The sequence below is a fragment of the Schistocerca nitens genome, chromosome 6 (genome assembly GCF_023898315.1).
Source record: "Schistocerca nitens isolate TAMUIC-IGC-003100 chromosome 6, iqSchNite1.1, whole genome shotgun sequence".
Classification (NCBI taxonomy): domain Eukaryota; kingdom Metazoa; phylum Arthropoda; class Insecta; order Orthoptera; family Acrididae; genus Schistocerca; species Schistocerca nitens.
This window is the reverse complement of record NC_064619.1, coordinates 549,501,370-549,573,458: the sequence shown is the minus strand read 5'-3', so window position 1 is coordinate 549,573,458 and position 72,089 is coordinate 549,501,370.

Genomic DNA, 72,089 nt, shown 5'->3' with positions numbered 1-72,089 from the left:
TTCTCTCAAATATTTCTTCCTTATCGTGTGCACGTTGTAAATTTAACTCTGAAAATTTCTGCACTATCACGCGATCTCTTTCCTCCTGTTCTCTATCCTGTTCCCTTTGTCTAATCTCTCCTGCAATTAATCTATTATTGTGAGCATTCAAAATCGGTTGTACTTCTTCTCTAATTTCTTTCTTTAATTCATCTTTCATGTTTTTGAAACATGTCCCTAGTCGTGAATCTAACCGTGTTTCCATTGTTCCCATCTCAGTTGTAATTGTTCCTATCTCTGTTTTAATTGTTCCTATCTCTGTTTTAAATTCAGATCGAAACTGCTCCATTGTTCCCATACCAGTTGTAATTGTTCCTATTTGTGATCCCTGTGAGTCTAACCGTGTTGCCAAAGTTCCTATCTCTGTTTTAATTGTTCCCATATCAGTTGTAATTGTTCCTATTTGTGATCCCAAATTTAATATTGCACCCATCAACTGCTCCATATTAAATGGTTCAAAATTCTTTTCGCCCCTAACATTTCCCGCAAAACCAGTTTCCTTCGTCATGGCTGTAAAGCTATTTGTGTTCGATACTATTTCAGAATCTTCTGTCGTTAATCTCGAATTCTGAAAACTTTCTGATTGAGAAAAATTTTGAAATGGTTCTGGACTATTTTCCCTGCTTATTAAATTGTTTTCCACTTCATTATTCATCATACTGTTCCCCTGTGTTGGCGAGTTCGCCATGTCAACAATTTCGTCATTCTGACTATCCATCATTTTTGCCTTTTTCATCGATCGCGTAATCATTTACAAAACATACAAAACTCGTCACTGTACGAAAATTACAGAGAATATAACACGTTATCACCAACAATACCATTCACACAGAATGCTTCCCTCAAACGCGATTAACGAACAATTGAAATAATTGCACTAAATCTTCAAACGCGTATACAAGGCAACAAAAAAAATAAATTTTGAAAAATACCATTAGAAGAATGCCAATTACCAAATCTACACATGCAATATAGACTACAATTACTAGACTACAAATTACTACAGCAATACTACCGTCTACTATTTTTACAATCAGAAGAATTCCAAGGGACGATCCGAAGCAGCGGTCGCCACGTGCATGGGGGCTTAATTAAATTCAATGTAAATAATTTTAATTTTTCGTAGCTGTTTGTCCGATTACGAAGTCTCGTACCGGTTGGCCATGACTAGTATTATTACGCAATCTGACTGCTTAGAACAATAACAAAGAATGAAATGGAAATTTTCATTAACACAATTAATTAATTAAGTCCCCAGCAACTATAAAACCTACGAAACCAAAGCACAAGTGTAACTGTTCTGTGTGTGGAAGTATGACTCAACGTACGCATCTGGCACGGTTCTTCTTCAATAACACAAGAATTTATAAATATCATTTATACTGAATTAATTAAAGAAAATAAGAATACCATAATTACTCAAGAAAACCAGAATTACACTCTAATACAAGAACACAAGCCAGATGCTTTGTTGACTGAACCTGTAATGACGCATTATTTAAAACATGGAAATAATGAAAAATAAATCAAGTTTCGTTACCTTCATATATTGACCAAAATCACTCTCATAATTACAATATATCTCCACACCGACTCGCTATTACCACATCTCAACAAGAACCTTTCAGTATCACATCTCAGCAAGCACTCTCTACTAGCACATCTGAACACGAACTGACTACTACGAGTCCTCGACAAGCACTGCCTTCTAGCACATCTCAATAATGACTGTGCCAGTGGAGGCGGCGGAACAATGCTCTCTAGCGATCTCTGGCGCTGTGGCTCAGTGTAGCCACCTTTCAGTATTTAAGGACACTTTAATTGTTATTGTGTTGTTATTTAAAATTTTTACCGTCTCAAATACAGGGTGGTCCATTGATCGAGACCGGGCCAAATATCTCATGAAATAAGCGCCAAACAAAAAAACTACAAAGAACGAAACTTGACTAGGTTGAAGGGGGAAACCAGATGGCGCTATGGTTGTCCCGCTAGGTGGCGCTGCCATAGGTCAAACGGATATCCACTGCGTTTTTTAAAATAGGAACCCCCATTTTTTATTACATATTCGTGTAGTACGTAAAGAAATATGAATGATTTAGTTGGACCACTTTTTTCGCTTTGTGATAGATGGCGCTGTAATAGTCACAAACATATGGCTCACAATTTTAGACGAACAGTTGGTAGCTGGTAGGTTTTTTAAATTAAAACACAGGACGTAGGTATGTTTGAACATTTTATTTCGGTTGTTACAATGTGATACATATGCCTTTGTGAACTTATCATTTCTGAGAACGCATGCTGTTACAGCGTGATTACCTGTAGATACAACATTAACGCAGCAAATGCTCGAAATGATATCCGTCAACCTCAATGCACTTAACAACATGTGTAACGACATTCCTCTCAACAGCGAGTAGTTCGCCTTCCGTAATGTTCGCACATGCATTGACAATGCGCTGACGCATGTTGCCAGGCGTTGTCGGTGGATCACGATAACAAACATCCTTAAACTTTCCCCACAGAAAGAAATACGGGGACGTCAGATCCGGTGAAGGTACGGGCCATGGTATGGTACTTTGACGACCAATCCACCTGTTATGAAATATGCTATTCAATACCGCTTCAACCGCACGCGAGCTATGTGCCGGACATCTATCATGATGGAAGTACATCGCCATTCTGTCATACAGTGAAACATCTTGTAGTAACATCGGTAGAACATTACGTAGGAAATCAGCATACATTGCACCATTTAGATTGCCATCGATAAAATGGGGGCCAATTATCCTTCCTCCCATAATGGCGCACCATACATTAACCCCCCAAGGTCACTGATGTTCCACTTGTCGCAATCGTCGAGGATTTTTTGCCCAGCAGTGCATATTGTACCGGTTTACGTTACCGCTGTTGGTGAATGACGCTTCGTTGCTAAACACAACGCGTGCAAAAAATCTGTCATCGTCCCGTAATTTCCCTTGTGCCCAGTGGCAGAACTGTACACGACGTTCAAAGTCGTCGCCATGCAATTCCTGGTGCATAGAAATATCGTACGGGTGCAATCGATGTTGATGTAGCATTCTCAACACCGACGTTTATGAGGTTCCCGATTCTCGCACAGTTTGTCTGCTACTGACGTGCCGATTAGCCGCGACAGCAGCTAAAACAACTACTTGAGCATCATCATTTGTTGCAGGTCGTGGTTGACGTTTCACATGTGGCTGAACACTTTCTGTTTCCTTAAATAACGTAATTATCTGGCGAACGGTCCGGACAATTGGATGATGTCGTCCAGGATACCGAGCAGCATACATAGCACACGCCCGTTGGGCATTTTGACCACAATAGCCATACATCAACACGATATCGACCTTTTCTGCAATTGGTAAATGGTCCATTTTAACATGGGTAATGTATCAAGAAGCAAATACCGTCCGCGGAATGTTACGTGATACCACGTACTTATACGTTTGTGACTATTACAGCGCCATCTATCACAAAGCGAAAAAAATGGTCCTACTAAAACATTCCTATTTCTTGACGTACTAGACGAATATGTAAAAAAATGGGGGTGGCTATTTAAAAAACTCAGTTTATATCCGATTTAACTATGGCAGCGCCATCTAGCGGGCCAACCATAGCGCCATCTGGTTTCCCCCTTCAAGCTAGACGAGTTTCGTTCTTTGTAGTTTTTCCGTTTGATGCTTATTTCGTGAGATATTTGTCCCGGTCACTATCAATGGACCACCCTGTATATTTAGAGACTTTCTAACATCCAATAGTGCACTTCGTTCATTTTCTTTCACTAGTGGGAAAGATCGGATGTTAAATTTGTAATTCAATTTGACAGCATTATGCCAGGATGTTCTGGAATAATGCAATTTATTATACATACTATGGCATGAAGCCAAATGTATCTCAGTCGCACTTCACATGCATCAGAGTAACCGTGTCCAGTATATTGTGATGTGGCTTTATGCCCTTCTTTAGGTAACAGTTTTTTTACAGCGAAATTTTGGAAGTGGTTTGTGAAAAGCAGGTGTCAAATGGCGGAAGTAAGAAATTTTGTTGTGAATATGTTTGAACGTACGTATCTCAATAAATTTCGTTTCTAGTTTTCTCATTCGCTATAAAAACTACCTGAGGATCATAGTTTCCAGACTCTGACTAAGGCGAATGCCCATAAACTAAAGCGCACACAATGAACCATAAAACGACAGAAGGTAGGAGTCAGCCTGAGGTATAGGATTTGGACAGTGGACATCAGAAAGGGAAATAAGAAAACAGACACTTCAGAGGGAACTGCATGTCTGAAGTGGCAATAGTTTGGACACGTAGCCTGAGAAGATCGTGGTATGTGGATCGCCAGAATTGTTTACTTGAGACAGTGGGTCCACAAGAAAGGCAAAGGAAGACCCCGAAGTAGATGGCTTGAGGATGTGAAGTTGGAGCCTCGACATGGTAGTTTTAGGTGCCTCAAAATCGAAGAGAATGGAAATACACTGAAGCCCTAGGGAAACTGGTATAGGCATGCGTATTCAAATACAGAGATATGTAAACAGGCAGAATACGGCGCTGCCGTCGGCAACGCTTGAGTAAGATAAGTGTCTGGCGTAGTTGTTAGGTCTGTTACCGCTACTACAATTGCAGGTAATCAAGATTTAAGTTAATCTGAACGTGTTGTTATAGTCGGCGCAAGAGGAACAGGACACAGCATCTCCGAGGTAGCGATGAAATGGGGATTTTCCCGTATGTTCATTTCACGTGTGTACCGTGAATATCAGGAAACCGGTAAAAGATCATACATCCGACATTGCTGCGGCCGGAAAAAGGTCCAGCAAGAACGGGACAACGACGACTGAAGAGAATCGTTCAACGTGACAGAAGTGCAACCCTTCCAGAAATTGCTGCAGATTTCAATGGTGGGCCGTCAATAAATGTGAGCGTCCGAACCATCCAACGAAACGTCATAGATATGAGATTTCGGAGCCGAAAGCCCACTGCACGACATAAAGCTTTACGCCTCGCCTCGGCCCGTCAGCATCGACATTGGACTGTTGATGACTGGAAACATGTTGCCTGGTCGGAGGAGTCTCGATTCAAATTGAATCGAGCGGATGGACGTGTACCGGTTTGCAGACAACGTCATGAATCCATGGACCCTGCGTGTCAGCAGGGGACTGTTCAAGCTGGTGGAGGCTATATAATGGTGTGGGTCATGTGCATTTGGAGTGATGTGGGATTCCTGATACTTCTAGATATGACTCTGATAAGTGACACGAACGTAAGCATCCTGTCTGATCACCTGCATCCATTCATGTCCATTCTGCGTTCCAACGGAGTTGGGCAGTTCCATCAGCACAGTGCGACACCCTAAACATCCAGAATTGTTGCGCTTCTGAGTTTAAACACTTCCACTGGCCAAAAAACTCCCCAGATACGAACAATATTTAGCATATCTGGGATGCCTTGGAACGTGCTCCCTGGTAGTCTTACGGATTTATGGACAGCCCTGCAGGATTCATGGTGTCATTTCCCTCCAACACTACTTCAGACATTAGTCGAGTCCACGACAAGTCATGTTTCGGCAGTTCTGCGTGCTCGTGGGGGCTCTACAGGATATTAAGCAGGTGTACAAGTTACTTTCTGGGGCTGTAGGTGTTGAACGTGGGGGCAGCGACTGTTTGAAACAATTACTTGCATTAAGTTCTACCAATTAGGCTTATACTTTTAATATGTTTAACATAAGATGATCCTATGTGTTTGGAGCGCGTTCTGTCCGTCTCTATGCGAGTATACATATTGACATATGGAATGTTGAATTAATAAGTGAATAGCTGGAAAGAATTTCAATACATAGTAGAGACATGGGCTTCCAGGTCATACTCTACGCATTTATCAGGCGCTGAGAAGAGATCTGTAGAGCAAACAACGAAGATGTGACACTTATAAAGGCTAAGCCACTTCTCCCTTTGGCCCACATGTGTTTTTATTTTAATTTAGTAAGACTTATGCATTAAAAATCAAAGTGTAAAGAAGTGTACAGGATTGTTATACAACTACAAAAGTTAAAAATTTAAAAGAAAGTCATAAGAAGATATTATTGGCATAGCATCAAGAAACCAAATGAAAACGCCATCTGAGACACACATGCTGAGACACAGATGTAGAGAATGTTGTCTAGGGGTCTGATGACCACTTGTGACGTGGTTAGTTATGAGGTTCACTAAATGTCTCTGTTGTGTTGCTCTTGAAGAGAATGGACGTCACAATCTCCATTGCGATAGACATCGACAGAAGAGAAATGAACATGTCTGGAACGAACTCTGCAGCATCGTAGTGGCCGACTGTAGTTGTTGATAAGCACCGAGAACAATAAATTAATTAGTCTGATGTACAAAGTAGCCAAATTTACAACTTTTTGGTGTTTTTCTAGATCTAACCAGTTACACATCCACACAGCTGACAGTGTGGAGCGTAACCAAAATACTTATACCAGTTGTGTTGAATCTGATCATATTTTTCTGCAAACTTTATGTTTATTTTACAATCAGGACATAGCATTTGCACCAGTTCCCGATACGATATGTCTAAAGTTATTCAGATTATGAGAAATGTGGCCCTTCATGTCCCACTATGCTGGCCAATATTCTAAACAAGGTATGGTGAAAGAATTTGTTTTGAATCCAGAATTCAATTCCACCAGTGGATTATATGTTATTGGAAGGATTACGTCAATAAAAACTTGTAGGTTATTGGCAGTCACTTATTTATCATCTCAAAGTAATAAATTTAGAATTCTCAACCATTTGTAAAATTCTAAGGCTGAGGATTCGCAACACGTTGTAACAAACGTGTCGTGGAAATGACAGTATGAGGCTATAAGTAGATCACACTTGGCGGACTCTTAAACAGTTTTACTGTTTGAAGAAAGCATGCATGTGAAGACAGACGGAAACTAACGTATGTGGTAAATAATTACTGTCAGAAAGGCCTTTAACGATGAAGAGCAAGATTAAGCAGCGCTGTTTTATGAGAGACATAGCTGCCTCCGCGTAAGCTTTCTCGAATAACCGAAGCGAAGGCGCATTCGCAGAGAGACAGTTCAGAAACCAGCACGAGAGTAATAATGAATCCACACAATGCGAGACGCGGGCTGCTGTGCTGCTCCCGAGAGATTTCTGCCCCAGACTGTGACGGGAGAGATCTTCACATTTCACCCCTGTGCCAACATTCGCGAAGGCCTCAGTACCATATGAACACGAATAATAACGGGAACAACCTCCGGTAGACTGGTTGCAGCAACTCGGCAAACAGGAATCTCTTCCGCAATAAAAAAAAACTCGCGGTGTGTAGAGGGGTTAGACAATATCTGAGTTACGGTTTGCTCCAGTCAGCCTGAGAAACAAAGCCCAAGTTCCATTTGCGGGAGCTGAGCTGTTGGTAGTGCTTTTAATAGGACACGTGGAATACGAAATATGCGTGACAGATTATTTGATATATGACGCTGTCCTGGTTGTTTGAAAGCTAAGTGGAGCTCGATATGCTAGATATTTGAAGTATTGAAACTTTTAGTTGCTTTTCTTCTTTATCGTTGTCAAAATTGAACTCCGAGCAAGGAGGATGTTGTTTAAAGCCATTTTCTCGTGCACATTTTAGTCTTTCTATGAGGAATTATTTGATTGTTCACTAGCGTGCTGTCTTTCCTTAAAACTCCATGCCTGGAGCGTGTTATTAAGATATGAACTATGTATTTTAATAATGTGAACAGAAGGAATTATACTGTCATACGTGTGAGGGTCTTGTGTGCGTAAGGATTATATAACTTTCGACTTGGTCTTTTCTTAATTTGATTCATTTTGTACATCATCTGTGTATTCGTTGTATGTAGCATTTTGTCAGTAATTACCAACGACCCTAAGTATTGGCTAACTATAACCGGTGAAGGTACGTACTTTAAACGAGTGAAACAAGCCATTCGCTTTATTTACTCAGTTTACTAACTGCCGACAATTGCTATATTATTAACACCTATGATTTTGGACAATGTTGTTCACTGTACTAGTTGGAAGCTCAATAAAAAACAAAAAAAAGGCGCTTGGACATCTCGCACCTTTTCGCGAATTCACATTGCTCATTGCATGCATGAACATGAGCAGATTTTCATCCTCCTCAATTTCTTCCGCTTCCTCGTATACTCACTTCATTTTACTATCATCTATATGTACTGTACTAGCTTGATTATGGATTCTTCCACAACGGAACCCAGAAAGAGTGCGCAAAAAAAAAGTACCCCACAGACCAGAGAATCACTTCATCCTCCAATTCTAGAGAGGTTAAGTAGTAAAAGACAATGTAATCGATAAAAGAATAATTAAAAAATCATAATGTACGCTCCCCAATCTCCGGATTCTGGATAGCGACGGATGGAAAACTGGGAATGTGGCCTCTGTGTTGTCATGGGTTGGAAACAGCTGAAAGGAGGGGTTCAAAAGAGTGTGCAAGTTTATAGCAATGGCTGAACGCATGCGCATTATAATAAGAAAATGGCATGTGTCCACACACTTAATGCAGAGGGACACAACCAGAAGAAAGAGAATAGTCTGCTAACTGGAGAACACATTGAGCGCGCTCAAACAGTGAAAACTGAAGCTTGTTACGTGTTTTCTGTTAATAATCACCCAGAATAACGTCAGCCGTGTACCGTTGTCTTATGTACTAATCCCAAAAACCTGCAGTTTGTAATGCCTATCCGCACCGTCACTTGAGCCTGCGGAAAACTGGAACTGCTCAGAGTTATTCTGCAGCATGATGGTTCCCCTCGAAAACATATTATGTCATGAAGTGTCGTTTCGATAATCGCTTCCGTATTGTAGCTATTTCTTTGAGGCTACATTTCATATCTGCGATGAAGTTAAAAAACACAACAACAGAGTTCAAAGGACTGTAAAGGTCAAAACAGTAATAATTTCAAGGTTAATGTGAGATGGACTGTGGCGTCACGAACAATTATACTTTAATTAATATACAACAAAGTAAAAAATTGTGCGGTTGCAGAGTTATAATATTAATCGTTTCTTAAAGAAGATGGTGGCCCTCCACACTCATTTTTAGATATCTATGGATTGGTAGAGGCCCATCTGCCTGGCAATCGGCACTATTCGAGGATTCACATAAAATTCCACTTTAATGAGAACATGCGTCTACTGTTGCCTGAGATACGGTAGATCTACGTATCGCGATGTAATTAAGTTCTGTGGATACATCAACCCCTTTCTTCTGGACATCCTGTGCAGAGACAACAGTCTATTTTTTGTATCGTGAGACCATAGCTACATGCCAAACAGTTACAAGGGAACGTAGTACCCGACGTTGGGCGGGCATTCAGATTTCCACCTCGGCTATAATGTCTGACCCCCAGCGGCCGGTCAGCTCTTAACACACAAAAGCCGCGCCGGACATAAGTTATGAACCAGCCACGGAAAGCCCTACCTGACGAGCAGCCTGTTAATTAATGTGCTCTGCACGTAACAATTTGGATGAAAAATGCAGAAGCAATTTAGGTCGTATACATAAATAATTTTTAATCTTTTTAACGGTACGCTTTAATAAACGCGCCTAAAATATGCATAGTACGATTCGTCGGGTCTTAACTAACAGTTTCGTGTTTCCAAAAAGACCTAGCATCTCACTGACGCGGTATTGTTTACCTACGAGAGTCTGGCTCCCAGAAACATAGACAGCATTTCTACCATTGTGATGTGGGCGCGTAAATCGGAAATCATCAGGCAGTTCTGGTGGATTTTAATGTGTATAACTGATAACTTGATCATGCTTGTAGTATTCGTCAGTTCCTTTAAACGATTACATATTCTCTTGGAAAAAATTCTTGGACGTAACGCAGCAGTGGTGACAACAAATGCACTCATATCTCGAAATGCTCATTAAGTATTGCTGAGAAAGTAATGGTCCCTCATTCACTAATTATCAACAACAATAGAATTTACTCTGTATGTGGTTACTCTCTCAGTATGGTTAGCTAATTTTTGTTGAATCAGCAAATGGTTCAAATGGCTCTAAGCACTATGGAACTTAACATCTGAGGTCATCAGTCCCTTAAACTTAGTACTACGTAAACCTAACTAACCTAAGGACATCACACATATCCATGCCCGAAGCAGTATTCGAACCAGCGGCCGTAGCAGCAGCGTGGTTCCGGACTTACGCCCCTAGAACCGGTCGGTCACAACGACCGGCTGAATCAGACAACGGTATTCATATTTGGCTATATACGCCCATGAAAATATTACATACACAGTTTATCTCTATTACATATACTAAAATTATAGCGTTCAGATGATGTGAAAGAGGCATTAACAGCCAAAAAATGGTAAAAGTCTAACATCCTTCACATTGGTTGAGCCATTACTGTAGAGAAGAATAACCGTTCTTTTAACTGAGAACAATATTATCAGGCTTATTCTCATACACGGGAGAGGTGATCGATTATATCGGAAATAATTAAAAACATTTAAAAAGTTGTAATTAAAATGATCGCTGTATAATCTGTCATCAGAAGAACGCCCGCAGCAAAGTAGCGCCTCTAGGAAATCAAAGAGGGTTCAACGCAGCTACTTTTGTTTCTAAATTCTACTATATAAACCATCCGCGGGTATTGCTAGTTCTCTTGTCTTGTTTACTGCGCTCTTAATAAGTCTACGTAGCTGCAGAGTGCGGTATATCTGGCATTTCCGTGTGGTATGCTATGGCAGGGATCAGGGCACTTCTGTTAAACTGCAAGAAAAGTGACTATTGTTAAATTATACGCGTCAGACTTGCGTTGAACTTGTACTGATGTCGAGGTGGACCTTTACCGTAACGTCACGGACTAACAATTGTGTGCGCGAGAGAAAGTAGCGCTCAGTATTACTCGTAAATTATATTACATGCCGAATAACCGATAACAGGATCTGCGGACTACACGAAGGGACGTTAGATTTAATATAAGAAAGGAACTGGACATTTAGCTTTGGGAAAGTAAAAGCATACGAAGTTTGAATGCCTGTATCGAAGTATAGTAATGAGCCATAGTCATTCCTATATCTCTGAGTGACGAACAATAAAAATCACGGACATTGTATTTGCCGTTATTGCTGAGAGTAACTGTACGATCAACCCTACTATTCTCTATATACAAAACGCAATCATTCATAATCATTTAATTATTATTAAATGTTGTTAACAAGAAACTAAAGTTAATTTCCACAATATCATGTGTATTAGTCAACGATAATCATTGCAAGCTGCAAATTGTATCTCTGGATGACGGAAGGTTCGATTATGAAATATTACGAAGTGTAAAATGATACTTAAAAGCTATTTAACATTTCATTTCCAATCGTACAGGAATAATACAAAATCAGGAACAGTGCGGATAAGTAGTAACGTCGGAAATAGTAAATTGAAATAATAACTAGCATACAAAAAGTTATTAACTATTTTGTCTTCGGTAACGCAGAAACAAATGAAGACTGAGAGACTGTGTAAAAAGGCAACATTAATTATTATTATGAAAACCCGAAATTTAGTCGCCGTTACAGTGAAGATGTTTATGGCTGCTCCATCTGATATGTAGATATAACGAAAAGTCGTGCATATGCAGTAGAGAACAACATCAATAACTCAGGTCAGAGAAGTAGACGAGAGCAGACCAACGGAGAGGGGATACAGAAGACAACAGTAGAGAAAAAGGCTTCAGTTATTTCAGTGTCCATACTGCTCATTAAAGGTGAAATTTTGTATCAGCATATGAAAGAATATATTTATATAATGTAAAATGATATGTTTAAAAATAAGAAAGCTCTAGAGAAACAACGCTATTTACCAGTCCATGCAGGATACAGATACTGATATTCCTCATAAGAGGAAAGAGATACATGTTACTGGATGGGAATAGTATTAATGACATCACAGGTAAACTAAATAAATTTAATCTGAATGAGGAAATAATACAATGAATGAACGTATGAAACGAACTGCAACATATGGAGACAGAATATCGACGATACTGTAACCACATAAGCCAATAAATGGTAAGAAAAGTTTGTTTAACCGAAGAAGGAGTAAGACACTTGAGGGTCGAATAAAACAGATTTGGATTAATCACTGAAATTTCGCTCACGATATCTTTACGGTTTCCAAATATGCACATGCACTTGTCGTTAAGTTCGAAAATGTGCGAAGGCCATATCATTGTTAGGTGTTAGATTATGGAATATAGAAGAACCACAATTCCCACTTTCGCTCATGGTGTTTTTTAATTTTCTGGTAAACTGTCCTTTAAACTAGTTCTGAGCAACATAGGCACTGTCATATAGTATTTTAACTACGGTTCTTGTCAGTTTCATTGGTCATGTAGTGAGAAATAGCGCAGAAATAGTTTTCAACTTACTTGGACAGTTATATAAGATGTTGCGTAGTGTAGAAGACTATAACTGAAAATGGCGTCAATTGCATAATCTTCACTGCTGTTTGAAATGTTGCATCTAGCCAAAGTCAAACACTTTGGTAGTTTACAGATATCTAAAAATCATCTGAACCCAAATGTGCTACAAACCTGCTTCACTAATTGCACATCGAACTGAATCGCTTTGCTACAGTTAAAAACTGAAACGAAATTTCCAAAGCAATATGCCAGAAGCAGTGACTTAATCAGAAGACGTGAGCGCTACAATAGTGCACAAAACAAGTAAGTCGTAATTTTTTATGAAACAATGATATGATTCTGCAAGTAACTTAAGGCACAAATTTGTGTGGCCACTGGAATGAAATCCAGTGTGCACTGCCTTTCGCAGTCGGAGGCCCAACAGCTCTGTCCGGCTGTCCGTTGGTCACTCCAAGACTGCAGTTTGACTGCTGGTCAGTCCAAGGCTCACTGCTCCCTTCTCACTGCTCCCTTTCTGCCCTGCATCCACAAAAAATGTCTTGATATTCCTCCAGTCCAAATGCTAGCATGCGAGAAGCTCTTGCATGGCCAGCTGTGTGGGACAGAAAATAAATTCAGAACAAAATATCCCTTCCCCCACCCCGCCCCTCGGCAAAACTAGGGTGCACCCATCAAGCAGACGAGACCGACACTCTCACATACACTGCGTTTAGAAACTACTCAAAATATTAAGCTTAACCAACAGTACAGCGTACGGCCTCAACATTTCAAGCCGACATATGGCTCAAATGGTTCAAATGACTGTGAGCACTATGGGACTTAACATCTGAGGTCATCAGTCCACTAGAACTTAGAACTACTTAAACCTAACTAACCAAAGAACAACACACACATTCATGCCCGCGGCAGGATTAGAACCTGCGACCGTAGCGGTCGCGCGGTTCCAGACTGAAACGCCGACAACCGCTCGGCCATTTAGGCCGGCTGAAGTTTAGGCTCACTGTCAAACGTTACCTATAGCCACTGTTGATTGATAGATTTCTTTTTTTTTTGTCATCAGTCTACTGACTGGTTTGATGCGGCCTCTTCATCTCAGAGTAGCACTTGCAAACTACGTCCTCAATTATTTGCTTGACGTATTCCAATCTCTGTCTTCCTCCACAGTTTTTGCCCTCTACAGCTCCTTCTAGTACCATGGAAGTCATTCCCTCATGTCTTAGCAGATGTCCTATCATCCTGTCCCTTCTCCTTATCAGTGTTTTCCACATATTCCTTTCCTCTCCGATTCTGCGTAGAACCTCCTCATTCCTTACCTTATCAGTCCACCTAATTTTCAACATTCGTCTATAGCACCACATCTCAAATGCTTCGATTCTCTTCTGTTCCGGTTTTCCCACAGTCCATGTTTCACTACCATACAATGCTGTACTCCAGACGTACATCCTCAGAAATTTCTTCCTCAAATTAAGGCCGGTATTTGATATTAGTAGACTTCTCTTGGCCAGAAATGCCTTTTTTGCCATAGCGAGTCTGCTTTTGATGTCCTCCTTGCTCCGTCCGTCACTGGTTATTTTACTGCCTAGGTAGCAGAATTCCTTAACTTCATTGACTTCGTGACCATCAATCCTGATGTTAAGTTTCTCGCTGTTCTCATTTCTACTACTTCTCAACACCTTAGTCTTTCTCCGATTGACTCTCAAACCATACTGTGTACTCATTAGACTGTTCATTCCGTTCAGCAGATCGTTTAATTCTTCTTCACTTTCACTCAGGATAGCAATGTCGTCAGCGAATCGTATCATTGATATCCTTTCACCTTGTATTTTAATTCCACTCCTGAACCTTTCTTTTACTTCCATCATTGCTTCCTCGATGTACAGATTGAAGAGTAGGGGCGAAAGGCTACAGCCTTGTCTTACACCCTTCTTAATACGAGCACTTCGTTCTTGATCGTCCACTCTTATTATTCCCTCTTGGTTGTTGTACATATTGTATATGACCCGTCTCTCCCTATAGCTTACCCCTACTTTTTCAGAATCTCGAACAGCTTGCACCATTTTATATTGTCGAACGCTTTTTCCAGGTCGACAAATCCTATGAAAGTGTCCTGACTTTTCTTTAGTCTTGCTTCCATTATTAGCCGTAACGTCAGAATTGCCTCTCTCGTCCCTTTACTTCTCCTAAAGCCAAACTGATCGTCACCTAGCGCATTCTCAATTTTCTTTTCCATTCTTCTGTATATTATTCTTGTAAGCAGCTTCGATGCATGAGCTGTTAAGCTGATTGTGCGATAATTCTCGTACTTGTCAGTTTTTGCCGTCTTCGGAATTGTGTGGATGATGCTTTTCCAAAAGTCAGATGGTATGTCGCCAGACTCATATATTCTACACACCAACGTGAATAGTCGTTTTGTTGCCACTTCCCCCAGTGATTTTAGAAATTCTGATGGAATGTTGTGTATCCCTTCTGCCTTATTTGACCGTAAGTCCTCCAAAGCTATTTTAAATTCCGATTCTAATACTGGATCCCCTATCTCTTCTAAATCGACTCCTGTTTCTTCTTCTATCACATCAGACAAATCATCACCCTCATAGAGGCTTTCAATGTATTCCTTCCACCTATCTGCTCTCTCTTCTGCAATTAACAGTGGAATTCCCGTTGCACTCTTATTGTTACCACCGTTGCTTTTACTGTCACCAAAGGTTGTTTTGACTTTCCTGTATGCTGAGTCTGTCCTTCCGACAATCATATCTTTTTCGATGTCTTCAAATTTTTCCTGCAGCTATTTCGTCTCAGCTTCCCTGCACTTCCTATTTATTTCATTCCTCAGCGACTTGTATTTATGTATTCCTAATTTTCCCGGAACATGTTTGTACTTCCTCCTTTCATCAATCAACTGAAGTATTTCTTGTGTTACCCATGGTTTCTTCGCAGCTACCTTCTTTGTACCTATGTTTTCCTTCCCAACTTCTGTGATGGCCCTTCTTAGAGATGTCCATTCCTCTTCAACTGTACCGCCTACTGCGCTATTCCTTATTGCTGTATCTATAGCGTTAGAGAACTTCAAACGTATCTCGTCATTCCTTAGTACTTCCGTATCCCGCATCTTTGCGTATTGATTCTTCCTGACTAATGTCTTGGACTTCAGCCTACTCTTCATCACTACTATATTGTGATCTGAGTCTATATCTGCTCCTGGGTACGCCTTACAATCGAGTATCTGATTTCGGAATCTCTGTCTGACCATGATGTAATCTAATTGAAATCTTCCCGTATCTCCCGGCCTTTTCCAAGTATACCTCCTCCTCTTGTGATTCTTGAACAGGGTATTCGCTATTACTAGCTGAAACTTGTTACAGAACTCAATTAGTCTTTCTCCTCTTTCATTCCTTGTCCCAAGCCCATATTCTCCTGTAACCTTTTCTTCCACTCCTTCTCCTACAACTGCATTCCAGTCGCCCATGACTATTAGATTTACGTCCCACTTTACATACTGCATTACCCTGCAATATCCTCATACACTTTCTCTATCTGTTCATCTTCAGCTTGCGACGTCGGCATGTATACCTGAACTATCGTTGTCGGTGTTGGTCTGCTGTCGATTCTGATTAGAGCAACCCGGTCACTGAACTGTTCACAGTAACACACCCTCTGCCCTACTTTCCTATTCATAACGAATCCTACACCTGTTATACCATTTTCTGCTGCTGTTGATATTACCCGATACTCATCTGACCATAAATCCTTGTCTTCCTTCCACTTCACTTCACTGACCCCTACTATATCTATATTGAGCCTTTGCATTTCCCTTTTCAGATTTTCTGGTTTCCCTACCACGTTCAAGCTTCTGACTTTCCACGCCCCGACTCGTAGAACTTTATCCTTTCGTTGATTATTCAATCTTTTTCTCATGGTAACCTCCCCCTTGGCAGTCCCCTCCCGCAGATCCGAATGGGGGACTATTCCGGAATATTTAGCCAATGGAGAGATCATCATGACAGTTCTTCAATTACAGGCCACATGTCCTGTCGATACACGTTACGTGTCTTTAATGCAGTGGTTTCCATTGCCTACTGCATCCTCATGTCGTTGATCATTGCTGATTCTTCCGCCTTTTGGGGCTATTTCCCACCCCTAGGACAAGAGAGTGTCCTGAACCTCTATCCGCTCCTCCGCCCTCTTTGACAAGGCCGTTGGCAGAATGAGGCTGACTTCTTATGCCGGAAGTCTTCGGCCGCCAATGCTGATTATTTATCAAAATTTAGGCAGTGGCGGGGATCGAACCCTGGACCGAAGACGTTTTGATTATGAATCAAAGACGCTATCCCTAGACCACGGGTATGATAGCATACATGAAATGGTACTCATTTACGAAATGGACAGTGACTGATTCTCAGAAATCTTACCGAAGTGACTATTAACTTACATCCGAGACGCTTTATCACAGCTATCAGCCGTCATGGAATAATCGGCCTGCAGAGATAAATGACCTATCACACGCTGAACTATGACTGCTCAGTCACGTAACAGACTGACTTAAGAGACCAAATCGCAAAGGATGCGCTACACACATTCTCTATCGTATTAATATCGAATGCTTGTACGGGGCTTCAGAAGTGCGACAGCGAGCGTGGGTATTTTCAGATAACGGAGGCATGCGTCCAGCCTTGCAAGCGCGACTTTTGTCACCTTGGAAGATGGGAGAGCAGCTTATTCAGCATGAAGATGCGGATGAAACGACAACATGTCATCACATGTTGAAACAGGCATTCGGATTCATATTCAAAGAACGCTGAACGAGTCGGCCCAGCAATGTCTCTTTTCGAGGTCTACGGTATGCGGTTAGCTTCTCTACGTTAGCTCGAAAAAGGACTGAGACAGGCCTGCAGTCACGGACAGTAGTAACTACTGTCAGATTTGAAACCTGTCCTCATTGACGAGGTGTGTCACTTGTCCCCGGTCATTGTTTGTTAGGAAACATTCCACAGCCAATATTAGTTCGAAGTGTTACATGACCGCGATTCATACAGCATTCCCCGTACACATCGTATTGATATAACAACAAATCGAGAAACTTCATTTATGGTGAGGTCATGGACTCATCGAAACCCAATAGCTCCTTCCCGCCATTCTATCCGTCGGCCCAGCTGATTTCATACAATCGGCTGGCACGCACACATTGCTACACTTTCGTGATTTCTATAGCGGTTGTGGATCACATGAACCTAATATAAGTTCTACACAGTCTTCAGCAGCCCAAAACTACTAGTGCTCTTTTTAAGGGGGAGGGACTGCTATTCTGTAGGGAGAGCTTATTCAGACGGAGGACAGTAATGATACACTGTCTTTTATCTGTTATGTACGGTGTAGGTTATTACACAAGCTGCTTATAAAGTCACAGTTCCCTCAGCTTGACTCTAATCCTATGTGGTGCGGAGGTGTCGGTTCACGACCACGATTTGGCAGGTCATACCGCGGGAGACGCCGTAAGCGCTAGAAGCCCCAGCTGCGGCTGCTATCTGTGCTCGGCAGACGAGACGCACCCCCAGCCGTGTAATCACGTAATCCCCAATCCCCTTGCGGTGCTCCGCTGGTCAACAGCACACTGTCCGGGAGTTGGTCCGCGTCCGCTGGAGCCACTTGGCCGCTCAAGCGAGAGAGGGATGAGCAAGTTGACGGGCTGCGTAGTTACAGCGGCTTAAGACTTGGCGGCCCTCCGCAGAGGTTTGAACCCCACGCACTGTCTTCCAAGGGCGAAGCTCTTTCACTCAAGCGAACCACGATCTCATTAGGCAAGGTGCAAAAGTTCACCTTCCAGTACCGATAATCCTTGCAGTTTTTTCACTCCCTTGTCCTTCATTAAACGAAAAAGTGCTGGAGACATTCATTTCTCTAGACACTATCACATCGAATTGAAATTTGGGACTGTTTACACAAAGGGTTGGAATAATATTTTCGGCTGCTCTTCCAGTATTGCATCGGAAGTTATGGATTATTTTAAACATTTTTTATTGTTTTCTAAAGCAAAATGAGCGTAAAATACTCTGTAAGAGGATGCTGTGTCCTACAAATCACGCGATGCTGTGCGTGCACACGTAATAATGGACTATGTGGAATATAAATTGTATGTAAATACAAGGTATATCAAAAATAGAAATACTTCAGAAACACCGATGGCTGTCTTTTTCTTTTGTCGGTTTTCTGACTCGTTTGATGTGGCCCGTCATGAATTCCCCTCCTCTGCTAACTTTGCCTCAGAAACCAATTGCAGACAATATCTTCAGTAATTTATTGTATATTTATTTATTTATTTATTTAACCTGAACAGATTAGGACCAGTGTTTCACACATGCAGCATTTTACATCATGACAATACTTTAAAAAAGAAAATTAGATTACTCTAGTCACAATATGAATAAAGAGTAATGACTAAGACCTAATAAAGTAAGTACTGGCGGTATTTTTACAACAGGTGCTATACATACAAATTATGATAAAAGCAATAATAGTAATAGTAAACAAAATCAAATAATAATGATAAACTTGAGAAAAATTGGCAATGGTAATGAAGATTTGTGCAGATGTACATTAATATCTTGGTGTGTAAAGTAGACGTTTACTAGTATAGCGAATTTTGGGGGAGAGAGATTTAAGGAGGGGGAAAGAGGGAAGTAATGAGGTGAAGTGCATTCGTGTATAGAGGAAGGCATTTCTGTTGCTTAAGTAGATACGTCATTAACTGTTTTTTGAAGTCTGACATGTTTTTAAGTTCTGTAACATAACGAGGGAGGTTATTCCAGACTCGGGTTCCCGCTACTGTAAAGGACTTGGAGAAGGTGACTGAGCGATGCAGTGGGATAGAGAGGATTTTATTATGATGGGAACGTGTGTTTCTGTCATGTTGTTCCGACATAAGCGTCAAGGACGAGGAGAGATATGAGGGACAGTGTACATTTATAAGGCAGTAGATGAGACAAAGTGTATGGAAATATCTGCGTTTCTCTGTACGCAGCCAGGACAATTTTGCATATGCTGGTGAAATGTGATAAAAAAGTCGAACGTCACAGATAAATCGGACGCAGGCTTTCATGACCAGTTCCAGACGTCGCGAGTTTTCCTGAGAGAGGCCTTGTAGGATAATATCGCTGTAGTCAATGATTGGGAGTATAAGCGTTTGTACTAATTTCTTTTTCAGATCGAAAGGGAAAAGTTTTTTTTATATTTTTGTAGGACATGAAGGGATGCTGATGCTTTTTTGCACACCGCAGTTACGTGCTCTGTCCAATTTAGATTTTCATCTATTATTACTCCCAAATTCTTTGCTGAGGGAGAGAAGTTAATATTTGTTCCATGCAGGGTGACATTTGAAAACGTACTAATCCATTGAATAAAAGGTAGTGAGGTCATTATAAACTGTTAGCCACCGATTTTGGGACACGGAAAGCATATGCAGTGGGGTACTTCGAAAAACGGTTTAAGATGATCGGATTGGTTGTCTAACGTGCTGTGGGCCCATTTTACATTCCGTGGATCTGTCAAATTTGGGCTACCGAAAAACCTAGAACTGTTGTGGAAACCGCAGTACATGAAGACGAAGTCAAGGTATGACGTGAATTTTCCGTATCAATCGTGATCGGACCCTTTTCCTTCGAGGAAATGCGGATTGCTGGTCGTCAATCTGTCAACGTGAGGCGTGCGAGGTATGCCGATATCTTACACAATTGCGTCATCCCTAGCCTTGGCGATAAAAAACCTGCTGGTGGGTACGATTTTTATGCAGAATGGCGCTCCACTCCACATTGCTGCAAGTGTAAAGACGTCTGGCGCACATCGTTTAGTGTGGATCGCGTGCTGAGCCGTCACTTCCGTTGTGCTTGGCCTCCCATGTTCCCAGACTTAAATCCGTGTGATGACTGGTTGTCGGGTTACCTGAAATCGCAATTCGTCAGACCTCATTAGGGACGCGAAAAGATAACATCCGACGGCACTTTCTCATCATACCTACCACACACGCTGTGCAGAGCTGTTCACAATGGCCCTCGACTAAGGCATTGTTGATGAATGACGAACGAGATGTTGAGCCTATATCATACAAGACATCGTCTTTGCAAAAAATCAAATGTTATGCTAATTACTGTTCTTGTATCATATGAAGTACCATTTGTTAGTCATTTAGATCACTCATTTTGTTTTAGTAAAATGTCATGTCATTTCAAGCATATTTATCAATTTCTCACTCTCTATCTACATTATTCCGTGAATTATTGACATTCGAAATTTTAACGAGTTTTGGGTCATCCTGTGTTCCAGCCTATGTCTTCAGCTACAGTTTTTACCCTCTACAGCTTCCTCAAGTACCACGGACTTTATTATCTGATGTCTTATCAAGTGTCCTTTTACCCTGTCTCTTTTTCTTGTCAATGTTTCACATTCTCTCCTGTCGCCAATTCAGTGGTATGCCGCTTTATTTCTTATCAGTCCTAATTTTCAGCATCCTTCTATAGTACCAAATCTCAAACGCTTTGGTCTTTCTGCTTTTCCTATTTTCCCAGTGTCCATGATTCACTTCAGTTCGATGTTGTGCCCCAAACGCACATTCTGAACAATTTATTCCTCAAACTTAAGGCGAATGTTTGATACTAGTAGAATTCTTTTGTCCAGGTTTGTCCTCTTTGCCTATTTTAGCCTTATATTTGTGTACTCCTTGTTTCATCCGGCACAGGTTATTTAGCTTCCAGTTTAACTGAATTCCTTCACTTGGTCTATTTCTAGGTCGCCAATGTTTATATTAAGTTTATAGGTAATCTTATTTATGCTACTTCTGATTACTTTCGCCTTTCTTTAGTTTAATCTCAGTCCATCTGTTGTGTTCATTCAATAGATCGTTGGACACGTGTTCATAAAGATTCCATATTAGGCTAGGAATTGTCGGTTAATGCGTATAATTACCTTTAAGATTCAGTCTGTCGTACACTTTTAGTCACGTAATTTTTATTTTGCGCATGTGATGGCACGTGGGACAAAGGCGCTACCTCTGGATTGCTGTACGTTATGTGATAGAGGGTCACAGTTGTAAAAAATGTAAAAATTAACATACATCCGAAAAGGTTTTCTTTCTTACACTATGAATAAAAATCCACTTGCTGGTAAATGCTTGCAGGGTCTGTGATATCGATAGGATTACTTACGCGGATTATCCTGGAGCAATTCAAACACATTGAACGAGTTGCATTTGTCAATGTTAATCAAGATAAATGGTTGTGTAGGGGACGAGTTACATGCAGTTACAAGCTCTGCGCGCTCATCTGAGCGGATTTTAGCCGACGTGCGCCTATATCAATTAGTTTACGTAATGGATGTTTCACAAGTAAATATGATATACCAACACGCCAATGGAAACTTTGGAAACTTTCCCTTGAGGGGCGAATTGATTATTTTAAAGAATGTGGATATTTTAACATTGTTTTATATGCAGACATTAGCCCAAAGAACAGCGCGAGGGTTGACATGAATTGCGGATCAATGAAAGACTTCCTTCGTTGTCAACCATTCATAATCAAAAATTTGGAATGATGAGTCTCTCGATATATGACAGCGGTATAGGAGACGGCAAGAAAGATGAATTTAAACATCAGTGAAGCAATGATAACCTTGTCACTTTGTTCCATCATGGAATCAAAAAAGATTTTCTCGTTAAAGGTGTTTATGTGCTTTGGAATTTTTGTAAAATATCCTAATATACCATGTACAGTTTATAATTTCGGACAGAAGTGTGTTGAGTTGTGTGTGGTTACAGAGAGAGCAACAAGTTGACGGTCGCCAAGTAAAATACTATGCATTAAAAGAAGGACATTATGTGTAAAGGTCCTTTTACTTCCGCGTGGGTGACAGAAATGTGACAGGCTATAATGAAAAGCGGTTAAATGTTTCTCGAGAACGTCTCATCTTCATACTGGCTGACACACAATGGTCCTTTGTTGCTTTATTGTCCAGTGCGGAAAACTGAAGGGACGTGAGGGTGAGGCAGTACGGATCCCAGTTGATAATACTCCGAAATGGTTCTACAATTTTGACATTGGCGTTGTAGGAATCTTCCGTTATCTTTGTTTGATAGCTGTGTAGTGGAGCAATTTTTCACAACTCTCTTTCGTGTCAGTTTGGCGCAAAGTGTAGTTTAACTTTTCGAAGGGAATTTAACAGCAAGCATGAATTTAGAGCATTCGTAGTGTGTTTATAGCTCATGAGGTAGACGATATCTATTCTACCAACAATATTATCGATTACGTTAATGAACGTGGTATGTCAGTTACAGTTCGTATTCAGATTTCCGGGTTTGTGCTTTCGGTGGGAACTATTCTAAATACAAAGTGCTTAAAGCCCACAAATCTTCTTACCCTTTGCTGAATTCAGTTCTGTGACGCTATGTGGAGAACCTCAGACTTCTTACGTGTCCCTACAGTCCACACTATTACTCCATTAACGATATGAATTCCTTAACCGAACTGAAATCAATACTGGTAACATTAAGCGAATAGTATTTTCCATCCCAACAGGAATCAGTCTTGAACCTGTTTTTTAACATCACTAAAAGTTCAAAATGCCCCTCGTTTTATTTGTTCTATCAATTTAGCGGAAAGCAAGTAAGGTTTACTAACAATCTCTACATCTACAACAATACTTCACAACACATGTTACTGTGAGTGGCGAAGAGCACACTCTAGTGAGTGGCTACGCTTCCATGTAAGCCTCAATTATGATAGCGGGAAATAAAGTCGCCCATACATCTCTCTCATCAAGTCAAAAGCATTTTCTTCAATTGGAATATTGTCCATCAATGTGTTTATTTGGGCTTTAAAACGTGCAAACGCATTACGAAAAATTGGGATTAGACGGAAGTTGTTGAAAAACCTCTCAGTTCCGTTTTTAGTTAAAATTATGTACTAAAAGGAATCAGTAAATTTCAGTCGTGCGGCAAATCACATAAATATAATGGCTATCAGTTCAACTGAATGCTAGGGATTACATCAGTGAAACTGAAAGTGGAATGATCATAAAGGTAAACAGTATGGAGAAGGCGAACCAAAGACTGCTTTTTACTGGCGGAGCACACAGACAATGCAACGGGTGTACAAAGGCGACAGCCTACCTTACGGTTGTCCTCTTCTGGAGCATTGCTGCGCTGTATGGGATTCGTACCAGACAGCACTGACGGGGGACAGCGAAAATGTACAAAGAAGCGCAGCTCGTTTTGCATTATCGCTAAACTGGGGAGAGAGTGTCACGAATATGATTTGGAGCGGCAATTACTAAAACTAACGCGTTTCTCATTGAGGTGAGAACATTTCACGAAATTTCAGTAACCCACTTTCCCTTCCGCATGCGAAAATATTTTTTTGGTGCTAACTTATTAAGGGAAATGATGATCCTAATAAGATAGGGGAAATCAGAGCTCGCACGGAGAGATTTAAGTGTTTTTTTCCCCCGCGGCTCTTCAAGACCGGAATGGTAGAGAAAAACTCTGAAGATGAGTCGATGAACCCTCTTCAAGGCTCCTGTATTATAGAGTGGTCATGTAAATTTGGATATAGATGTAGGAGGACTACAGCAAACAACAAACTGTTCGAATCCATTACCGCTTCGTATCCACTCAGTAACAAGTCGGAGAGTTGCACGGAGTTTCGACATAGGTGCTGACACATACTAGAAACAGAGAGTCTTTGGTATGGAGGACAGTAGCAGCTTGTCTACTTCCGCGAGTATGCGACGTGTCTCATTTTATTTTTCTCTGCCAAAAGAGATATCCTTGGTGTTCGCTGTTGTCTTCGCAACTGCTCTCTAGTTCAAAATAGGAGTATCAAGTTACACAACCAGCGAAAATACGAACCTACAGATTTATACACTATAACAACTCTGCCATAGAAGAGCCACTGAGATGTCCATTGTCATGACCTTTTGTTCCTTCGGCAGTTACTGTGGAAAGAAAGTGGAGAAGGTTTTTAAATAAAGCAGGAGCTTGATACAAACATTGTATGTAGATATATTCAATACTGAAGAGATCAACGCTGAAGAGATAACAGCTACGAACAGCATGTGTAGATACATTATATTCACCAATGAATAAGTGTTGTTATTCATCAAACTGTCACATAACTAACTACGCAGTTACATTAGACGTAACCGGCTGAAGAAGCGGCTTTGGGAAAGGACCGTCTTGCAATCAGGTTTACAATTCTGCTCGACAAAATTCGTACGGAAACTTTGTACTGAGTCTCTGATTTATGCCCACAAGGTCTTCGTATTACACGGAAGTTTAAAACACTATTCTGGATTTGTGATCATTTACGAATTACCATGTAGCTCACCAGTGCTACGTAGTTCATTCTTTAAATAACTATTCATCTGTTCATTGTAGGCAGGCAGCACAGTTAAAATAGAGGTTGCCCTTCTACATACTACATTTTATTATAGACAGGAAGTAAGATTTCTTTAGACGTTTTAATTTGTAGGCTTCACTTCACTTTCATTTGTAGACATTGGTTCAAGATATATTTGCAGTATTTGGGCGTATATTTACAGAAACATTATATATCCACAGACAACAAGAGCTTAGAGGATACCGAATAGATTAAACAAATCAATATGCTCACAAAATTACAGTCACATCACTCCAAACCACTTCAAAGTACAACAACGATATTCCCAGTACAGTAACTACGAACATCATTAAACACCTCTTCAGACAACGCAAATACATACTTGAACGCCAGAAGTTAGCAGTAACATATTTGACGAACGGTTTTCCTTATAACATGAAGGACTTCTCACTCTACCGAGCGAGGTGGCGCAGTGGTTAGGCACTGGACTCGCATTCGGGAGGACGACGGTTCAATCCCGCGTCCGGCCATCCTGATTTAGGTTTTCCGTGATTTCCCTAAATCACTCCAGGCTAATGCCGGGATGGTTCCTCTGAAAGGGCACGGCCGACTTCCTTCCCCATCCTTCCCTAATCCGATGAGACCGATGACCACGCTGTCTGGTCTCCTTCCCCAAACCAACCAACCAACTTCTCACTCTGACATCAATCACTGGACTTTTAGCTAACATGTTCCTAAAAGTGAAAGAGAATATTTTAAAACCATAGTAATACTCAAAAAGTAATTCATAATGTACAGGAACTTTCAAGAAGTATTTCGTATTCTAAGAGGTGGTAGCATGGACCAAAAAAAGACAAAAATGACCAGCAAACATGGACTCTAAAATATATACAAGCAATGAGCTCTTCATTATTGCGACTACGAAACACATTTTCTTCTTCATCAAGCCCTTTATTCTTATGAAGGGCCTACATTATGCATTAAGAATGAGGACACATTTCTGTTTTATTGTCTTTGCATGAGGTGTCGGTGGAGCTGTTCAGCATACCTTACTGTGATCTACTTCACATGGGTGAAAAGCTCCCATTGCAGTTTTGTGGCACGTTACCGATCCTCCTTCGGAGGTCCTGCAGCTGTACGAAGGTTGGCTTTCAGCAGAGAACAACTGTATGAATATTCTGTTCCACTAAGTGAAACTTCCCTTTTGTGAGCTAACTAAAAGCTCCAAGGCTGCCGTAATTACGAGATCTCCTCACCATACCAAGAATAAAGGAACGATAGAGATAATTAGAAATGCAATCATCTGCAGTAGTGAATATTTCTTTCAGTTCTCATGCGGTGTTAGTGATTTGACTTGAATGACTATTGGGATCTTTATGTTCACTTATAAAACGTGTTACTGGGAGTTTGAGAATAAACTGCCACGTACTATATGGACACAACACACAGTAAACATCTCGTAGCAGTAAAACTGTAAACTGTATTCACAGTTCTGGATAAGTGCGGTGCATACATTAATCTTAATGCATGCACCGCACTTATCCAGAACTACTATATATAACCAATACACAAACTTATCACAACAGAATCTGGTTATTCTTAATGCAACCAGATTGTGTTGTGATAACTTTGTGTATTCGTACTATATTGTAGTTTTATTTTGCAGTTATTAGTACACTGGAAGCCTGTCATTCCACACAGGAAATAGCAGACACAATCTTGTGTTACTTTTTCCCAACACTGTTTGTGCATCATTGTATATCGAACACTATATGCCTTTCAGATGACACTTTTGCGTAAATCGACTCCACAATTAATACGAGACACCTAAAAGTAAAATTCACTACAGAAAAAGAAACTGACAAAAAGCTAAACGTTCTAAAACTAATAAACATAGGAACAGCAGTCGAAGTCAATTCTGTAAGTACAGGAATCCCACCACCCTCAGTACAGCCATTTACTAAATTTCCACCTACCTCATAGCACACAAAGAAGCCGATTTCTGATACACACTACACATACTGAACAAATCTTCACTCAGTGAAGATGACTGTAAAAAAAGTTACTAAGAATCAGACAAGTAGCTGTTGTAAATGCATATGAAAACATACACGATAGACGATCTGAAGAGTGAAGGATTAAAAAAAATGGCCAGGTGCGAGTAAGAGTTGCGCACTGAGGATACCTTACAAACCGAATTATGTGTGCAGGCGGTTTACTCATTCCGAGAATCGAGGATTATGACGAATTTTGTCTGTTATCGGCAATAATAGTGGCACGTTATGTGTCCCAGCGATTCCAAGACCTTCGAAAATGTTTTAGTTTCATCTCTGGAGCCAGATAAAAAATGACCGTTGAAATATTTTTTCGTGTGATATAGTTAAAAATTATCAATTTCGGATTCTTCCCTTTACCTGTTCTGTGAAACCTCGCTTTTTGCCATATTTCATGATCCTTGTTCAACGGAAAGTGCCCTACAGGTTTTGGTGAATGAATTTTAGAGTATGATGATGTTAGACGTAAATGGACGTATCTTTGGCTGAACTGACTTAGAAGCTTAAAATTTTTACACCACCATAGACTTCGATATGTGCCATAAATTTGAGCTTGATATGTTTACTCATTCCTGAGAAAAACTGTTCTCAACAGGTGGACAGGCAGACAGACAGACAGACGAAAGACAGACAACAAAGCGATTCTATAAAGGTTACATTTTTGAGATTGAGGCATGGAACCCTAAAAAGGAAACCCATCATGACCAATAAGCACAGGCACAGAGAAAACTTACAGGCACAGAGAACACACCCAAACAACAATCATTCACAACAAATAAATAGTACACTCTTTTTTAAAATAATCGAGTGGGTTATATGGTTGGGAAACGTTCAGGAATCTCGGACCTAAAATAGCCTACAGAACACTCATTGTCAGCACATAAAGACAACAAACACGAGCACGGACAGTCTCTCAGCTCATATGTCAAAGTTGCAAGTCAATATATACTCGGTAAACACGAAGGAACTTTAAACACAGAACACTTAAGGACACCAACTAATTAGTTGCAGCTGTTACTCCACTTTTGGGGAGCGCCTAATTGATACAGAACACAGACCAAAAAACAAACACTAAAACGTCCTAAGAACTCTCAAAAGTAGTAAAAGCGCTCTACCGAAAATGATAATGGAAGGGAATTACCACACTCAACAATAAGCCAGAGAAAGATAAAACGAAATTTTCAATGAATACTAACTTCTCTGTAATGAACCATTGTTTTCAGCTCTGAGAGAACTTCCACACACACACACAAACACACACACACTCACACACACGGATGAGGAACAGAGAGAGAGAGAGAGAGAGAAAAGACATAGCCATCAAGGGCTGCTGCCACAGGAAATTTCGAAATATGCACCTAGAACACCAACACTGTTGTGACAACTAGGAAACTGTCAGCATCGAAAGAAAATTACACCAAAACTTCCTCAGATTCAAAATTTATATCACTATTATTATGTTTTCTCGATTAACGAACAGGAATATTTTCACAAACAACCACAAAAACTTTCAAAATAAACGAGAAATGTATGTAACCTAACAGTATTGACAGTAGAAGTAACAAAGAAATAGTAGTAGTAAATCATATAACCATAATAAAGTGAAAAATAGCTCTAGCACCAAAGTTTCATTTAAGTCTTAAATTTTCGCTGCATTGAATGAACATCACTTTCCAGAAATTCTTATTATAGCCCGCGTCATGTTGAAAGGCTGCCCTGTTGTCAGCCGTTCTGCGCATCCCCCACCATTAACTGCTAGTACCCAATAAGATTCATTCTCTTTCTGAGACGCTAGCCGCGAGTTACAAACTGGACTGCGAGTATATCTCTCCCAAGTGCTGCGCTGTTGCCGTATATTTTTAACAATACAGCTTCATTCGCAGAGCGACCGAATTGTTCATTCAAATGTCGATGTTACTTTCTTGTAGCAGTACAGCTGTGAATGTGTATCTCTTAACGTTTCAGTGTGATTTCTAAATGCAAATGTTATGTGACGGCAATAAACGTGAAGTTCCTCACAAGCAACTTTAATTTAATTGCGTGCCTATGGTGCATCGTCTTAGTCATGCGACTGGTTTCGTGATTTACTGTCAGAAGGATCACTGAATGTAGTAATCAACGGAAAATCATTGAATAAAACAGAAGTGAGAGAAATGATATCTGGCGTTTACAAGGAAGTGTTATAGTCGCTCCTCTGTTCCTGAGCCCATAAAAGATTTAGGAGACAAACAGAGCGGCCCTCTTAGCCTGTAAGCAGATTATGCTATGATTTACTGTCATACAAAGTCATCAGAGATTAAAACAAATCAGAAAACGACTTAGAAAAGATGTCTCTATGGTGAGAAAAGTGACAATTGACTCTAAATAGTGAAAAGTCTGAATTCATTCGCATGATTACTAAGAGGAATCCACTAAATTCGGTTTACAGGATGAGGCACACGATTCTAAAAGCTGTAAATTCAATTAACCACTTAGGGATTACAATAACGAATAACTTAAAATGCCACTATCACATGGATAACGTTGTTTGGAAAGTAAACCAAAGATTTCGATTTATTGGTAGAACACTTAGAAAATGCAACAGGTCCTCTAGAGAGACTACTTACACTACGCTTTTCTGCCTTCTTCTGGAGTACTGCTGTCAAATGTGGGATCCACAGAAGATAACATTGATCGAAAAAGTTCAAAGAAGGGCAGTTCGTTTTGTATTTTCGCGAAACAGTGGGGAGATTTCCACGTAAATGATACTCGAATTGGGGTGGCAATCATCTAAACAATGGCGCTTTTCGTTTTGGCAGTACATTCGTATGATATTTCAGTCGCCAACTTTCTTCTCAGAGCGTGAAAATACTTTGTTGGCGCCCACCTACATAGGGAGGAATGTTCATCATAATAAAATAAGATAAATTAAAGTTCGCAAGGAAAGATAAAAGCGTTCGTTTTTCCTGCGCACTGTTCGAGAGGGGAAAGGTAGAGAAACAGTTTGAAGGTGGTTCTATGAACTGTCTGCCAGGCACTTAATTGTGAATTGCAGAGAAATCATGTATATGTAGACGATTCACAAGCACTCAAGAACGTTTACGTCCCGCATTTATAACTTCTTCAAAATTTTAAACTGAAACCGATACTTCTACTATTGACATTTTCAAGACTCAAGAACTAACTGCAGAAGTACTTGTCGGCAAGACAACTGTACAGAGAAAACTGTACAGAGTAAACAAAAGTGTCGGAGCTGTGCAGAGGACAGTACACAGATGCGTCGGAGCTGTAGAAAACTAAGGAAATTTTGTTTTCGTGCCGCCTGAAAATCATCGAAATGGCAAGAAACCTGTAACACAAGTACATGGTTTTGACAACGCTGTTTAAAGCGCTCCGTGTTTAAAACGTATATAAGAAGGGAATACCCAACATCACAAAAACGTGTTACAATTATGCACCAGCAAATTGGCTTCACAGGTAGCGCTTCGTCAATGCAAAGAATTAAAAAATACATTGGTTTTAAACATGTTAAGAACAGAGTTTTTAATTTAAAAAAGTGACACGGAAGCAGCATGAAGCAAGTCCTTATAAAGATGTACGATACAAGAGGAGCAGGTAGTTCTGCAGTGTATTACGTGGATGAAACATGGGTGAATCAGAATCATTCAATGAATACTTGCTGGAAAATGAGTGAAGGTACTGGCGGTTTGAAAGTTCCCTCAGGAAAAGGTTCTCGGATACTTATTCTGCATGCTGGCTCATCTTCTGATTTGCTTACTAGGAGTAAACTTGTATTTAGATATAAGAAAAACGGTACTGACTACCATTCGGAAATGAACGCTGTCACTTTCAAGAAGTGATTTTCTGAAAAATCTTGCCATACCTAGCCTCGAAGTCTGTCATTTTAATTACCGTGCCAGTTATCATTCAGCTGTTACAGAGAAATGACCAACTACGTGTACCAGGAAAGGCATACTGTGCTTTGGCTGAAAAATAAAAATATTCCGGGAACTATAAGCCATACTGATGCTGAACTCTTGCAGCTCGTTAGTTTATGAAAGTCACGCGACAGAATCTAAAAATTTGACTTTCTTGCATGTGAATATGGTCACACTGTTTTGATTTACTCACGTATTACTGTCAGTATAAAACGATAGGATTAATTTGCGCACAGGTTACGAAATATGTGGGAAAAAAAAACAAAACATCTAACATAAAAGACATTGAAAGGCTTGAGTTTTAAGCAAAAGACAGCATCCGCCTTCAGCGTGGGCGCACTGTGTGTGCGTGTCACGCTGTAAAGTTCCCAAAATGAGATTTTCACAGGGAGGTGAAGATGAATAAAAGCGTTGAACGTATCCTCCTAATTTTACAATCAGATGGTTCGGACATGGACAGTAGATGGTATTACGGTGTAGATTTTGAAACAAAGTAATGATCTTCCTTGGTTTGAAAGACTCGTGGTTTAAAAACGTTTTTGTCAGCATATCAATTGCATACGCTGTACACGAGAACTTCCTAGCTTTTATTGGTTGGGAATATGTAGCCTGTGTAGCATTCCAACTATAATGTTCAACACATTGTCCAAGGAGAGGTTAAGCTTTTCCCAGCCTGCTGGATTACTTGCGAGAATGTGGCTGGATAAATTCGTCGAAAACTCCAGTATTTGGAAACGTAAACCCCTGTCACTTTCAAGACACGAATTGGAAAATTTCTTAAAATGAAAGGAAAGGTTGCCTGTCGAAATATCGGTTGTTTAGGATGTTATCGGTCAGCATTCCGTCGAGTTATTCACAGAAGTTAGTTAATTGTTAGCCTGTTCAATGGATCATAAATGCCTTCTCCCACTGTAATGTCGAACGAGTTACTTTAAACTCATAATGCCTGTTGACACCGAAAAATATGATAACACACTGACAATTTTTACGAGTCTTTTGCACTAGTGTTTGCTAACAGTAATTGTTTCGTGTCCATAGTGGTTTACACTGAACGGCAGTGAAACACACATACGCGCATTAAAGCAGTTGTCAAACAAATATAATAATTTCGGTTTGATTTTGAAGTTTATTTTTTTAGTATTATATTTTTACATATAACACAGTCCTAATCACAATAAATGCCAATTATTGCAACTATTTTAGATAATCCGGTCGTTTGACGATCTTCGTTTTGTGAAAATTGGTCTTGACGTCTTCACAGAGCTGTATCACCTGTCTTCGTCTTCCGATGTCACACAGACAGTTGCTGTGGAGCAGTGGACACAACCTCAAGATTCAAAAGTAAGATTTCTCTCATGTAGACGAATGATGGAAATCGGTTTTAAAATGTATTGTTAGCACATAGTTTTGAACGTATAAGACGATACACCGAAGGCAAGGGAACATGATTGTGGTCCTCAGGAACACAGGTCCGCAACACGGACTTCGTTTGCCCGCTCTGTGCCGCCCCGCATGCGCAAATCGTATCCCATCCACGCCTCAATATAACTCCTCCTCAATGTGCGGAAGCCCCGTCTTATGTGAAGCAAGCTTATAGTGTTAGATGTGTAAGTAGGCTGTTTAGGTTTTTTTATTGGTAACGCCACCTCTGTGTGAAAATCACTGGCTGTGCTGTGTGCAGTCTGTGGCTGCTTTGCATTGTTGTAATACTCGCCATTGTAGTGTTAGGCAGCTGGCTGTGAACAGCGCGTAGCGTTGGGCAGTTGGAGGTGATCCGCCAGCAGTGGTGGATGTGGAGAGAGAGATGGCGGAGTTTTGAAATTTGTCATTAACTGCTATATTTATATATGATGAACTCAAGGTAAATACATTGTTTGTTCTCTATTAATATCTTTCATTTGCTAACTATCCCTATCAGTAGTTAGTGCCTTCCATAGTTTGAATCTTTTATTTAGCTGGCAGTAGTGGCCCTTGCTGTATTGCAGTAGTGGGAGAAACGAAGATTATTGTGAGGTAAGTGATTTAATGATTTGTGAAAGGTATAGTTTAATGTTAGTCAGGGCCATTCTTTTGCAGGGATTTTGTGAAAGTCAGATTGCGTTGCGCTAAAAAATATTGTGTGTCAGGTTAAGCACAGTCCTGTAAAATTGTTCAAAAAGGGGACATTTCATATGGGGACCCTGCCAGGATACCTCACTGGAATCTTCTGATTTTTTCTTGTAGTTTGTGTAATTAGTGTAGCTATTGTTTATTGCTAGCACGTAATTATAGAGAGAATTTCCTTTGTAGTTGTAGTTTTTCATTGTTGTACAGTAAAACAGTTGTGGCATGCATGTAGATTTGCACCAAGTATTTCGCAGCTGCAATTAACTAGATATTATTTTCAGTGCTATGTCAATGTGTTCTCTTATTTTTGCTCTTCAAATTGTGCTTTTCTGTGTTATCGTGTGAAATATTGTGACAATAATGGCGTGTGAAAAACGTAACACTAGGCTCCAAAGTAAACTGAGAAATAATAGTGACGACGAGCGTAGCTTGCCAGCACCACTGTGTAATGAATTAACAGACGTTCAAAGTAGTAATTCGGTAACTGTGCATAGGGAAATGGAGCGGGCGTCAAATAATGGCGTAGATAATGAAACAAGTAGTGAACAGGGAAGCATTATCGATCGATCGGTCGGCAATAGCTCGCCTCAGGAATCCGAAATGACAGGACACAATTTTGCAAATACTATAGATTCAGATTTTGCGTCCTCACCGTTTTTTCAAATGAGTCAAGACACATTTTCTGCTTGTCAAAATGTGAATGTTTCCGGTGCAAATTCACTGCCGAAAAGCACTGAGGAACATGTTCCAGACACCAGTGCATTGTTATTACAATTAATACAACAAATGGGACAAACGCAACAAAAGCTTCAAAAGTTAGACACAATGGAACTAAATCTTCGAAAGTTAGACACAGTGGAACAAAATCTTAAAAAGTTAGACACAGTGGAACAAAATCTTAAAAAGTTAGACACAATGGAACAAAATCTTCAAAAGTTAGACACAATGGAACAACACCAGAGACAAACACAGCAACAGTTAGACGCAATGGAACAAAATCTTCAAAAGTTAGACACCACGCTTGAACAAACACGTGAAGATTTAACTACTGAGTTACATAACAATGAATCGAAATGTCAAAAAGTCTGCAATGACGTAAAAACACAAATTTGTGAGCATTTTCAACCTATTTTTTCGCGGCATGAAAATCCATTCAGAATCACGAAGCAGCCATAAAAGAACTGCAAACCATCATTCATGAAAATCATGAGACCTTGTCGGCTAAAATTGACTCAGTTGCATCTACCGATTCGGTTACGCAACTTGCAAAAACTCAGGAAAACTTAAAGGACACAGTAGATACTCTGAAACTTGGTTCAGAAAAACACACTGAGGAAATAAGTACACTATCGGATAAAGTAGCCGAACTATCAGATCAGTTCACTAACTTATCTACAAAGGTAGATGATGATCTGAATGACACAACACCTGTAGCCTTCACTGACACTGAAGAGTATGAACAAATTAGAAAATTCAAACAAAATCAAAATCAAATCAATACACAGTACAAAAGAGAAACCCGGGAAGTGCAAGATCAGTTGGCACAAGTAGTACAAGAATTACGTATTTCAGAGGACACTCGCGCCCCAATACGGGAAGAGGGACATAGAAATACGGAACAGCCACAAAATAATAACACAGCGCATTTCGGAAATTATGAAAGAAATTTGCAATGTGCACCGAATTTTGAGATTGAACCGCCGACACGACGTAACAATGACGGATATGCGACTCGCCGACACGATGATTTTGACTATAAGCTGTTCATTACTACACGTAAATTCAAAACGTTTAAGAATTATGGCAACGACATTCATCCACAAGCGTGGCTCCATCAATTCTCTCATTGTTTTCCTCCCAACTGGTCATTGCAGCACAGATTAGACTTTATGTGTGGCTACTTGGAGAATGAACCAGCTGTAAGAATGCGATCGGTCATTCACGATTGTCACAGTGAAGGAGAATTTTATCATGCCTTCCTCTCAGCATATTGGTCTCAAGCCACACAAGACCGAGTAAAACATAGCATCATAATGATGAAACGTTTTGAACAATCTGAATTTTCCAGTCTTATGAAATATTTTGAAGACATGTTGCATAAGAATCAGTATCTTTCAAACCCATACAGCCCCTCAGAACTCATCCGCATTTGCTTAATCAAACTGCCTGAACATTTACGACATATTATTTTGGCAGGATGTTGCAAAGACGACATTGAAGCATTTCAGGGACTCTTACAAGAACTGGAAATTGACACTGACAATCGCGGAACGCGAAACCAGGAACACAACGATTACAGGTCACATCCGTCGCAATTCCGCGATGAAAGAAGTAATAACTGGACACGACAAGGCTATTCTCACAACACAAATCGTGACCAAAACCGACACCACCCGTATGACAACCGTTGGCAGAGTAGTAATAACTACAGGGAAAGATCACCTCTCCGTGGCAATGACTATCACAGAGACAATCAGAGAAACAGACAAAATGGGAACCAAAATAAATATTATCAAGGGAGACAGAATAACTTTAGACGCAATGGACCAGCGTGCAGTTACGATTCAGGGAGAAGTTCTCCACCACGTGACCGACAAGAAAGAAACTATGGAATCTTCCAACATGACGACAGGCGATATGATCGTAACGACAGACCTGAATTGCATCAGAACTGGCGGGATTTAAACAGGGCAGGGCCCTCTCGTCACGGTGAATTTGTAGAAGTTAGGTCTCCAAATCCCAATAACGACGCGCGCCAACAAAGAGACAATAGGCAATGACTCATAGCGCTGGCAGCCGCAAAACGCATGTGTGACACTAACGACGCAGCTGCCGTAGCTAGTAATTACGTAAAAATGGAAGACATTAGGGACATCTTACTCCAGGAACATGACGTAAAACTTAACAACATTGCACATCCTGTGATTCACATTACAGTAAATGACGTAAAATTTACGGCAGTACTTGACTCTGGCAGTCCCATTTCAGTAATTAGTGAAACAGCCTTTAGCAAATGCAACAAATCGAACGATTGCCCCACACTTCCGTTACATAAGATTAAATTACAAGGTGCAATCTTTGGAAAAAGTGTAGATGTATGCCAACAAACCTACTTAGAATTCTTTTGTCAAAGCCACAGCTTCTCTATGAACTTTCTTATTGTTCCATTATTGTCGACGGAAATTATACTGGGAGTAGACTTTTTGAATGAATACAAAGCAATCTTAAGCTTTCACGATGCTGAAATAAGTTTAGAAAAAGAAGGTAAGTCAGTAGCTTTGAATTTTGAAGATTGGCTCTCAAACCATGACGAAGAAATTAATCGGCTTTACCTCCTGTTAGACAACAGTTCTGAATTTTCGACGGAACTTGACACTAACACTCACTCTGCAAGTACTGACAGGGGTGATATCGACGGCGCATTTGATACTAATGAGTTAATTCAGAATAAAATTCAAACAATTGAAAATTGTAATGACAATGATAGGCAAGACCTTTTTGAGATTTTACAAGCACATTCCACAGTTTTTACTCACAAAACAGGAACAATCAAGGGATTACAATACCAATTTCGTGTTCGTGAGCATACTAAATTTTGTGTTAGACCATACGTAATTCCAGCGCATTATAGAGACCGTGTTAGAACAGAAATACAATCTATGCTTGACGAGGGCATTATTGAGCCTGCAGTAAGCTCATACAACAATCCATTACATGTTGTTGAGAAGAAAAATGGATCGATCAGGCTTGTCTTAGATTCGAGACAAATCAATACTATCATCATTCCTGAAACAGACAGGCCGCAAACTTTGGAAGAACTTCTTCAAAATTTTAATGGTGTAAACGTGTTGTCTTCTATTGATCTCAGATCCAGCTTTTATCAGATCGAACTACATCCAGAATGTAGAAAATACACAGCTTTCCTTTGTTTCGGCGTTTGTTATCAGTTTCGGAAACTTCCTTTTGGTTTGAACATTTCTTCGGCAGCATTCATTCGCGGGCTAAATTCCATATTACCTGAGTTCTTAAAACGTCACATCACCTTATATGTGGACGATATTCTAATAGCAGAAGCCTCATGGGAACAACATAATCGCATCCTCAACAGTTTGTTACGTATTTTTGCAGAATCTGGAATTACAGTTAACTTGGAAAAGTCTGAATTCGGTAGGTCAAAGGTGAGGTTTTTGGGACATATTATTTCTTCTGAAGGCATTCAGCCGGATCCTGAAAAGTTAGAAGCAATCAGAGCCATTGCAGTTCCATCCACAAAAAAACAAGTCCGCAGTTTTCTGGGTCTCGTAAATTTTTACCGTCGTTTTCTGAATATGCAAATTCTTGTTACACCAAAACTTTGTTCTCTCACTGGAAAAAACACTATTTGTTGGAACTGGGACGAACAAGCACAGTTGGAATTCAATTCTTTGAAAGAATCGCTACTTAACGCGCCAATACTAGCTCATCCAGATCTGTCACAAGATTTCTGCCCTAGCACGGATTCTTCTAAAGTCGGACTTGGTGCCCATTTATTTCAAGAAGCCATAGAAAATGACACTACTGTTCAGAAAACCATTGCTTTTGCTAGCCGAGTGCTAACAAAATCTGAAAAAAACTATTCCGTTACTGAATTAGAAGCTTTAGCTATCGTTTGGGCATTTAACAAATTCCGTTTCTTTCTTTCTGGTAAGCACGTAAAAGTATACAGTGATCATCGTGCATTACAATTTCTTATGTCTTCAAAATTAAATCATGACAGGTTAAAATGTTGGGCATTGTTTCTGCAAGAATTCCGCTTCACAATAGTCTACATTCCCGGCAAGGAGTACATTGTTGCGGACGCACTGTCACGCGCACCGGCTGGGCTTGAGAAAAGTAACACAGAAGGCAACCTCGAGAAAAATTTCAGTATTCTTTACATTCAGAAAGTCGCCTTTGAAAACTTCATCACCACATCTTTAAAGGACATTGCTCATGAACAAGATAAAGATCCGATTTGGAATGACATCAAGAGCAAATGGCATGAAAAGACACACACTCAGATTCGGCATTATTATCTGGTTAGAAACAACATACTGTTCAAACGCTGCACTGTTGATGACAAGCTATGGGTACTTTGCATTCCTGACGATTTTGTTAATAAGCTCATTTGGTACATTCATTTCAGCTATGCACGTTTTGGCCCACGAAAATGTTATCATATTCTTCGAACGACTTGTTATTTTAACAATATGGAAAAGAGAATTCGAAGAGTCTTGTCTATTTGTAAACTTTGTCAAAAGGCGAAACCATCTACTATCGCCCATCGTGCTCCGCTGTTTCCTATCATTCCTTCTAAATTAAAAGAATTTGCTGCTGTTGATCTCTTGGGACCGCTTGTCAGAACATCTAATGGATTTTCGTACGTTCTAGTCGCTGTTGAACTTACTTCAAAATTTGTTTCTTTCACACCGTTACGTAAAGCCACTGGACGGTCTGTATCCAATGCCTTTGTTAAAAATTTCTTACGTGAAGTTGGACACGTTAGTAAAGTCATTTCAGATAACGGACCGCAATTCAGATCTGCTGTTTGGTCACGCATGCTTCGCAACCATAAAATCTAACCTGTTTTTATTTCATTGTACTCACCACATTGTAACCCCTCCGAACGGATTATGAAAGAAATCAATAAGCTTTGCAGACTTTATTGTCACAGAAAGCATCAGCATTGGGACAGATATTTACACTTATTTCAAAACGTGCTGAATGAAATGCCTCATGACTCCACTGCTTTACCACCTACTCTTGTACTGAAGAATGAAAAACCACCGAACAGAATCAGAGAACTTGTACCTTTCCTGAATACACGTAAACTTCGACACAAAGAGATAATTGATTTGGCTATTAAAAATATAAAAACTGCAGCAGACAAAAGGAGAAAACTACACGGTAAAGCAAATGCAAAGAAATTATATATTGGTCAGAAAGTTCTCATTAAAGCTCATTCATTGTCACATAAGAAGAAAAACTTGAGTCACAAATTCTTTCTAGTTTACAATGGACCTTACAGAATCCGACGTATACCACATGATAATTGCGTTGAAGTTGAAACTCTGCGTACTAGGAAGAGTAAAGGTTTACACCACATTTCACATGTAAAACCGTTTATTGAAAGATAATCTGCTTTTTAACTTTGTCTTTGCCATAAAACTTTTCACTTCACATTTCTAGTATGCTTTGTCAGACTTAAGAAACTGTTAACATGCAACAATGTTTGAAGTTAAATATCCAGCCTAGGGAACATTTTTAAACAGAAATTACGAATGCATTGTTATAGTGAACAGACTACACAGTGTTGTATTTGTACATTCTTGCTTGTTAGTTGTACTATTACATAACGACTATCAGGCTTACATACTTAGGACACATACTGGTACTGCTAATGAGATTTTAATGCAACATTTTGGTTTACTTGAAATTTGGTGTATCATGAGGTAAGTACATTGACTTCTGCAGAACTTCGCTTTCGGAGGACGATAACTACGACACTTCCACAGAGATTATGTTGCGACAAGATGCACAGTTTAGCGCTACAGTACACGCATTTGAGTGATTAATCTTATACTTAAAACACTTATTTTTAAAGATTTTTGAATTACAAAGAAAGTTTTCCGTGATACATTTCATTCCATTGCTGTAATTTGTAACACCTGAGGGTATAATTACATTAATCCTCAGGGGGGTACACGCTTACTTTGTGTACCATGTGTGTGGCAAACACAAGGAGCCCTAGCTAATATGGTATTTGCTTATACAACTTTACACATCGGTACCATATTTATCTAACACATAAATTACACAGCTATCTGATTATTTAACAGAGAAAGAAATATTTTTTTACTACATCAGTGACAGATGTTTACGTAATTACACCACTGGATAACTTCACACTTATGAAATTGTATTTTGTCTGCACTTTGTGAAATGCTCATATTTTTTCGGAACCATTGTGATACTATGAGAGCTTTGAATGATGTATTTGGTATGGGATCATGATTTTAAAGTACGTTTGAGGCAGATGACACTTTTGACATGAGCAGAGAATTTTTTTAGGTTTTGAAATTATTGGAGGAAGCTACGACGATTTTGAGATTTGACTGAGGTGTTATGATGTTATTTTTACGACGACGATGTGTATTATGCTGTTGCGGTATGTTTATGATCAATAAGATGATGCTATATAAGGAATGTGATTACGTGTTTATATGTATATGAATAATGAATAGAAGGTAGGGACTCTGACTGGTGAAAAAGGATGTTGTAAACCGAGAATCGTACTTTAAGAGTTATGAAATGTGTGTAAATGCGTGAATGTATCACAATGCCGGCGAAAATTTTTTGGACACTGTTATATTCATACGATTTTGTTTCTACAGATTTGTAACGCAAATTCTTGACCTATGAAATTTTTATATGAGACTGTCGCTGTAGCGAAAATTGCTGTCGTAAATATTTCGTTAAGAAAGGTAAGTGACCATGAAGTAATTCGTTGTGAGCAGCCAGGTGTGTCAGACGCCTGGAGAAAAAAGCCATTATTGATAGCCCTTTTCAGCGGCACAGGTAGAAAAAAAAAGGGAGGCCATTATCCTCGCTATTGACGTTCCTTTGTAGAGAGCATCGCAAAAACGACACGGTCGAACTTGAAAACATATGTTGACACTGTGGAGCTCTTAATTTATGATATTTACATAAATGCCTAATGAAATGACGAGAAATATTTTTACATCTGCACACCTGATTATGACAAGCGTCTTTCTACGAGAGTTGAGAGAATGTCTACTAACTTATGAAATGTCACATGACTATTGAATGATATTTTTATGCTTTGGTTTGCGTAATTGCTTATTTCATTTGATATCTAGTTTCTAGCTGCACTGCAGCATTGGTTAAAATAAAATTTTATAGATGTACTAATATAAATATTTTCTGTCTACAGATCGAGTAAATAATAATTTTTTCAAAAAAAATGAGGGAGCACAAAAAGACATTTACCTTCACAGGAACTGCAATCATAGTTTTCTTTTCAAGTACTTGTTAATTTCTTTTGTAGAATAAATTGTGATGCATCACTCTAGTGTTAAGATGTGACATAGGTATTAGACATGGCCATTTTTAGTGTAATACTTTTTCTGCTTGAACTTTGTCATGTTTAGGTATAAGTTATGCTGTTTGCCAGGCATAGTGCTACTGAATTTTAATTTGTGTTACTCTACTAAGCCAGATTTATTTTTCTTGTTTGCTGCACATTGCCTTATATTAGTCGTAATATTGCAATTGCTTCGCTAATTTCTAAAATGCTGCTTCCTTTGCAAATCTGCACTTTTTTGTCATTGCTGTTTGCGTTAATTGTTTCATGTGCTGCTGCATTGCCTCGTCCCTTAGTTTAGCATCCGAGCTCAGTAGATTTAAGTTAGCTTAAGAGGGGATAGACTATATAAAAAACTAGTTGTGATGAATGGAAAGAAATGCATTGAAGGTACATGAAAACGTTTTGAGCCAAAATGAGTATTGTACAATGATCCGTAATTATTTTGAAAGAAATATGAACAGAGTAGAGAAAGCAGGTATTGATAGGACTTTTTGGAAATAATGAGGAACGAAGGGAGATCTCCGAGAAGTAAAGAAAGTTTTGTTTGCAAAATACTGCAGTAAAAGAAACCCTGGCCTTTCCTTGTGTTATCCCACTATGTGTTTGTGTACCCATGTGTATTTGTTTTCTTCCTGTCTCTGTGTACTGTTTCATAGAATTTTTTCTCTCTTCTAATACTAAGCTACGTTCACTATGATGAGGAATACTGTTATCCTCAAATATAATTTGCATTAATAATATGTTATTTTCTTTGTAAAGATGTTTAGACATTATTTATTCTGTTTTGTTTTAATGTTCATGTGTGAAGTTGATGTTTCAAAATTTATTCTGATCTTTATGTATGTACTTATGTCATTATTCTTTTAACACTGATGTATATGTTTATTTCTATTCTATTGTAAAACCTGTACTACAAATGTTATCTGTATTGTTATGTTCTTTAATGATGTATTTCGTACCTTTGTAATTGTATTCTTCTGTTATAAAATTGTAATTGACACCAGGTCATCAAATTAAGTAACTTGTAAGTTACATTTCACTGCACACGTTTCTATTGGTCATAGTATATGGACAATATGTGAGAAGTAGGGACTGTTAGTGTTTGCACGTGTGTTAATAATTCAGCAAGGGACTGGTTAACAGCATTGCTGGTTCTCAGGACAATTCAAAAACTTTGTGAGTGCACAAGTGGTGGTTATGGACTTGCTATATTATCCGCAAGACTCTTCAATGGTGATTGTGCACCTGCACAGTCACAACACATGGCTGCTGGCCATCTCTACGAGGACTACAGTGGGTCTGCATCTTTTATGGCCCACCAATTTCTACAAGGACTGCAGTGGGTCTGCACCTCTGGTGGCCCACCAGTACCGTAATGTCTACCAGGACTACAGTGGGTCTGCATCTTTGATGGCCCACCAATTTCTACAAGGACTACAGTGGGTCTGCACCTCTGGTGGCCCACCAATACCGTAATCTCTACCAGGACTGGAGTGGGTCTGCTCTGTGATGACCTACCGAACGATATTCTTCAAAACTTCGATTGACTCCGCTGTGGGTTTGCTCTGTTGTGGCCCATTACCTGTCAGCATGTCAAGAGTCAGCACTGTCTTTCCGTTGGAAGGACAATGATACTTCTTCAAGATTGCATGGAAATCCACTACTTCCGTGTGCATTTTCTTTTACTGATCAGACTTTGAGAAAAACACTGCAATGTGATGAACGATTAGGACTGTCTTTATGGACTGTGAGAAAATTTTAGCTTTTGACCAACATTGTATCAATAAGTGTGTGCATTTGATTTCTTTGTTATTGTAATTACGATTATGAAAAATTTTAACAAATATGTATTGGCCAGTGCCCAAAAAAATTTGTAAAATTTTTTGTGGGTAGCATGGGGGCTATGTAAGTAGGCTGTTTAGGTTTTTTTATTGGTAACGCCACCTCTGTATGAAAATCACTGGCTGTGCTGTGTGCAGTCTGTGGCTGCTTTGCATTGTTGTAATACTCGCCATTGTAGTGTTAGGCAGCTGGCTGTGAACAGCGCGTAGCGTTGCGCAGTTGGAGGTGAGCCGCCAGCAGTGGTGGATGTGGGGAGAGAGATGGCGGAGTTTTGAAATTTGTCATTAACTGCTATATTTATATATGATGAAATCAAGGTAAATACATTGTTTGTTCTCTATTAATATCTTTCATTTGCTAACTATCCCTATCAGTAGTTAGTGCCTTCCATAGTTTGAATCTTTTATTTAGCTGGCAGTAGTGGCGCTTGCTGTATTGCAGTAGTGGGAGAAACGAACATTACTGTGAGGTAAGTGATTTAGTGATTTGTGAAAGGTATAGTTTAATGTTAGTCAGGGCCATTCTTTTGTAGGGATTTTGTGAAAGTCAGATTGCGTTGCGCTAAAAAATATTGTGTGTCAGGTTAAGCACAGTCCTGTAAAATTGTTCAAAAAGGGGACGTTTCAGATGACAGACTGTTTTAGTTCAGCAACTGTATTGCAGAAGATAGACAGCAACGTGGACAAAACAACTGCTGTTAAAGTATTTGGTTTAACTGCCACACTTCTGTAATTGCGTTGGCTTCCGCTGCCAGACTCAGTTGAAATAAAAGTTTTCTCGGTGTGGTACCGCGTCATAACGTATAAAACTACTGCTGCTCGTTGAAAACCAACGATTCGGCTACGGTTGCAGCGACCTTCTTCTGAGTAAGTAGATTCAGAAGAAGGCTGAAGCAGTAGTTTTATACATTACGACGCGTTACCACACTCAGAAATCTTTTATGTTCACAATACCAACTTGCATGCGAATTTTATCCATAGCGGATGGTGTCGAACTCCGTGACTGTTCCTCTATACGGTGCAGAAAAATTTCCGCTACCACTCACGATGGAAATGAGCGTTTGGCGTCATTGGCCGGGAGGCTCCTTACGGGGCAGGTCAGGCCGCCTTGGTGCAGGTCTTATTACATTCCACGCCACATTGGGCGACCTGCGCGCCGGGTGGGGATGAAATGATGATGAAGACAACACAACACCCAGTCCCTGGGCGGAGAAAATCCCCGACCCAGCCGGGAATCGAACCCGGTCCCTTTAGGAAGACCAGTCATAATAAAAGGTTATTTATTTGTCACACGACCGTTTCGGGCTTGTGCCCATCCTCAGGTGTTTAGGCATTCATGTACATGTTTATATTGCTGGAGATTACTGTATAAATACAAAAAAATCTGCTGGTGACTGAACAGATACAAGAGGGACAATTGTCAGTGGCAAGCCAGCATGTGTCGATAATATATCTGAACTTACATAAATGTGAAGCATCATTATTCCAATTACCGTGTGGAGTCAGTTTTTCCACTTACTTGCACACTTGTTATCTTTTGCTCGTCCATATTTCAGTTTTATAAAGTTTAGCTACATATTTCACTATTACGATGTGCACTCGTGAAATACACTGTGTTTAAATACAAACATGTGGGCTATGATCAAAGAACGTAGACGTAGCAGGTGTAAAGATGTTGCTCATACAGAAACATGTAGGTTACCGTCAAAGAACTTTGCCGTAGGAAGTGCAAGGATAGTGCACACATTGTTGTTGTTGTGGTCTTCAGTCCTGAGACTGGTTTGATGCAGCTTTCCATGCTACTCTATCCTGTGCAAGCTTCTTCATCTCCCAGTACCTACTGCAGCCTACATCCTTCTGAATCTGCTTAGTGTATTCATCTCTTGGTCTCCCTCTTCGATTTTTACTCTCCACGCTGCCCTCCAATACTAAATTTGTGATCCCTCGATGTCTCAGAACATGTCCTACCAACCGATCCCTACTTCTAGTCAAGTTGTGCAACAAGCTCCTCTTCTCCCCAATGTTAGTTATCTGATCTACCCATCTAGTCTTCAGCATTCTTCTGTAGCACCACATTTCGAAAGCTTCAATTCTCTTCTTGTCTAAACTATTTATCGTCCACGTTTCACTTCCATACATGGCTACACTCCATACAAATACTTTCAGAAACGACTTCCTTACATTTAGATCTATACTCGATGTTAACAAATTTTTCTTCTTCTTTCCTTGCCATTGCCAGTCTACATTTTATATCCTCTCTACTTCGACCATCATCAGTTATTTTGCTACTTTAAGTGTCTCATTTCATAATCAAATTCCCACAGCATCACCCGACTTCATTCGACTATATTCCATTATCCTCGTTTTGCTTTTGTTGATGTTCATCTTATACCCTCCTTTCGAGACGCTGTCCATTCCGTTTAACTCCTCTTCCAAGTCCTTTGCTGTCTCTGATGGAATTACAATGTCATCGGCATACCTCAAAGATTTTATTTCTCCTCCATGGATTTTAATACCTACTTCGAATTATTCTTTCGTTTCATTTACTGCTTGCTCAATATACAGATTGAATAATATTGGGGATAGGCTACAACCCTGTCTCACTCCCTTCCTAACCACTGCTTCCCTTTCATACTCCTCGACTCTTATAACTGCCATCTGCTTTTTGTACAAATTGTAAATAGCCTTTCGCCTCCTGTATTTTACCCCTGCCACCTTCAGAATTTGAAAGAGAGTATTCCAATCAACATTGTCAAAAGCTTTCTCTAAGTCTACAAATGCTAGAAACGTATGTTTGCCTTTCCTTAATCTTTCTACTAAGATAAGTCGTACGGTCAGTATTGCCTCACGTGTTCCAACATTTCTACGGAATCCAAACTGATTTTCCCCGAGTTTGGCTTCTATCAGTTTTTCCATTCGTCTGTAAAGAATTCGTGTCAGTATTTTGCAGCTGTGACTTATTAAACTGATAGTTCGGTTATTTTCACATTTGTCAACACCTGCTTTCTTTGGGATTGGAATTATCATATTTTTCTTGAAGTCTGAGGGTATTTCGCCTGTCTCATACATCTTGCTCACCAGATGGTAGAGTTTTGTCTGGACTGGTTCTCCCAAGGCTATCAGTAGTTCTAATGGAGTGTTGTCTACTCCGGGGGCCTTGTTTCGATGAGGTCGAAACACATAGAAACTTAAATAGCTATTATAAACTGTAAAGTTATTCCATGCACATTACGAAATTTTTTTTCCGCATATTCGTCGGAGAACATAGATCTAGAAAGTACAATGATGTTACTATATATGAAATTTCTAAAAGCTATTACAAATTAAAAAACAGTTCTATCTGTCCATTTTATTGGAAGCAAGTAAGAGGTAAAAGAATTTGATTAAGGGGTAAGTTTAAAATTGTGACAATTGCAACGTCTGTTGCTGAGATGATATTAGTCAGTCTTCAAACAAGAGAGTAAAACCTCAAGATAATGCTACTCAAAGGAAGTAAATTACTCACCGAGTCAATTAGACCCCCGACCCTTAACAAGCATATACGCAACTCTATAATTATCGATAGCGGCGATGAGACAACACGCTGCTACACAACACAGAATGGGATGGCAGGTACTCAAATTTAAACTGAGCCAACGTTCAACCCTCTCCTTGCCTCAACTGACCTCCGTTAACTACTAGTGTTCTTCCACACTTAAAAGTGGAATGCACCACTATTTAGAGTAATTAAGTAAAATACAAAGAATAAAAGACAAAGAATGGAATGCCATCACCTTAGGACGAATTACTGGCACCAGTAGACATGATCCTGCGCGAATTTACACTCGCTGCAATAGCGTCCCATCACTAACAGATTTCATGCACACGATACGTACAGATCAGTGACTCGTCCGCATCCAGACAAAACTATCTAAACGTAACCCAAAACGTTTAACAGCTATTAGACACTGTCACAAAATATCTTAGCACTAAACGAGGGTAGTCAAGAAAAGTCGCCAGGGCCAAAATTGAATGTGAGCTTATTTAGTAGTGGAAATTACTGCTCTTATGCACGAGCTACAGCAGAACTAAACTTTGACTCAACTAGATTAATGAACGCTACTTGCACATAAATCCTGTGTACACACACAAACAATATATATCACAAGATACAATAACCGATACACTAGTAGACTGGCTTACACTGGGAATTCATAACTAGTATGACGCTACTAGTGGACAGGTAGGCAAGCTAATCCCACGGGCCTGATAACTACGTATTTCCAAAAGCGAGCTTGTCGTAAGACTTGCAGTTCTACGAGTGCGGTATTAAGTAGCCAGGCGTGCCACGGGTTTTGAGAATAGTAACAGGAAGACAGGTGCCTCCACTCCTTGCCGTAAGAACATCAGAGGCCTCCTCCAGCACTCACCAGCTAAATTCACTACAACATCACGGCAGAGTCACTCGGCACACACCCAGCTCACTGCCCAACCCGTGAACACCGGCTCTCCACACTGCCTGCGTAGACGCTTCCAACCTCTCTCTTCGTCCCAAACGCGACCTCCAGTGGTCAGCACACAGCAAGAGACGCTTGCTTGGCTATTATATCGAAACAGGTGAATAAGTAATCTAAGTATCCGCCACATGGCACAAATATATACCAAAATTGGTTTTTTATTTTGTAGATTCCAGAGTCATCACTATGCATAGGCGAGAAAGTAAATTGCGAGGACTTGCAGTCAACAAAAAACTGCATATTGTATCTAATACGGTGTTGCTCCAGCGATATGGGGGAAGAATCACAGACTAGCAGCGATATTACAGTGCCTGACAAAGAAAGGAGCGGGATATTATATGAAACTTCACAGGTTGAGAAGGTGTGTGATACTATTTCCGTGACCGCAATACCGAGTGAAATTTACAAAGGGCTTGGCAGTAAGAGCTATCCACCCTTTGTCATGGATACATGCAGCTTTCTGCAACACATAAAAACTATGTAAGCATCATTGATGACAAGAATGATTCAGTATTTCAAAACAAATTACTTAACTTTTAATTTGAAAGCTGTATGTCGAAAGGTTCGGGGTTAAGATGTGCACCTGCGCTTAAAGGTTAAACAGATTAGCAAACAGTTTGACAATGATAACGCCTACCTCAAAGCAACCAACCTCTTAATTTCAATTGGCAACGAAGATGCGACTGGGCCCCAACCCGTTTCTTCTGACAGTTCACTAAAGCCCTGGTGGCAGTTGGCTGTTAATATTTTCAAGGTTAAATTGTCAGTTATTAAGACCGCTCTGTAGGAACGTCTTAAGACATCACTCGCATGAACCACAGGATCCAGTTAATATACACCAATAATGACAGAAACGATCAGCTTAGTACAACAGGTTGTTCAGATAATTAACTAATGACTGAGAAATGCAATTACCATCAAAGAATTGAACCGGGTAACAACTAAATCTAACCCCAAGGTCCCTCTTTTGTTTAACGGCAACCTGTCCCTTAGTACAATTGTTCCGGCTGTATTTACGACCAAGAGCTAATTAATTAGAACATTAAGGGTCAGGTTCAAACCAGAAAATAATAAGGAGGGCAGATAGACAATGAAACAAATCATCACGAGGATTACAGAATGTTACTCCCCTTTATCAGCAAGCAGTTCCATGGATCCACGGTATGTCGCAGCGGTTACTGAGTGGTGCCGATGAAAGCTAGGTAGAAGAGGGCAGACACGTCACGAGCGCTCGTCCGACACGAATCTACTTCTACATCTACATGGTCACTCTGCAATTCACACTTAAGTGCCTGGCAGAGGGTTCATCGAATCATTTTCATATAACTTCCCTACCATTCCATTCTTGAATGGCGCGTTTGAAAAAGGAAAATCTAAATCTTTCCGTTCTGGCTCTGATTTCTCTTATTTTATTATGATGATAATTTCTCCCTACGTAGGTGGGTGTCAACCAAATATTTTCGCATTCAGAAAAGAAAGTTGGTGACTGAAATTTCGTAAATAGATGTCGTCGCAAAGAAAGCCGCCTTTGTTTGAGTGACTGCCACTACAAACCGCGTATCATATCAATGACACTCTCACCTCTATTGAGCGATAACACGAAACGAGCTGCCCTTTCTTGCACGCTTTCGATGTCTTCCGACAATCCTGAAACGCGCAGCAATATTCCAGCAGAGGACGGACAAGTGTAACGTAGGCTGTCTCTTTAGTGGGTTTGTCGCATCTTAGAAGTGTTCTGCCAACAAAGCGCAGTCTTTGTTTCGCGTTCCCCACAATATTATCTGTGTGGTTTTTCCAATTTAAGTTGCCCGTAATTGTAATTCCTAGGTATTTAGTGGAATTGGCGGACCTTAGATTTGTGCGATACCCTAAACTTATCGGATTTCTTTTAGTTTGAAAAATATGTAAAAAATCAGCCAACCGGTTGCATAGGTTTTCTATATACCTTGACCAGGTTTCGTCACCTCTAAGGGTGACTTCATCAGAAGGTAAGGTAAATACATGAAGAACATATCGTCAATGATGTACAGTGATTTAAGAGCTGAGTTGCTCAAGTCATACATTAAAATATAAAACATAATGTTCTTCAAAAGGTCAAACATTAAAACATAAGTAACACCGGTGTGGTAATGTAGCTACATTACGTTTACTTGGCAGCGTGACTAATTGCCACACAGTCAGTCTCCTCATACCACACCGGTGTTACTTATGTTTTAATGTTTGACCTTTTGAAGAACATTATTTTTATGTTTTAATGTATGACTTGAGCAACTCAGGTCTTAAATTACTGTAAATCATTGACGATATGTTCTTCATGTAATTACCTTACCTTCTAATGAAGTCACCCTTAGAGATGACGAAACCTGGTCAAGTTATATAGAAAACCTATGCAACCGGTTGGCTGATGTTTTTACATATTTTTCAAATTTGTGTATACGGTTGCTGCAAACGTCAAACATGTTCAAAGTCGTAGATTTCTTTTAGTTTCCATGTGGATGACCCCGCTCTTTTCTTTGTTTAGTGCCAACTACCACTTTTCGCACCATACAGATATTCTCTCTAAATCATTTTGTAATTGGAATTGATCGTCTAATGATTTTACTAGACGGTAAATTACAGCATCATCTGCCAACAATCTAAGGGGGCTGCTCAGATGATGACCTAGATCATTTATGTAAATCAGGAAGAGCAGAGGGCCGGTGACACTACCTTGCGGAACGCCAGATATCACTTCTGTTCTACTCGATGATTTTGCGTCTATCACTACGAAATGTGACCTCTCTGAGAGGAAATCACGAATCCAGCCGCACAACTGAGACGATATTCCATACGAACGCAATTTGATTAACAGTAGCTTGCGAGGAACGGTGTCAAAAGCCTTCTGGAAATCTAGGAATATGGGATAGATCTGAGATGACTTGCCGACAGCACTCGTTACTACATGGGAATAAAGAGCTAGCTGTGTTGCACAAGAACGACATTTTCTGAAGCCGTGTTGGTTATGTATCAATAAGTCATTTTCTTGAAGGTGATTCTTAATGTTAGAGTGTAGTATACGCTCCAAAATCCTACTGCAAATTGACGTCACTGATACGGGTCTGTAATTCAGTGTGTTACTCCTACTTCCTTTCTTGAATATTTGACCTGTGCTACTTTCCAGTCTTTGGGAACCGACCTTTCGTCAAGTGAGCGGTTGTATATGATTGCTAAGAAAGGCACTGTTGTGTCTGCATACTCTGAAAGGAACCTGACTGGAAAACCATATGGACCGGAAGACTTGCCTTTCTTAAGTGATTTGAGTTGTTTCGCTACACCTAAGATATCTACTTATATGTCACTCATACTAACTGCTGTTCTGGTTTAGAATTCTGGAATATTTATTTCGTCTTCTTTCGTGAAGGAATTACGGAAAACTGAATTTACTAACTCCGGCTTAGTGGCACCGTCATCGGTAACATTTCCGCCGCTATCGCGGAGTGACGGTATGGACAGTTTTTTGCCACTGGTGTACTTTATATACGACCAGAATCTCTTTGTGTTTTAAACCATATTTTGAGACAACGTTTAGTTGAGGAAACTATTAAAACCACCTCGCATTAACGTCCGCACCAAATTTCGAGCTTCCGTGAAACTTAGCCATTCTTGGGTATTTTGCGTCCTACTGAATTTGGCACGCTTTCTTCGTTGCTTCTGCAACAGTTTTCTGACGTGTTTTGTGTACCATGATGGATCAGTCCCGTCTCTTATTAACTTATGCGGTATGAATCTATCTATTGCTGTCGATACTGTATCTTTGTATTTGAGACATATCTGGTCTACACTTACATAATTAGCTTGGAAGGAATGGAGATTCTCTCTCCGGAAGGCGTCAAGCGAATTTTTGTCGGCTGTTTTAAATAGATATATTTTGCGTTTATTGTTAGTGGTTTTGGTTGACATGGCTTTGAGCCTCGCTACAATGACCCTGTGTTCACTAATCCCTGTATCCGTCATGACGCTCTCAATTAGATCAGGGTTATTTGTGGCTAAGAGGTCAAGTGTGTTTTCACAACCGTTTACAATTCGTGTGGGCTCACGAACTAATTGTTCACAGTAATTCGCAGAGAAAGCATTTACTACAATTTCGGAAGATGTTTTCTGTCTATCACCGGCTTTGAACATGTATTTTCGCCTACAAATCGAGGGTACATTGAAGTCTCCACCAACCCTAACTGTATGAGTGTGGTACTTGTTTGTATTGAGATTCAAGTTTTCTTTGAACCATTCAGCTATTATATCACCTGAGTCGGAGGATCGGTACAAGGATCCAATTATTATTTTGGTACCGCCGTTGAGTAAATTCTCTATCCATATTAATTCACTGGAACTATCTATTTCAACTTCACTACAAGGTAAACTATTAGCAACAGATACAAACAAACCACCACCTACTTTATTTAATCCATCCTTTCTGAACACGGTTTGCACCTCTGAAAAAATTTCGGAAGAATTTATCTCCGGCTTTAGCCAACCAACCGACGGGATGTCGGCCTGCTGCTTCTAGTCGACGCTGACCCCGGTGAAGTACTCCGGTATCTTCGCTCTACGCAGGCCCTCCTTGCGCAGCTCGTGGCTTCGGCCGCTCGGACCTCGTGACCACCTCTTGTCGCGACGCTGTCGCCAATCCCCAAACCTCGTGCCTCCCTCTCGGGCCAGCAAACCCCGTATATATATATCGGCAAGCAAAGACCTTCTAAGGACACAACCCACAGATACCAACTCATCCTCATAGATATTGGCAATGGGGCCGCAAGATGGATAGTCGATACTACACCTGAGCCAGTGGCGCCAGACAGAACAATCTGTGAACTCAATAGCTCCATGACTCACATGGTTTCTTCCTAGAGAGTGGTACAGTTCCTCATATGTCATGCCTTAGCGCCCTCTGCTGGCATAGTTATTGGTAACGTTGTGTCCGTTTCTCTTCTTTTGCTGACTCACCTTGTAGTGGTTGTGATACAGCGTTGTACACAACAATTTCGTATTCGAATCGAGACTTGCCGACATGGTGTTTACTTACCGAAAGGCCGTCCGCCCCCGGCAGCTGCGTGGTCAGCGTGACAGAATGTCAGTCCTTAGGGCCCGGGTTCGATTCATGGCTGGGTCGGAGATTTTCTCCGCTCAGGGACTGGGTGTTGTGTTGTCTTAATCATCATCATTTCATCCCCATCGACGCGCAAGTAACCGACATGGCGTCAAATCGAAATACTTGCACCAGGCGAACGGTCTACCCGACGGGAGGCCCTCGTCACACGCCATGGAAACGGGCAGCGGGTACCAAGATTTTTTCAGGAGACTCATGCCCGCCGATAACAACCTCAGCATTCAATATTTGCAACAGGCTTTGTGAATTTAGAAATTTGTGGTAAGGTTCTATGGGACCAAACTGCCGCACGGGATTAGCCGAGCGGTCTAGGGCGCTGCCGTCATGGCCTGTGCGGCTAGTTCCGGCGGAGGTTCGAGTCCTCCCTCGAGCATGAGTGTGTGATTGTCCTTAGGATAATTTAGGTTAAGTAGTGTGTAAGCTTAGGGACTGATGACCTTAGCAGTTAAGTCCCATAAGATATTACACACTTTTGAACATTTTTGGACCAAACTGCTGGAGTCATCGGTTCCTAGTCTTACAGACTACTTAATGCAACTTAAACTAAATTACCTGAGGACAACACACGCACCCATGGACGAGGGAGGACTCGAACCTCCAGCGAGGGGAGCCGCGCGAACCATGACAAGGCACCTCAAACCACGCGGCTACCCCGCAAGGCGACTGTGTTTGTCTGGGACAGGGTCGTACCCGTAATGTTCGGACACCAGGCTAGGAGGAGAATGTGATTAACACTGTGGAAGGCCTGTTAGTACCACGCAGTTCACCCGCCAGCACAGGCTGGGCCAGATGGCCAGATGGCCGTGTGGAACATTCTCCATGACAATTGTTTCTACTCTCAGCACTTACGGCGTGTGCAGGGATTATTAGCGACAGACTTTCCACATCAGGAGCAGTATTGTCACTGGTTTTTTTACCAGGCAACCATGGTTCGGGGATTTGTGTCATCCATCCTATTCACAGATGAGGTCACCTCTAGGCGGAGTGGTATCTTCAATTTTTTAACAGTCATCTGTAGGGTAGTATACAGACCCCTGTGGTATGGTGACAGCCGGAATGTGTGGACCGGGATAACTGGCGGCCGTATTTTGGAACCAGTCTTCCTTCCACGTTGCCTAAGAGGCCGGAACTATCGGCGTTTCTTTCGGGTGACTATGCCTCCCCTCCTGGAAGAAGTGCCGGTCACATCTCAATCGTCTTCCTTGGTCAATGGAACGGACGACATGAGGGAGTCCGGTAGCAAGCCCTGCCCGTTCACCGGATCTCAACTCGTGCGATTTATGGTTACGGGGCCATGTCAAAAATTTCTTGTAAGCAGAGCTCATTCCACATATGGAGACAATGGAGCAGCGTATTCATGTTGCCTTTGACACTGGATTCAGCCTGGCAGATGTGAACGTGTAGGACAGAACATCATACAGCGCGCACACACAAGCGTTGAGGCACATGGAAACCATTTTGCCGGCCCGAGTGGCCGTGCGTTTCTGGGTGCTACAGTCTGGAACCGAGCGACCGCTACGGTCGCAGGTTCGAATCCTCCCTCGGGCATGGATGTGTGTGACGTCCTTAGGTTGGTTAGGTTTAATTAGTTCTAAGTTCTAGGCGACTGATGGCCTCAGAAGTTTTTGAAAACTTTTTCAACACGAACTTGGGTGCATGGTACAGAGCGTATTAGAACGCAGTTTCTGTAACAATGTATGATTGAGTAAATGGCCTGTGGCGTGGAAACCATACATTTCCGGACGTAAGTTCATTAGTCCTTTTTCGTTCCGTTTCCTCTCATCAATCAGTCCCTAGAGTTTGTACAAGGCGGAAAAAATCACCCTTTATAAATGGAAACATTTTCTTCAACTGAAAGTGTCTGTGAGCACAATATACACCAACGAAGATAAGGTGACTAATGAAACATCGCTGCATTTGTCTCCTTTAGCACTACTCGTAAGATGATATCAGCAGAAATTAATATAATTCCATTTCAAAAGAGACTATACCCCGTTTAGTGAGGACTTTCACAAATAATCTGTGTGAAAGCAGAAGTACAATACGTTAAACGTTTCAGGGTGTACCTGACGTGAAGAGCTCAGTTGAGTCAGCCAGCATACCAACTGCTCGTTGAGTGTTGAAGCCATACAGGCGCATTCTGGGAACCTAAGGTCAGCAAGCAAGGAAACGTTATTTTTTTCTACAGGTGTCGGTATTCCAGCTGCCCCGTTTGAGCTCTGATTTGTTCAGATTAAGAGATAACGCTTTTATCGGAGGTTTAAGAACCAAGAGATCAGCCTAATTTTGAAGACAAATTTCTAGCTAAACTCCTTTTGTTTCAGGATTTCCAGCCACCGTGTGAGAAATATCTGTCTCATTTTGCCAAGTGACTGGAGAGAGAACGGTGGATTTTGTAAGTACATTCAAGTTGTTCATATAACTGGATAAGCCGGAAGAAACCAGAAGTGGAAAACTCCAGTATAGTTCACTGTGCAATTTTCTTAGATCATTAATGTGAATAACTGACGTCTTTGTGTCTTATACACCCGAATTCTTTTTCTGTTTGAACAGCTCTCTCTCTCTCTCTCTCTCTCTCACTCACTCACTCACTCACACACACCTGCGGCACCATAGCCCATATTGAAAACGAATATGAAATATCATGTCTAGCAACATGATTGACAACACTTTCATCCTCTACCAGACTGGGGTCAGGGTGATATCAGAAAACAGCAATAAACAGACAGGTGAATAGCATAGGTCTACGCAAAAGGCGGACCGACGAGAGCTGGAACGGCTGAGTTATGTTACAAAAGTCATAAAGAGCTGTACGAGTCTGTTATATAGCTGCATAAATTTCAAGCGCAGATATTTTAGTGACGTATCGGTAATATAGCTTTATGTACAAGGGTTGGAACTTTAACTGTGGCAACCATTTATTTACAGCTCGTACAAAATAGGTACGTGTTTCAAAGTTTACTGACATTCAGCAGTCACCAGCATTGTGTGTAACCCGTTGCCAGCGATGTTGAAGTCTTAGTATACCCTTAGCAGTGCCAGTCGTGTTGACAGTTCGAGCGACGCAGTCTTTTGCCCGCCGAATTTGTAGCAGTTCTGAAGCGATGCCGTGAACTGTTTCCTTCAGTTTAGAAATCGAGTTGAACTCGCGAGGGCTTACGTCAGGGGAATGCAGTAGATGGTATAGCACTTAGCAGCCCCATCAGTCAAACAAATCAGTAACAGCTTGCACTGTACGTGCTTGAGCATTGTCCTGCAAAATTATGGTCAGGTCCTGGCAGAAAGTGTAATCACTTCTGTCTCTAAACTGGTAGTAGGCTGTGTTCCAGAAATGAACACCAATAGACGGATTCCAAACCTTGTCCAAATCAAAAACTTTTTCTCTGTTTACTAAGTTATTGCTTAATCGAATTTCTATGGCTTCCTTGAAAATAGAATGGATGTTAAATTCTTCACGTCCTTGCAGCTCATCGCATGACTCGCATCTACACAGTATTCTGCCGCAGCTGAGTTGCCTGGCTGCGGTAAGCGTGTGTAACTACAGTGTTCCACGCACCTCTCATGAACGGAACGTGTTGTCTGACTTATATACGACATCACAATTTCTCAAGGTATGTGATATACACCCGCCTTACGACACAATAAATCATCCCTCACTGCACAAAGTAAGGCAGCAAACTTCATCGGAGCCTGAAAAATCACCTTACCACGGTGTTTCTTGAGTGTACGGCTTCTCTTCGAGGAAAGAGCACCGACGTAAGGCAAAAATGTTCATGATCTGAAGGTATTACTTGTGTCTTCCAGATCACGTACTTGCGTTGTAGATTTCAGACTGAATGCGAATTTGTTGCTGGGAATATCCATTCGCTTTTTAAAGATGCTCTTGAGGTGTGTGAGCTCCTCTAGCAAATTATCATTATCGGATACACAGTATGCCCCGTGTATTAAGGTCTTAAGGACACCTACGGACTGTGATGGGTGATGGCAGTTACTGCCGTGTAAATATCGGTTAGTATGTGTTGTTTTACGATATACAGAATGTCTGAATGTACCATCACCTTTACGAAAAACGGAAACATCCAAATAAGAGAGATGTCCATCTTTTCTATTTCCACTTTAAATTTAATGCTAGCGTCGATAGAATTCAGATGATCGAGAAATCGGTGTCATTCATCCTTCACACGAGGCCAAAGTACTCGGTACTGTAAAGGATAATTTATTTGCCTGTAAGACGGTTATGTACCAGTTTCCTTGCACATATTTCGGTAAGTCATATATAGGTCAGACCACGAGCACCTTTCGGGAGAGGTGAGTGGAATACCCTAGATACACACACTTACTACAGCCAGACAAGTCAGCTGTGGCAGAACGCACGAGTTATTGGATGAACTGCAATGACGTGAAGATTTTAACATCCACCTCTTCCTTTTGGTATTCTGTTTTCGAGGAAGCAACATAAATTCGATTGACCCAGTAAATGAACCGAGAAAGTGGTCTTAATTTGGATAAAGCATGAAAACCGACTCTTGGTGTAATTAAATTGCAGAGAGATCATCAAGGTATTACATCGATAAGCGAATCGAATGTTTGAACGTTTTCCCCACGCATGGCACGTGAGTGTCGATCGTTTTTTGTGACCCGTATGTGCAGTATTGCCGTGTCAGAGTATATATACCCGCACTTGGCAACTTACCGGTCTTGAGACTCAATCTGACGATGGCCGGAAAGTACGCTGGCGAAATGTATGTGGAATAACTAGTAGTTATGCGGCTAGATCCCGAAATTACGCCGCGGGAGTTAAAAATGCAAAACATTGTACAAGAGTGACATCGGCATTGTCCACGTCGCTGCAGGTTCTCGCCAACGAATACGATCGATATGGAAACCCCAGGTTTACCGCCAGTGGGCGGCGCACTCGCCAGATCTTACGTCACTCGCCGTTATGTCCGACAGGTAGCGGTAAATATGCAGTTAGATACGGCCACCGAAGGTCGCAACCCACACCTCTTCGTCAGTCGGCACAGGCAGAGAAGACGCGTCGAACGGACTATGGATACACAGACGCCAGCGCCACAATAATCGGTTTTTAGGAACAACTGCTCAGCACCACCGACAGTATTCTCACTCAAATCACCGTAAACACAACAGAAGGAGTTACGCAACTGCTTACTTGAAATTTTTTTAAATAACAGCGTCTGAATTTTACCCGTAGATGTACAAGGGGAGATCAAAAAGTTTCTATTAGAATGCTGTCCAGTTTTGAATAGGTAAGCCAATCAGGAACAATCGATGTGAGCAATCAGGCACTCATCCCAATGACGCACCAGATTGAAGATACCCATGTGGTAAAACATCCTGGTATGGAAGAGGTCTGCAACTGTCTGCTGCACACCCTCGTCCGAAAGGAATCGTCGATCCTCCAAGGTCTTTTTTGGTAGCCGAAGGCGAGACAATTTCGTGGGGAGATATCTGGACGATAGGGCACGTGCTCGATTGTCTCTCATTTGAGTTGGCGTAACTTCTGCGTTGCGACATTTGCGATACAGGGACGTACATTATCATGAAGAAGAAGATACCTTTGTCGTGCACCTATCGACAAGGGTGGTTTCCGACAGACATGCTGCTCCATAAATATTCTCCATTCTCCGATGAATGACTACCGGCCTTTGTCTTTCAGTAGCGAAGATAAGAATAACAGCAGGACGTTTGGTAATTTCCGCCATTTACCGTGCGCGCGTTGGGAAGGTAATCCCTTCGCTACTTGGCGCACTGGCTTTGCGCTACGTTGCATTTACCCTCCAGCAACGCCCTCAAACGGAAACATTTTGGTCGTCCCTTATACTGCCCTTGTGTTTGCACTCCTGCGATGTACCTAGTATCCTTCATCTACAACTGCAGACACAACAAACATCTTTGGCAACGAGAACCGTATTGAGACACCCTTGGAACTAAGACATCTATCGGATTCTTACGTACAATCGACAAAACAAAACTGTTCTCACGGAAAGTGGCTAAGTCCCACAACGACCATTATTGGCGTGCACAGTACGTCTTAAATTTTGGCAGCTCCTTCGTCCCATCACTACCCAAATTGAGTTATAGCGGCAACGTTTTATTTTACCAGTGAGGCATACTATACAGAACGTTGAAAATTAATACCACTTAAACATTTTACACGGAAGACAGGATGTCGACAGCGATTGTAAAATATCTAGTGATTTGATCGCCTGCGTTACATGCGGATTGAAGCAAGTCTTATATCGCTGTGTAAGTAGCTCACAGTCAAAGAGAACGGTCGTCACTCGTTGAATCAGAGTGCGTTTCTGCCATCTGGCCAATATATACAGATAAAAAAAAAAGTTTTGCATCACCCTGGTTCCCAAAACTCAAGAAAATAGATGTTGACTGTGGGTTTTGTATCACAGACACAGTCCCTTTGGCTGTTCAGAGATGTCACTAAGCCATCCCAAAGATGTAAACAACCATGCATGAGCAGCGCCTATTAGACGGAGGGGGTCCGACAGCCGATCAGTTCCAATCATTCTACCAGGAAGGTGGTACACGGATCGTGTTGTCTGCAGTTCAACCATGCCTAGACGGTCTATATCGCGGTTCTGCCATCTGGCCAATATATACAGATCAAAAAAAGTTTTGCATCACCCTGGTTCCCAAAACTCAAGAAAATAGATGTTGACTGTGGGTTTTGTATCACAGACACAGTCCGCATTGTTACTTTGTGCCGGGAATGGCTTTCAACACGGGAAGTGTACAGGCGTCTCGAGTGAACCAAAGCGATCCTGTTCGGACATGGAGGAAATACAGAGAGACAACTGTCGATAACATTCCTCGCTCAGGCCGCCCAAGGGCTACTACTGCAGTGGATGATCGCTACCTACGGATTATGGCTCGGAAGAACCCCGACAGCAAAGCCATAATGTTGAATAAAGCTTTTCGTGCAGCCACAGGACGTCGTGTTACGACTCAAATTGTGCGCAATAGGTTGCATGATGCCCAACTTCACTTCCGGCGTCCATGGTGAGATCATCTTTGCAACCACGATACCATGCAGCGCGGTACAGATGAGCCCAACAACATGCCGAATGGACCGTTCAAGATTGGCATCACGTTCTCTTCACCGATGAGTGTCGCATATGCCATCAACCAGACAATCGTCGGAGACGTGTTTGGAGGCAACTCGGTCAGGCTGAGCGCCTTAGACACACTGTCCTGCGATTGCAGAGAGGTGAAGGTTCCCTGCTGCTTTGGTGTGGCATTTGACGTACGCCGCTGGTGGTCACGGAAGGCGCCGAAACGGCTGTACTATACGTGAATGCCATTCTCCGATCGATAGTGCAACCATATCGGCAGCATATTGGCGAGGCATTCGTCTTCATGGACGACAATTCATACATCTTGTGAATGACTTCCTTCAGGATAACGACATCGCTCGACTAGAGTGGTCTGCATGTTCTCCAGAAATGAATCCTATCGAACATGCCTGCGATACACTGAAAAGGGCTGTTTATGGACCCAGCAACCACTCTGAGGGATCTACCCCGAATCGCCGTTGAGGAGTGGGACAGTCTGGACCAACAGTGCCTTGATGAACTTATGGGTAATATCCTACGACGAAAACAGGCATGTGTCAATGCAAGATGAGGTGCTTCTGGGCATTAGAGGTACCGGTGTGTACAGTAATCTGGAGCACCACTTCTTAAGCTCTCGCTGGTTGGTGGTACAAGATGCAGTATGTGGTTGTCATGAGCAATTAAAATGGAAATGATGTTTATGTTTATCTCTGTTCAGATTTTCTGTACAGGTTCCGCAACTCTCGGAACGGAGGTGATGCAAAACTTTCTTTGATGTGTGTATTTTTATGTACCAGTCGTAGTACGTGCCAACGGCTGTTCTGTGGGAGCTTCTCGAACCTTGATGAGTAAAACACAGGTGAATACTATTTGCACTCTTTAAGGGAGCTATTATAATGCAACCCAACAGAAACTGTATCACAAAACTCACAAAATTTTAAACAGAATTTATCCAAAGTATTTTAACGGCATACGTTTTATACAAGTGAGAGTATATTTTTATTTTGAGGAGTAAATGATTTTAGATCAGTGAGGTTTCTAGCAAAAGTTAATCCTTTGAACTGTATTACAAAACTCAGAAAATTTTAAACAAAATTTATCCAAAGTATTTTAACGGCATACGTTTTATTCGAGTGAGAGTATATCTTTATTTTGAGGAGTAAATGATTTTAGATCAGTGCTATTTCTAGCAAAATTTCATCCTCTGCGAAGCTTGTATTTGAAATACTGGACAAAGTAACTAAGCAAATAATCATTCACTTCTTTGGTACGAATGAAAATGGTAATGATATACTATCATTCTCCATTTCGATTTCAGTCAGGTCCAAATTAAGTTGGTGAAGAGGAAGTTTTGTCCCTAAGCCTAAAACTATTCACAGAACTAGCAAACAGAACGGGAAAGCAGATGCATCAGAAAAAGTCACTTACATGAAACTGAGTAAGAGAGAATAAATGTTTATCAACGAGCCCATGCATTTTGCTGTCGAAGTAAAAGGCAAGTGTACGATATGGCTTTCGAACGCAAATTATACTTCGCTTCTTCCTATTTCTCAACGAAATATTTTGTGTTTTTTTTGTTTTTTTTTTTTTGAGTATTGAGTCTTACCAAAGGTTTTATGCTGCCAGGCTAACCTTCGTGTCTCAGAGCAGCACTTTCACCTTCCGTCCTCAATTATGTGTGGTGTGTATTCCAGTCTCTGTCTTCCCGTTTACCTTCTACCACTCCCTCTATTAGCATGGAAGTTATTCCGCCATATCTCAACACATGTCGTATAACCCTGGCCCTTCTTCTTGTCAGTGTTTTCCACAGATTCCCTTCCTCACCGATTTTGCGGAAAAACCTCCTCTTTCCTTACCTTATCAGTCCACCTAATTTTCAATGTTCGTCTGTAGCACTACATCTCAAATGCTTCGATTCTCTTCTGTTCAGATTTTCCCACAGTCCATGATCCACTACCTAAAATGCTGTGTTTATAACGTATTTCCTCAGAAATCGCTTCCTCAAATTGTGGCCTATGTTTGATTCTAGTAGACTTGTTTGACCACAAATGCACTCATAAAGAATATTATTTTCAGAAATCTGTCAATAGAGTCTGATTGCCATAACTACTAATTTTCTTTTGTTGAGAATTCGGAAGAAGCATTTAATTATTTAGGAGAAGAAGAATGTCTTAGCTGTGATCGCCATTAAAAAACTTTATTATAGATAACCGTTTTCGGTAAAACTAAGTTACCGTCTTCAGATTAACTTGTGGCACCCTGGTAGGCATTACATATCGTGGTATGCGAACGATATTTTGTCGAATTGTGATGTACGCAGTAATTTAAATTTTGACGTACCAACAGTAATTCATTTCATGTTTAATGTGCCTGAAAATTCAGAGGAAAAATTTTGTGCGTAGCTGGCACAAGATGTTTCTAAGAACCCTTATGAAGAGCTGAAGCTGGTAACTTAGTTTTACCAAAACTGGCTAACTACAAAAAAAAATTATAGAGATCTCGGCTGTTCTTCTTCCCCTAAGTAATCACCACAGATCGCCCGTTCGAGCTTAACATGAGTAAACCAACATTTAAATATTCTTTTCTCTTCAGTTTGGACCGCCATACTTTAAGGAATAGTTTTTCTTTTTTTCCTTGTTCTGTGGCACACATGATGCTCATCTACTTTCGCTACAGTACACTTTCCATTTTTTAATGTTACTGAACCCTTGTCTAAATGTGGCACTTAGTGGAAATCAATCACGATGCTTGTTTGGTTTGAGAGTCGTCAATGAGCTAATGACTATGTAAAGCATTCATGTGGGAACATCAGCTGTAGCTCCCGAAATCGCAAAGTGTAGCCTTAAAATACAACACGGCATGTTCTTGAATATACACTCCTGGTAATTGAAATAAGAACACCGTGAATTGATTGTCCCAGGAAGGGGAAACTTCATTGACACATTCCTGGGGTCAGATACATCACATGATCACACTGACAGAACCACAGGCACATAGACACAGGCAACAGAGCATGCACAATGTCGGCACTAGTACAGTGTATATCCACCTTTCGCAGCAATGCAGGCTGCTATTCTCCCATGGAGACGATCGTAGAGATGCTGGATGTAGTCCTGTGGAACGGCTTGCCATGCCATTTCCACCTGGCGCCTCAGTTGGACCAGCGTTCGTGCTGGACGTGCAGACCGCGTGAGACGACGCTTCATCCAGTCCCAAACATGCTCAATGGGGGACAGATCCGGAGATCTTGCTGGCCAGGGTAGTTGACTTACACCTTCTAGAGCACGTTGGGTGGCACGGGATACATGCGGACGTGCATTGTCCTGTTGGAACAGCAAGCTCCCTTGCCAGTCTAGGAATGGTAGAACGATGGGTTCGATGACGGTTTGGATGTACCGTGCACTATTCAGTGTCCCCTCGACGATCACCAGTGGTGTACGGCCAGTGTAGGAGATCGCTCCCCACACCATGATAACGGGTGTTGGCCCTGTGTGCCTCGGTCGTATGCAGTCCTGATTGTGGCGCTCACCTGCACGGCGCCAAACACGCATACGACCATCATTGGCACCAAGGCAAAAGCGACTCTCATCGCTGAAGACGACACGTCTCCATTCGTCCCTCCATTCACGCCTGTTGAAACGTCCCCTTTGTACAATTTATACACGACTGTGCTTAACCTGATACACAATATTTTTTAGCGCAACGCAATCTGACTTTCAAAATTCCCTACAAAAGAATGGCCCTGACTAACATTAAACTATACCTTTCACAAATCACTTACCTCACAAAAATCTTCGCTACTCAAGCTACTGCAATACAGCGAACGCCACTACTGCCAGCTAAATAAAAGATTCAAACTACTGAAGGCACTAACTACTGATAGGGATAGTTAGCAAATGAAAGGTATTAATAGAGAACAAACAATGTATTTACCTTGATATCATCGTATATAAATATAGCAGTTCATGACAAATTTCAAAACTCCGCCATCTCTCTCCCCACATCCACCACTGCTGGCGGCTCACCTCCAACTGCGCAACGCTACGCGCTGTTCAGAGCCAGCTGCCTAACACTACAATGGCGAGTATTACAACAATGCAAAGCAGCCACAGACTGCACACAGCACAGCCAGTGATTTTCATACAGAGGTGGCGTTACCAATAAAAAAACCTAAACAGCCTACTTACATAGCCCCCATGCTACCCACAAAAAATTTTACAAATTTTTTTGGGCACTGGCCAATACATATTTGTTAAAATTTTTCATAATCCTAATTACAATAACAAAGAAATCAAATGCACACACTTATTGATACAATGTTGGTCAAAAGCTAAAATTTTCTCACAGTCCATAAAGACAGTCCTGATCATTCATCACATTGTAGTGTTTTTCTCAAAGTCTGAGCAATAAAAGAAAATGCACACGGAAGTAGTGGATTTCCATGCAATCTTGAAGAAGTAGCATTGTCCTTCCAACGGAAAGACAGTACTGACTCTCGACATGCAGACAGGTCATGGGCCACAACAGAGCAAACCCACAGCGGAGTCAATCGAAGTTTTGAAGAATATCGTTTGGTAGGTCATCACAGAGCAGACCCACTGTAGTCCTGGTAGAGATTACGGTATTGGTGGGCCACCAGAGGCGCAGACCCACTGCAGTCCTTGCAGAAATAATGGTACTGGTGAGTCAGCAAAGACGAAGACCCACTGTAGTCCTTGTAGAAATAATGGTATTGGTGGGTTATCAAAGGTGCAGACCCACTGTAGTCCTTGTAGAGACGGCCAGCAGCCATCTGTTGTAAATGTGCAGGTGCACAAGCACCATCGAAGAGTCTTGCGGAGAATAGAGCAAGTCCATAAACCACCACTTGCGCACTCACAAAGTTTTTGGAATTGTCCTTAGAACCAGCAATGCTGTTATCCAGTCCCTTGCTGAATTATTAACACACGTGCAAACACTAACAGTCCCTACTTCTCACATATTGTCCATATACTATGACCAACAGAAACGTGTGCAGTGAAATGATACTTAATTTGAAGAACTGGTGTCAATTACAATATTATAACATGAGAATACAATTACAAAGGTACAAAATACATCATTAAAGAACATAACAATACAGATAACATTTGTAGTACAGGTTTTACAATAGAATAGAAATAAACATATACATCAGTGTTACAAAAATAATGACATAAGTACATACATAAAAGATCAGAATAACTTTTGGAATATCAACTTCACACATGTGCATTAAAACAAAACAGAATAAATAATGTCTAAACATCTTTACAAAGAAAATAACATATTATTAATGCAAATTATATTTGAGGATAACAGTATTCCTCATCATAGTGAATGTAGCTTAGTATTAGAAGAGAAAAAAAAATTCTATGAAGCAGTACACAGAGATAGGAAGAAAACAAATACACATGGGTACACAAACACATAGTGGGATAACACAAGGAAAGGACAGGGTTTCTTTTACTGCAGTATTTTGCAAACAAAACTTTCTTTACTTCTCGGAGATCTCCCTTCATTCCTCATTATTTCCAAAAAGTCCTATCAATACCTGCTTTCTCTACTCTGTTCATATTTCTTTCAAAATAATTACGGATCATTGTACAATACTCATTTTGGCCCAAAACGTTTTCATATACCTTCAATGCATTTCTTTCCATTCATCACAACTAGTTTCTTATACAGTCTACCCCCTCTTAAGCTAACTTAAATCTACTGAGCTCAGATGCTAAACTAAGAGACGAGGCAATGCAGCAGCACAAAACAATTAATACAAATAGCAATGAAAAAAAATGGAAATTGTCAAAGCAAGCAGCAATATTACAACTAATATAAGGCAATGTGCAGCAAACAAGAAAAATAAATCTGGCTTAGCAGAGTAACACAGATTAAAATTCAGTAGCACTATGCCTGGCAACCAGCAGCAGAAAATGAAATAATTTATACCTAAACATGACAAAGCTCAAGCAAAAAAAAGTATTACACTAAAAATGGCCATGTCTAATACCTATGTCACATCTTAACACTAGAGTGATGCATCACAATTTATTCTACAAAAGAAATTAACAAGTACTTGAAAAGAAAACTATGATTGCAGTTCCTGTGAAGGTAAATGTCTTTTTGTGCTCCCTACTTTTTTTTAAAAAAAATTATTATTTACTCGATCTGTAGACAGAAAATATTTATATTAGTACATCTATAAAATTTTATTTTAACCAATGCTGCAGTGCAGCTAGAAACTAGATATCAAATGAAATAAGCAATTACGCAAACCAAAGCATAAAAATATCATTCAATAGTCATGTGACATTTCATAAGTTAGTAGACATTCTCTCAACTCTCGTAGAAAGACGCTTGTCATACTCAGGTGTGCAGATGTAAAAATATTTCTCGTCATTTCATTAGGCATTTATGTAAATATCATAAATTAAGAGCTCCACAGTGTTAACATATGTTTTCAAGTTCGACCGTGTCGTTTTTGCGATGCTCTCTACAAAGGAACGTCAATAGCGAGTATAATGGCCTCTCTTTTTTTTTTCTACCTGTGCCGCTGAAAAGGGCTCGCAATAATGGCTTTTTCTCCAGGCGTCTGACACACCTGGCCACTCAGCTGGGTGCCCACGACGCATTACGTGCAGGTGGTCACTGAACTTTCTTACCGAAATATTTATGACACCAGTTTCCGCTACAGTGACAGTCTCATATAAAAAATTTCACAGGTCAAGAATTTGGGTTACAAATCTGTAGAAACAAAATCCTATAAATATAACAGCGTCCAAAAAATTTTCGCCAGCATTGTGATACATTCATGCATATACACACATTTCATAACTCAAAGTACGATTCTTGGTTTCCAACATCCTTTTCCACAAATCAGAGTCCCTAAACACTACTCATTATTCCTTACCTTATTACACATATGCATATTCGTCGACACTTCTTCAATATACAGCATCAGCTTACTGATCATAAACATACCGCAACAGCATAATACACATAGTCATCGTAATAATATCATAACACCTCAGTCAAATCTCAAAAACGCCGTAGCTTTCTGCAATAATTTCAAACCCAAAAAAATTCTCTGCTCATGTCAAAGGTGTCATCTGCCTCAAACGTACTTTAAAATCATGATCCCATACCAAATACATCATTCAAAGCTCTCATAGTACCACAATGGCTCCGAAAAAATATGAACAGTTCACAAAGTACTGACAAAATACAATTTCATAAGTGTGAAATTATTCAACTGTGTAATTACGTAAACATCTGTCACTGATGTATATAAAAAAAATGTTTATCTCTTAGTTAAATGATCAGATAGCTGTGTAATTTATGTGTTAGAGAAATATGGTACCGATGTGTAAAGTTGCATAAGCAAATACCATATTAGCTAGGGTTCCTTGTGGTTGCCACACACATGGTACACAAAGTAAGCGTGTACCCCCCTGAGGATTAATGTAATTATACTCTCGGGTGTTACAGATTACAGCAATGGAATGAAATGTATCACGGAAAACTTTCTTTGCAATTCAAAAATCTTTAAAAATAAATGTTTTAAGTACAAAATTAATCACTCAAATACGTGTCCTGTAGCGCTAAACTGTGCGTCATGTTGTAAGATAATCTCTGTGGAAGTGTCGTAGTTATCGTCCTCCGAAAGCTAAGTTCTGCAAAGTCAATGTACTTACCTCATGATAAACAAAAGTGAAATGTTTTGCGTATAGATATCGTAGTTATTACGCTTATTGTTGTGATGAAGAAAGTACTGTACTGTAACGTATTGTTGTGCCACGAAAAAGGCTGTCTCATTGTTGCTATACCACAAAAGTTACTACTAAAACATGTTTTTCTTTCCAGAAGAATTCAGAAAACTGTGCAGATATAAAACAGATACACCGCAAAAGCAACATAGTAAATTGTCACTCATTAGTAGTGTCGTGATAAAATCGTGTAGCTGTCACATAAACTAACCTCTGTGTCATCTGGTATCTCTCAGAAAGCACTTTAATTTCAGAATGTATTTTCAAATAAACCAAAATGTTGCATTAAAATCTCATTAACAGTACTGGTAAATGTTCTAAGTATGTGAGCCTTATAGTCGTTACGTAATCATGCAACAAACAAGCAAGAATGTACACACACAATAACACTGTGTCGTCTGTTCACAATAACAATGCATTCGTAATTTCTGTTTCAATAAGTTCTCTTGGTTCTTGACTGGATATTTAACTTCAAACATTGTTGCATGTTAACAGATTCTAAGTCTGACAAGCATACTAGTAATGTAAAGTGAAAAGTTATATGGCAAAGACAAAGTTAAAAAGCAGATTATTTTTCAATAAACGGTTTTACATGTGAAATGTGGTGAAATCCTTTACTCTTCATAGTACTCAGAGTTTGAACTTGAATACAATTGTCATGCGGTATACGTCGGTAAAGAATACTGGAATTTTGCTCAAGGTTAGCGTCTATGTTATTTTTCTCTGAGCCAGCTGGCGCACGCGGCTGCCTGCTGTGCGGGTCATTGTCTGTCTCTTTGTTGGCGCGCGTCGTTATTGGGATTAGGAGACCTAGCTTCTACAAATTCACTTTGACGAGAAGGCCCTGCCCTGTTTGAAGCTCGCCAGTTCTGATGCAATTCAGGTCTGTCGTTACGATCATATCGTCTGTCGTCATGTCGGTAGATTCCATAGTTTCTTTCTTGTCAGTCATGTGGTGGAGAATTTCTCCCGGAATCGTAACTGCGCGCTGAACTGTTGCGTCTGAAGTTATTCTGCCTCCCTTGATAATAATTGTTTTGGTACCCATATTGTCTGTTTCTATGGTAATCTCTGTCACACTCATTGCTACGGAAATGCGATCTTTCTCTGTATCTATTATTACTCTGCCAGTGGTTGTCATATAGGTGGTGTCTGTTTTGTTCACGATTTGCGTTGTAAGAATAGCCTTGTCGTGTCCAGTTATTATTTCTGTCGTCACGGAATTGTGACGGATGTGACCTGTAGTGATTGTTTTCCTGTTTTCGCATCCCGCGACTCTCTGTGTCAATTTCTAGTTCTTGTAACAGTCCCTGAAAAGCTTCAATGTCGTCTTTGCAACGTCCTGCTAAAATAATATGCCGTAAATGTTCAGGTAATTTGATTAAGCAAATGCGGATGAGTTCTGAGGGGCTGTATGGGTTTGAAAGATACTGATTCTTATGCAACATGTCTTCAAAATATTTCATAAGATTGGAAAATTCAGATTGTTCGAAACGTTTCATCATTATGATGCTATATTTTACTCGGTCTTGTGTGACTTGAGACCAATATGCTGAGAGGAAGGCATGGTAAAATTCTCCTTCACTGTGGCAATCGTGAATGACCGATCGCATTCTTACAGCTGGTTCACTCTCTAAGTAGCCACACATAAATTCTAATCTGTGTTCTAAAGACCAGTTGGGAGGAAAACAATGAGAGAATTGATGGAGCCACGCTTGTGGATGAATGTCGTTGGCAGAATTCTTAAACGTTTTGAATTTACGTGTAGTAATGAACAGCTTATAGTCAAAATCATCATGTCGGCGAGTCGCATATCGGTCATTGTTAGGTCGTGTCGGCCGTTCCATCTCAAAATTCGGTGCACATTGCCAATTTCTTTCATAACTTCCGAAATGCCCCGTGTTATTATTTTGCGGCTTTTCCGTATTTCTAAGTCCCTCATCCCGTATTGGGGCGCGAGTGTCCTCTCAAATACGTAATTCTTGTATTACTTGTGTCAGCTGATCTTGTACTTCCCGGATTTCTCTTTGGTGTTGATTCAGATTTTGTTTCAGTTTCCTAATTTGTTCTCTCTCTTCTGTGTCATTAAAGACTACCGGTTTTGTGTCATTCAGATTATCATCAACCTTCGTAGATATATATGTGAACTGATCCGAAAGATCTGCTACTTTCTCCGATAGTGTACTTATTTCCTCAGTGTATGTTTCTGAAACAAGTTTCAGAGTATCTACTGTGTCCTTTAAGTTTTCCTGAGATTTTGCAAGTTGCGTAACCGAATTGGTAGATGCAACTGAGTCAAATTTAGCTTGCAAGGTCTCATGATTTTCATGAACAATAGTTTGCAGTTCTTTTATGGCTGCTTCGTGATTCTGTAATGCATTTTCATGCCGCGAAAAAATAGGTTGAAAATGCTCACAAATTTGTGTTTTTACGTCGTTACAAACTTTTTGACATTTCGATTCGATTTTATGTATCTCAGTAGTTAAATCTTCACGTGTTTGTTCAAGTGTGGTGTGAAGATTTTGTTCCATTGCGTCTAACTGTTGCTGTGTTTGTCTCTGGTGTTGTTCCATTGTGTCGAACTTTTGAAGATTTTGTTCCACTGTGTCTAACTTTTTAAGATTTTGTTCCACTGTGTCTAACTTTCGAAGATTTAGTTCCATTGTGTCTAACTTTTGAAGCTTTTGCTGTGTTTGTCCCATTTGTTGTATTAATTGTAATAACAATGCACTGGTGTCTGGAATGTATTCCTCAGTGCTTTTCGGCAGTGAATTTGCACCGGCAACATTCACATTTTGACAAGTGGAAAATGTGTCTTGACTCATTTGAGAAAATGGTGAGGACCCAAAACCTGAATCTACAATATTTGCAAAATTGTGTCCTGTCATTCCCGATTCCTGAGGCGAGCTGTTGCCGACCAATCGATCGATAATGCTTCCCTCTTCACTAATTGTTTCACTGTCCGCGCCATTGTTTGCCGTCCGCTCCATTTCCCTATGCACAATTACCAAATTACTACTTTGAACATCAGTTAATTCATTACTCGGTGGCGCTGACACACTGCTTTCGTTTTCACTGTCATTTCTCAGTTTACTTTGGAGCCTAGTATTACGTTTTTCACACGCCATTATTGTCACAGTATTTCACACGACAACACAGAAAAACACAATTTGAAGAGCAAAAATAAGAGAACACATTAACATAACACTGAAAATAATATCTAGTTAATTGCAGCTGCGAAATACTTGGTGCAAATCTACATGCATGCCACAACTGTTTTACTGTACAACAATGAAAAACTACAACTACAAAGGAGATTTTCTCTACAATTACGCGCTAGCAATAAACAAAAGCTACACTAATTACACAAACTACAAGAAAAAAATCAGAAGATTCCAGTGAGGTATCCTCGGCTAAGGGTTGACATATGAAACGTCCCCTTTTAATAATTATACACGACTGTGCTTAACCTAATACACAATATTTTTTAGCGCAACGCAATCTGACTTTCAAAATTCCCTACAAAAGAATGGCCCTGACTAACATTAAAGTATACCTTTCACGAATCACTTACCTCACAAAAATCTTCGCTACTCAAGCTACTGCAATACAGCGAACGCCACTACTGCCAGCTAAATAAAAGATTCAAACTACTGAAGGCACTAACTACTGATAGGGATAGTTAGCAAATGAAAGATATTAATAGAGAACAAACAATGTATTTACCTTGATATCATCGTATATAAATATAGCAGTTCATGACAAATTTCAAAACTCCGCCATCTCTCTCCCCACATCCACCACTGCTGGCGGATCACCTCCAACTGCGCAACGCTACGCGCTGTTCAGAGCCAGCTGCCTAACACTACAATGGCGAGTATTACAACAATGCAAAGCAGCCACAGACTGCACACAGCACAGCCAGTGATTTTCATGCAGAGGTGGCGTTACCAATAAAAAAACCTAAACAGCCTACTTACACTGTCGCGACACCACTGGAGGCGGGCTGCACGATGTTGGGGCGTGAGCGGAAGACGGCCTAACGGTGTGCGGGACCGTAGCCCAGCTTCATGGAGACGGTTGCGAATGGTCCTCGCCGATACCCCAGGAGCAACAGTGTCCCTAATTTGCTGGGAAGTGGCGGTGCGGTCCCCTACGGCACTGCGTAGGATCCTACGGTCTTGGCGTGCATCCGTGCGTCGCTGCGGTCCGGTCCCAGGTCGACGGGCACGTGCACCTTCCGCCGACCACTGGCGACAACATCGATGTACTGTGGAGACCTCACGCCCCACGTGTTGAGCAATTCGGCGGTACGTCCACCCGGCCTCCCGCATGCCCACTATACGCCCTCGCTCAAAGTCCGTCAACTGCACCTACGGTTCACGTCCACGCTGTCGCGGCATGCTACCAGTGTTAAAGACTGCGATGGAGCTCCGTATGCCACGGCAAACTGGCTGACACTGACGGCGGCGGTGCACAAATGCTGCGCAGCTAGCGCCATTCGACGGCCAACACCGCGGTTCCTGGTGTGTCCGCTGTGCCGTGCGTGTGATCATTGCTTGTACAGCCCTCTCGCAGTGTCCGGAGCAAGTATGGTGGGTCTGACACACCGGTGTCAATGTGTTCTTTTTCCATTTCCAGGAGTGTAGCTCTTCCTACTAAAAGATGGCCGGCCGGAGT